Source organism: Platalea leucorodia (assembly GCF_965183815.1).
Source record: "Platalea leucorodia genome assembly, chromosome: 5".
NCBI classification, from domain to species: domain Eukaryota; kingdom Metazoa; phylum Chordata; class Aves; order Pelecaniformes; family Threskiornithidae; genus Platalea; species Platalea leucorodia.
In genome coordinates, this window is record NC_138827.1 from 89,363,314 (window position 1) to 89,434,972 (window position 71,659).

At 45.3% G+C, this 71,659-nt stretch overlaps 1 protein-coding gene across 1 annotated transcript; it reads left to right on the forward strand.

Moving 5' to 3' along the window:
- Window positions 1-17,106: 17,106 nt before the first annotated feature.
- On the forward strand, window positions 17,107-55,386 carry SLC15A2 (solute carrier family 15 member 2; the record flags this gene model as incomplete). Its single annotated transcript, XM_082311770.1, has 22 exons — window positions 17,107-17,238; window positions 20,592-20,679; window positions 21,302-21,443; window positions 23,301-23,393; window positions 24,462-24,561; window positions 29,592-29,682; window positions 31,846-31,923; window positions 34,575-34,657; window positions 35,906-35,992; window positions 36,325-36,414; window positions 36,767-36,811; window positions 39,023-39,055; window positions 40,132-40,220; window positions 42,228-42,309; window positions 44,286-44,411; window positions 45,201-45,365; window positions 48,038-48,084; window positions 48,995-49,105; window positions 50,509-50,605; window positions 53,035-53,181; window positions 54,223-54,327; window positions 55,199-55,386. 22 exons carry the CDS (start codon window positions 17,107-17,109, stop codon window positions 55,373-55,375), a joined length of 2,208 nt encoding a protein of 735 aa, XP_082167896.1. The 3' UTR covers window positions 55,376-55,386.
- Window positions 55,387-71,659: the final 16,273 nt, after the last annotated feature.

Sequence of the window (71,659 nt, forward strand, 5' to 3'; positions counted from 1 at the left end):
ATTAAAGAACCCAGGTTATTTTGTCTTAGAAATATGGCTCTACCTGCCTGGCTTGCTCCTACTTTACTGCAAGCTGCACTTGAATGGCAAAGTGATTCTTGCATGTGTAGAAAGTGGGGGTGCCTGAGAAGTGTGTGGCACTCATAGGAGGACTGGCTTTTTGGAGAAGCTGAGTAGTCAGTACAGTGAGTTTCCCTCCTGCTTGCCGTTCACCAAAGCCTAAATCTAATTTAGGCATTAAGCTGAATATGAACTCTTGAAAACATATGGCATCAATTCTGATTGCTGATCACTTTTGGTAAGTTGGCTTGATACAGCCAAATCCTTTGAGTTACTTCCCATTCCCCAACAGGGAATGTGAAAAAAGGAGGAAGCTGTAGGGCTGAGAGAGACCAGGTCTGGCCAAGCCAGCGCCAACACAATCCTGTTTTAGCTCTCTATCCTCCCTGTAGGACCAGCTGTTTCTATAGGAGCCCTGCTGTGGAGCACGTGCAAGTCAGAAAGAGACCCCACTAATAACTCTACACTTACTTACAAAGGCACCAAGTGGTACAGAAAATACAAAAGACTCCCCTGAAGTACATAAATGATGAATTAAAGAGTTAATGAATCCTCAAGAAGCTTTAAGTTTGCATACAGAAATCAGAGAGGGGGAGGTTCACCAGTACATTTCTCTGGCCAAACCCACAGACGAAGATTAACTGGAATCCTTCAGGGACAACAAGCAGAACAATGTTACTGTGAGGCCAAGAGCTTGTTTTGCCATTTGTTCACTGTACGTCAGCACGGTATACAAGTGCTGCTGTGGGTACAGTAAGAAATAACCTTATATTCATTCCCTACATTCATCTCAGTCACATCCTGAAGTTTAAACAGTTCATAGCGCTCTTTTTTTGTCTTGGACCACTTCACTGCTTTCTCCATGGAAATCCCTCTGCCTGGGGACACCCCACCAACACGTTTCGTTGAGACTTGCTGCAGATATTTCCGTAAGTAACGTGCTTTGGTTGTGTTCCTGTTCTTTTCGCATTCCCTGGCTGGGAGTGCTCGAGCGGAGAGATGTCGCGTGAGGAATGTTTGTGGGAGTGGGCTGTTTTGAGGCAATCATCCAAAATATCCATGAAAGAGCTTCAGAATGAGAGTTGTGCAAATCTGCGCTGTGAACCTGTTTATAAGATGTATGCGCATCCAGGTGAAAATCTGTGACGTGTACAATGTAACCTATGTGTGCCGTTGTGCCTGCTTGTATTGCAGATGACTAATGCTGTCAAAGTACCTGAAATTGTTTGCAGAAACTACTTGACAAATAGTTCTGAAAAACAAATAAACCTAAGAAAAAAACCCTCTGTTCATAAGGGGGGAAAAGCAAAAGGCAGAAAATGAGCAAATTACTATTATTTTTTGTGAATTAATCACCCATCTCCAGATCTGACAAAATAACTCAGAGGAGGCTGGAGTTTCTTTTTGCTCTATTTTCAGCCAGTGCTGGAAGCAAAAGTGCCAGAAATCTCTCTGCAAAGCCTGTTCTGATGAGATTTCCAGCCAGTTTCATGAATCAAGTTGGCTTGGATTAACTGTGAATAAGCCCTTGGGCAGAACTAGCAAATCATGGGTTCATTGATCACAGACGCTTCTGTGCACGGGGTCTGACCCAACACTCAATAAAGGCAATGAGAAACCTACTGGGGCAGCTTATCTGATAGCTGTGGAGCCTCTTTGCAGCTCTCTCCAAGGCAGCTGGAGTCAGCTATTCCCAGACACTGGGATGGGGGTGAATTTTTCTTATTGTCCATTCACCCAATTTATGGGGGCTTGCATCAGGCTCAGGGACAAGTTCTCTCCACTGTACACGACTCCTTTAAAAAACTGGTGTAGCAGATGAGACCTAGTAAGAATCAAGCTCGTCTTTTTCTCCTTCTGCTCCGATGCCTTGTTTCCTAGCAGGAATTAACAGGGATGGATGCTGACTTCTTCTGGGATTGTTTAACTGTGGGGACAGTTTCAGGGCTGTCCCTGGAGGCTGTCTCCACAAGTAACATGTTTCTTAAGTTATGCCCTTCTACTGATTCCCTGTCTGAACAATTTCCAGTGGTGCTTGCTCTGAGCCCAAAGGTGTCTGCAATCAACCCTGTAACGATATTCAAGGAGAGCACTATTTTAAAAGGCTGCCTCTCCTGAAGCGTGCTGTGTGTTTTAAATGTGACAGGCTACACAAGAGGACCCGAAACAGAGACGTTTGAGAAAGCTTGGGAACTTTTAATCCTTGAGCCTTTCTGACTGTGGTATGGGAGCCTCTGATTCAAACACACCTTTTCACCTGGCAAGCAAGCCTGGAGCGGACCATGTCCGCCCTCCAATCCAGAGGACAGAAGTCTTAAAAAAATCAAATTCTATCAGAAGCTTTTGCCTCAAAATGAGTTCTCCAACATGGTAAGAATGACTGATCCTGTGAGATTTCGTAATGGTGGAAATCTTGTGAGACTGACCCCTACCTTGCTTTAAAATGCCCTCCACTGTGCCTGGGTGCCTCCTGTGCATCCAAATCCCAGCCTCAGTCTAAACTAAGCAGAAAGATGCAGCTGCTACTTCAAGACATGGATAAAACTTTTCATACCCTTCTGTATCTTAAGGACATTTCAAAAACAGAAGGTAAAATATCTACAGAATCAAGCATGGGAAGAACTCAATTTGAGATGTGGAAGAGTGTAAGTTAATGAGGTTTGAGTCTTCACCAAGTAATTATGGGATAATTAATGAGATACATCTGTGGACCCAGCTGAGCTGTACTTGGGTGGTGATGGTGAGTTTAAAAGGCAGTTTAATGTCCCAGTAGTCTATTTGGGCGGTGTTACTGTGGGGGTTGGATTTGTTGAATGCCCCTCAGGGGTGAAGTGTCAGCCATAGGGGTTAGTAGTTGTTTCTCAGGTTTGTGTGTAGCGCAACAATGCTGTTGTAGTATGATTGCAACATGTATAAGAGCTGCTTGCTCTCTAGCTGTCTCTTATCATCCTGCTGCCCTCCTGGCTGTATTTGCTACACTGCCCTTGAATGCAAATACTGTGAGTTCTCAGTAGACAGGGAATCCTGAGGTCTATGCTGGGGTTTTTTGGCTTATGAGCACAACTGGAGCATGTTTGAAGGACTCGTTTGAATCATAAAGAGGGAGAGAATACAGGTTTCTAGGTTCCCCTTGTATCACAGCTTGATAACTTTTCCTTGCCTTGTAGTGCTTCTGAGGAATGAAAGAGTTAATGTATTCTCTAGGATCTTTATCGTTCCTGCAGAATGCTCACTGTTTTAAAGATGCCTGCCTTGATATTACAATGTAATACTCTGCCTGACTACACCCTGAAAATCTCGTGTCTGGTAGATAAAAATCATTGAGAATGATCATTTCATTTGAAGCATCAATAACTTCAGCAGAGCTGTTAGGACAACAGCTCAGCTGCTCAGAAAATGGCAAAGAAAAATTTTTTGTGTCAAGTATCTCACTTTGCTTGCTCTACAAACTCCAGCTGAGGCTCCTGGGGGTCAGATTTTCTGGAAGTGGAAATCCAGTATTGAATCTCTGATGGGGTATCAAGGCTACCAATCCTGCTTGTGAGGCTATGTGAAAAGGTAATATGTGTGCTGAGAAGTAAAAGCACTGACTGAATGATCATTCAGGAGTTGTGTTCTTTTTTCTGTGGCTGGTTTTCTGCACAACCTTGGGATGGTTGCTTTTTCTCCTTGTCCTTACATCGGCTCAATTGCTAGTCCAGTCTTGCAGAAGATGGGAGAGAGTAGGAGATGTCAAACCTTGTATCTGCTTCTTCAAGCAGTCTGGACAGCCCCACAGCTAGCAGGGTTTCTGCCTGGAGTGACTTGAGTCAACCAAGAGCCAAGGCGGCACGGTGCTGTGATCCTTGTCTCCATGTGGGCTGTCGCTGCGCTCATGAGCAGCTGTAGTGCCAAACTGTGCTTGTGGAGCCAGATGCCGTGCTGGAGATGGGACTTGCAAGGAGCATCCTCGAGGCTCCTTCAGAGCTTTTTTTCTTTTTTAGAAGCTGGATAGTCCTCTGTAACTTCTTCCCAGCCTGGTGGCAAAGTTACTTGGGCTGACAGCCCTCAATTTGGAGGCTGATGCAGGAAGACAGGTTGGAGTGAGGCTGTGTTTGAAGGGGTCTGTGCTGATTAGGGTCAGATGCTATTACCACAGGGGCAGTTAATTGAGGGGGTATCAATAGACAGCAGGCCACCTCTCTCTAATTTTCCTTTCCAGCCTGTTATTAAATAAAACTACTGAGAGGAAGGCTGCCTTAACTTTACTTTTATCTTTAATTCTGTGACTGTAGTAAAAGCCAGTGTTTGAGAAGTCACTGAATACAGGATAGAATTGGTTCTGTAATAATAATAATAACTTGTTTTCCCTCTTTGAAAATAAATATGGTCCTTAGTAGAAAGATTTACCCGTTGCTGGCAGTCAATCAGCCAGGACAATTTGGGCTCTGAGTACTTGATTAGAATAACTTTAAGGAAAATTGCCTTCCTGAATCAAGTAAGGATCCATTAACCTGATGAAACAGGGTTTGCTTATCTGAGAGGTTAAGACTCAAAACACAGCCTGGGCTGCATTAGATGAGGCCTCTTTTAGAATGGCATAAAGATGGAAAGTAATAAAAACACCATCTGTCATGTCTAGTCAATCAGATCTAGTATAAGAGAGGAATTATTCCTCTGACTTTACTGTTATAAGATTGTCTCTTTGTTAACAATGGGAAGTGTCAGGAATGCTGAAAACTGGTTTTATTCCCTCAAATTATTTCTAGCTGTCTTTATCTCGGAGAGAATGAATATTAATCTGAGTTTATACAGCAAAGAAATATTTCTAGATGAGTACAATGCTAAGGCATTCCATGTTGAGTCTCTTTAGTGATTTATTGTTAGAGGTAAAACTGAATGAGAGATGGAGAAAAAGTGTCATGTACGCTTTGCTTCTGAGAGTGATTATTTCTATAAGCAAATCTCTTGCAAGTTCCTGAGCACTCAAAGGTTCTTTGAAGTCAGTTGAATATATACCCCTTGAGTGGCCCTCTGCATCTTAAAGGACTGGCATGGCTAGATCTTCTCATGTAGCCTAGGCATAGCTGGAGGTCATGGAAAAGGTGATTGCTTTTTTTTGGCATGGGTTTATTAAAGCTAATAAATGTTGGCACTAATGGATTTCTCTGTCACCAAGTACCAGTGTGCCCTTCTCTGTTTACTAAGGGCTACGCAGGAGCACTTGGAGACATCTAAAGGCTGAATGCCAAACATCAAAGACATGCCAGCTGTGGGCACAGGAGATGGAAGGGGTGGTGGAAAGCCGATGGGGTGGAAATGCCATCTGCCTTTGTCAGGCACCACAGATGATACTGCAGTGGATATATTAGCTGACCTGAATGGGCACATCTTCATCATCTAGCAACTCTTGCTGTAGCTGGTACATGCCTATGCTACCTCACAACCCATGTGTACAATTCCCATCTTGCTATTGCAGCTGATGAGCTTTTCCCCGTTTGCCAGGCAGATGTCCTCTCCAGAGAAATAGGTTTAAGAGAGCAAGTTCTGGGACTAGTGAAACCTTTGCTAGGTCTGAGCATTTTGCTTTGCTCAGATACAGATGGGACTGGCTGCTGGTGAGTAATAAATGTAAAGAAGTACTAGATCAATAGCTGATAGCTCACCACATGAAGATACTGGAAATCTGCGGAGGGTTTGTATCCTTAGAGTGTACAAGGAACTGCTTAGAAATAGATTAGGAAAGCAGAAGGGCCTGGAGGTGAATGCAGTAGCCTGAAGAGTGAACGTGGCTTAATTTGACTTTATTAAATCTGCTGTTGTGTAGGACTCATGCTCTGAGCCTGTTTCTATAAGCACTCAAAACACGTGGTGCTGGCTCTGCTCCTGGTGAAGCCAGCAAGGCTCTGGTGGCCTGCAGGTGCAGTAAGAGCAATGTACACCATTGCCTGCTGCTTGGGCATGTGCCATGCTGCTGCCCTGCATGTTCAGCACTGCTCTATAGCTCCTGGGTGGCCACAAGCTGGAAAACACCAGGGGTGGCTTTTGTGTGCCCATGGGAAAAACATTTCTGTGTTCAGGGTTGCTGTTTGCAGAAGTGAAGCATGCAGAGTGTTTGCAGGTATGTGATGTAGGACTTGGCTGTTGTGTGATGGGCACAACCCCATGCAAGATCCCAGGAGGAAGGAGACAGGCTGGGGACAGAAGAGGAGGGTTAGGGCAAGTGCCTGATTCAGTATTCAGTCATAGCCAGAAAATGTAGTCCAGTTAACCTCTCCTGTCTCAGCAGCTTATTTCTTGGAGAAAGGCATGCTGAGCAGAGGGAAGTTAACACGTGCTGTGGGGCTGGCATCTGGGAAGGGCTGAGCACCCCTGGTCCCACTAATGTCAGGTGGATCAGAGGCTACTCAGCTCCTAGGAAAAGTGGACCTTTTTGGGGAAGTTAGCATAAGGAGGAAGAAGCACAGATAAACTCTTCTTCCTACGCAAGAATAATCTTTCTCCCCGCCAAACTCAGAGAGGATTTGCCACGAGTGCCAGTGGAGAGCAGACCGCCGTGGGCACAGGATGGTCAGGACAAAATTAGTTGTGCTACAAAGTGTCATATCCCAAAGACTGTATGTTTAGAGCAACCTTTAAAAAAAAACCAAAAAAGGTCTCTAATTTTGTGCCTGTCCCTCTGGGACCTGATGCAGGGAAAACGCAGATGACTGCGCTTCTCGCTGGAGCTGGTGAGAGCTGCTCACGCTCACCACGTTAGCAGATTGACCCCCACGGCGCTGGGGGGGGAGGCTGAAAAGAACGGATGGCACTGCAAGCTCGTTATGAAAATAGAGGGAACCAGAGTTAATGAGTCTTGGATGATCCCCTGAGCTGCCTGGCCCTTGGTGTGGCAATGGAGGGAGCTGGCTGGGGAGGATCGGATTAACATCTTGGTGGAAATGACAGTCCCTAGAATGCAGAAGGTCGTATCATATCTGTCTGTGCTTGCATCTGGGAAAGGTCACTGCCGGAGAGCTGAGATTTCTCTGGATTAGATCTGCAGGGTTTTTTATCAGAACAGAGGTATTTGGGGGATTTACATGTTCTCTGTCCCTGGCAGCTTGCCCTGGTGAAACACTGATTACACAATTGCAATCTAATGTAAGCTGTAGTAAAAAAAATCAGCTGTGTGCTAGGATATGGTGAGAATACCCTCTCTGTGATGGCAAAGATTTGAAATTCTGCAGTGCATTATATCTCCTGACATAGAGAAGCTTGCAAAGAATAAAACAGGCTGTTTACTGTGGGTGCATGGGAAAAACTGGAAAAGCTGTAATTAATGCCTTCCCTGAGATTCTCCTAGTCCTGTAGCTGGATTAATGAATGGAACCATTTGCCCCAGATGTACAGGAGATTAATGCTGCTTGACTCTTGTTTTATGACCGGTAGAGTTAAGGCTAGGATACTTGAAATATGTGCTCAAGGTGCCTGACAAGTAGTGTAGTCAGAACTGAACCTTGGGGTCCTGCTGCCACGATTGGCAGTGGAGCACTCCAGCACGGTGCACAGCGGGGTTTCCCGAACCTGGGGAGCCTCATGGGGAGCCGAGAGAGCTGCTGGGACCCCGCAGCTCGCACCACAGCAGCTGACGGGACCTGGCCGGGGCCAGGAGCAATGGTGGCCAAGCCTCGCCCTGTATAAAAGAAGCGCTTGGGGAGCACTAGCGACAGAAGTGCCGCCAACAGGGTGGGCAAGCAGGGCATGGCGCAGCTGCAAGGGTGTGTGTTTATGAAAGGCAGGTCCTGCTTGACTAACCTCATCTCCTATGACAAGGCGACCTGCTTAGCGGATGAGGGAAAGGCTGTGGATGTCATCTACCATCTCCCTGGGCTTCAGTAAAGCCTTTGACATGGCTTCCCACAGCATTCTGCCGGAGAAGCTGGCTGCTCATGGCTTGGACCGGTGTATGCTTCATTGGGTAAAAAACTGGCTGGATGGCCAGGCCCAAAGGGTTGCGGCGAATGGAGTTAAATCCAGTTGGCAGCTGGTCAAGTGGTGTTCCCCAGGGCTCAGTGTTGGGGCCAGTTCTGTTTAATAACTTTATCAATGATCTGGATGAAGGGATTGAGTGCACCCTCAGTAAGTTTGCAGATGACACCAAGTTGGGCGGGAGCGTTGACCTTCTGGAGGGCAGGAAGGCTCTACAGAGGGACCTGGACAGGCTGGATCAACGGGCCGAGGCCAATTGTATGAGGTTCAACAAGGCTCAGTGCCGGGTCCTGCACTTGGGTCACAACAACCCCGTGCAATGTTACAGGCTTAGGGAGGAGTGGCTGGAGAGTTGCCTGGCGGAAAAGGACCTGGGGGTGTTGGTCAACAGCCCTCTGAGTATGAGCCAGCCATGTGCCCAGGTGGCCAAGGCCAACAGCACCCTGGCTTGTATTGGGAATAGTGTGGCCAGCAGGACCAGGGAGGTGATAGTGCCCCTGGACTCAGCACTGGTGAGGCCGCACCTCGAGTCCTGTGTTCAGTTTTGGGCCCCTCACTCCAAGAAGGACATGGAGGTACTAGAGCGTGTCCAGCTGGTGAAGGGTCTGGAGCACAAGTCTTATGAGGAGTGGCTGAGGGAGCTGGGGTTGTTTAGTCTGGAGAAGAGGAGGCTGAGGGGAGACCTTATCGCTCTCTACAACTACCTGAAAGGAGGCTGTAGCGAGGTGGGAGTCGGTCTCTTCTGCCAAGTAACAAGCCATAGGACAAGAGGAAATGGCCTCAAGTTGCGCCAGGGGAGGTTTAGGTTAGACATTAGGAAAAACTTCTTCACCGAAAGGGTGGTCAAGCATTGGAACAGGCTGCCCAGGGAAGTGGTTGAGTCCCCATGCCTGGAGGTATTTAAAAGACAGGTAGATGTGGTGCTTAGGGACGTGGTTTAGTGGTGGTCTTAGCAGTGATAGGTTAACGGTTGGACTCGATGATCTTAAGGGTCTTTTCCAACCTAAATGATTCTATGATTCTATGATCCTGTAGCCGTGCTGCCTCCTTCACTACCGGGTAGACTGCCTCCCCCTCCCCCTCGGTGCCGGGCATCCCTGTGAGCTGGTTGCGAGGATTACAGGATTCCTGCTTTCTCATTACCAGCTGCGTGTTGCTGAAGGAGAGGCTAGCAGTGAGTAAAAGCAGCTTTTTACCCTGGAGCTGGGTGCGGGACTCACCACTAGGAAGGAGCTACTGGCCAGCTGAGGGGTCAGTGCAAAAAGGGAAATTCCCAAGGCAGTATCTGTCCCAGCGGCTGGAAGTGAGCACGGAGAGAAGGGCAATGCACCCAAGGGATGACTGAGACACTGGATGAGACTGTCTTTCAGCGTTCCTCCAGACCCAAGGCTGCTGCAAGCTGCGATGTCTTCAGTAGCTGAGCTATCCCTCAGAGCCTGTGGCAGAATAAATCAGTAGCTGGTTTTTCTTTGCTGTGATAATACTACAGGCAGGGCAGCTTAATGGATAGACCGCTGGGCTGGCATGCAAGAAGTTTCAGCAGAGTCCGCCTTCATCAGGATGGTTTTTCCCTCTTTTGCTCATCTCTGAAATGGAGATATCTGATATCTGCTCAGTGAAATGCCCCGAAACCTGCTGCTGAAAGGCACTATGTAAGATCCTGCTTCTGATACCGCCAGGGAAAAAATGTTCTTGGGACACCAAATGGTCCTCAAGTGCTTTTCCAAAGTCCTGCCACACCACATCCATCTTTCTTCCAGCTGTAGGGACCTTTCACCTTCTCACTCCATGAAGGGGATGACCCAGCCTCAGCCCCAGGCAAGCGGACCGGGTAAACCTTCAGATTTTTCTGTTTCCAGGCTCTCTGTTATTCAGAGGTTTTGAATAGAGAGCCTGAGTTATGCCTGAGCCAGACAACTGTGGTGTTGGGTGTCTGAGGGACTAGCACACCTTGTTTGTTAGGGGCATAAAGAAGACATTCAGAATTGATCACTTTTAGACCCTCGTGAGTCAAACAGCACTGACTAGTGTGTTAGAAACTGAGCTCATGTTCCCTTGTACACCTGTCTTGTCTCTCCTTTTCTTGATTTGTTTTTTCAGAGCACTCTCTCTGTTGATGACTTTACATACCTATGTGAACAGTAAAACTAGCTATTGTTTTAACTAGGGGCTGTCTCTAAGAAGCGGGCAGCATTCCTAAAATGCTTTAAATCACTGTAAGGGGGAAACAAAGGCCAAGCAGGAAGGGCAGAACACAGAAACATCCCAGGGACTGGACATGTTCCCATGGGTCCAGGTTGCCTGGGGCACCTGGCTGTCCATTTGTCTATGTCTTGAACATACTGAAACCAGTCAGCTCTGAGTCAGGGCACAGTACCTTATCCCACAGCATCAAGTACAACTTAGAACTGGAGGGGAAAATAGCTGGAAAGGAATTCAAAAGGTCACTTAGCCTGTCTCCTTACGGACAGCCTGAATAGTTAAACTATTCCTGATTTTCTATGCAATATATAGCTTTCTTGGTATTCACTTACGGTTAATCAGTGGTCTGTTACGAAAGACCACAAGGCTTATTCCGGAGCTGACTTCCAGCTTTTTGCAGTGGTTTTGTGATACTCCCATCTTCAGAGCCTAGAAGGCAATTTAAGTTTGTGGTTGTATTTTGTTTGTGTTGGGTTTTCTTAATTTCCTGCCTCAGCTGATCAGCTCTATCTTTCCCTGTGTTTTGCTTGGACGTTCCCTCCAATGAAGAGAAAAATCCTAATTTTTCCATGGTATGACAGTCTCTTAAAAAGTTGTTCAGAAAGAAAAGCTGTGAAGAAAAGCTTTCCTGCTGTGTTCTTTTTCCCCCTAATCTTCTAACAGAAGTCACAAGCATTACCAAGTAAAGCTTTTTATTCTTCCCAACAACTATTCTCCCTCCAGCTTTTCTTCTCTATTGCATTGTCTGGCCTGTAGTGCTCATACTTCTTTTCTGCTTGTTTTTCACAGTGCTTGCCCAGAGTCTCGTACTGCTAGCTTTGCCATGCTGTGCTTTGTACTTATCTATGGTACATCTTCTTATAATATGACTAACGCTCCCTGGATCCTGGCCATACATCCTACATTCTGGATTTAAATCCTTCTTACCATCTATCTTTACTTTAATATATCTTGTATGAATAGCCTGCTCTTTTGTAGCCATAATTAAAGTTTTGCTTCAGTCCTCCTTTCACAAGCCACTTACAATTTACCATCATCTTTTTATGAATTGTTTGTGATGTTCTTCTTCCTTTCACTTCATCCTGTGTATCCCTTGTTGCTCTGTCAAATGACTCAACACCTGTAGGAATTTATTCCTCATTTCATTTTGGAATTTGATCTGTGATCGGCTTAGGCTGCTTGCTATTACACATAGAAGTAGCTACTGCTGCATGTTTCTCTTCACTGTAAAGTTTGGATGTCTCTTAGTGTTGCCCTAGTGCATCTTTCTAGTCCTGCCCAGTTCCCCTGGGTCAACCTTTGTTCACCTAATAGCAGAGTTCATTAAGAACTATGTATCTGCTTGTAGCCTTGACTGTATTTTGTGTATTGAGGAAATAATGAGACTCATCTGGAACTGGGATTTCAGTGCAGTGAAGAGGGGAAGGATGCAGGTGGCTTCAGGGCCATGACATGTGGTGATGGAAACCCCATTTCGCTCTACTGCTGAACATACAGAATTTCACTGTGAGCCATTTCTGTATCTGCAGAAAATATCTGGGGCTTTCATCTGCAGAGGAGATGCCTTAGAGCCTCTCTGAAAGGAAGCCACAGCAGTTTGGAGGAGGTTATGGGGGGAAAGCAGAAAGAAATAAACAGCAGAAGCGCGATAGCAAAAATGTTGATCCTCCTTTAGGCAGCTAATGGCTTTAAAGTGAAAAAGGGTCTGGGAGGACAGCATGTCAGTGCTATGTCTGCATTTCTGTGTGACACGTGAAGAACCAGGAACTGAAGCCAGTCTGTCAAAAGGTGATGAAACCCTGTGTCCTCACAACCTTAACTACTAAAAGATGTGTATCTTTTAAGTGTAGGCCAGCTCTGTAGCTGGTGTACAGCATCAAAAGTTTGGATCTATGGCCAGCTGTAGATCCTGTCTAGTCACAGGTCCAACCCTGTTCTCATCCAGAAGTAGTAATTTTATTGAAAGATAGTGTAGCTGCAGCACAAAGTGATTGATCGTGAACATCCATGAAAGATGCCATGCAGCCTTAGAGGTTGTATTCAAGGAGAAAGGCAGATTCCCTATGACATTTGGGAGCTGAGAAGAGGTTAATTCAGTTTGACTTCAAGATCAAAAATAAATGAAAGTTTAACTATTTTATCGGTGACCAAAGGACTGCTGTTGTGAAGTGAAACATTAACAACAGGGTGAGAGTGAGCCAGGATTGCTCAACGAGGTTCATCTTCAGGCGCAACAGAGCTGGGGTCGTCCAATGCGAGGAAGCAGCAGGCATGGCAGAGGGGGACGGCATGCTGCAGGCCGCAAAGGAAGCCCACGCTGGTGAGAGAATTTTTTCAAGGTTTCTTCTTGCTAATCATAGAAGAAACTGAGGGCAAAAAGGCACCAGGAGGGATGAGAAGTTTCTCTGATTGTTACAGGTTGACTAGTGACCAGGTGACAGGCTCTTAAATACAGATTAGGTACTTGATACTGTTAGTGGTATTAATCTAAATACCTTTACAATTTTGAGTCTATAAGGGCAGAGATGCAGGTCTGAAGGCTTCTGGCATATTTTCCTGGTTGTTCAAGTGATTTGATACATCATTTTCTTAAATTACTTTGAAGTTTGAGAGAAGTCTGCAGGCAATGGAAACCAGTCTTGATCTGTCTAAATGAGTTAAGCCATGCTCTTTCCTGTAATCAAAGAACTGGAGAAAATAAGCCAGAAGAGACCTGGAGGGGTTATCGTGTCCATCCAGGGCCAGGTCATGAAGCCCAAAGTGTTGCTGGCACACATTCATCTAGCTTCTTACAACCTTATCTTGGAAAGGGAGAAAGAGGAGAGAAACACAGATATGGTAAAAGGGCTATAAAAGCATGGCCAGTGTATATGAATTCAAAATAAGACTCATTATTAAGAGACCAGTGTGGCTGAGCTGAAAATCAAGAAGGGATTGTACCACAAGATGAATGCAGATAAAAATGAAGAGATCAGTTGAGTATAAACCGATTAATGTGCACAGTACTGCAGCAGGAAGCAGTGAGAATCTGAGGACTGTAAATGCAAAGGGAAAATGGAGATTGTCTTCCTGTGGATTTGGAAATCAGAAAAAATTAAATGATGAACTGAAAGTCATACAAAAATGTATGCATGGGAACTTCTGGCTATGCAAGGCATCTGGTAGCTGAATATTACATTTAAGCATGAATCATCCTGCAGATTCTCCACTTGCATAAAGGATAACTCAGAAAAGAGGAAATTTTACAGAAAGCAGTCCTTGCTTTTGTGCTTACCAGTTGAAGTTGTTTGACACGTGATTTTCATAGAAATTCAGGAGGGCACCTCATCCATCTGCCTGCTCTGGGACAAGACCCGATAATTAGCCAGTCCCTAATACATTCTTATATAACAGACATTAGGGATTGCCCAAACCCTGCAGCCCCAGCCACGCTACCTCTGTTCCAGTGCTCACCTGTCGATGAAAAAAGGGAATTTGGCCAAAAGCAGCCCCAGATATTCTTTGCTGAAAATAAAGTCAGTTATTTTTCTCATCTTATCCTCAATAAAAATGGAGAATAGATGGTCTCTGTGGCTGCTTTTCCTGTCAATGGGTAGTCATCTTCCCTGAATTTCATCTTTTTAATTCCAGAGCCTCAAAGTGTTTTCTCCCATTGAGCAACATCATTTTGAGTTCATACCCTGTTCTCCCCCAGTCTTGCTCCATCCTGGTTTCGGACACAAACATGAGCAGCACGCTGGCTGTGCTGATGTTCTCTTTGCTCACAGAAAAGCTGAGGACCTGCATGTTTCATGCCCTCCTAATCTGATGGAAAATCATTGATAGCTACTCTGAGAGGGATTTCCCAGTTGCCCACTATATGGGTATTTCATCTGGACCCTCTTTTCCTTGTGAGACATTAGAGACACTAGAGTTAGGATATATCACATCCACAGCTGCTCTAGCTGTTACGCTACTTGCCCTCTTGCCAAAGAATAAAACAGTCTGGTTTGAGAGCATTTTTTTCAATCCAAAATGGCTGTTTTGTAATCCTTATTCTCCTTTTGGTGCTTAGAAGGGATTATCCAATCAAGCATCTCTCTGGCTATGGAGGAACATGCCTGGGTTGTCCTAACCTGCCTTTTTAAAAGGAGTGATGATGCTTGTCCTGCTTCTGTCCTTCACAAGGGAAGTGGTTCAAAAACCACATTCAGCACTTGAAGGTGAACTTCATCAGGCTCTAATGATTTGAGGACACACGAGGTATCCAAATATTCTTTAAGCATTTTTTGTCTCATTTCACCCATATTCCTACAGGTTCATTTTAGTGGTGTTACGTGTCTTGTTGCAACTTAGTTTTTTTTAGTGAAGACAAACAAAAAGGACACAACTTTCTGGCTTCTCTGGATGAGCTTTTGTTTGCTCGTTTTCTAGTTTAAATAACAGACTTTCATTTTTCTTCCACTTTCTCCAATATTGACAGCATTTCTAACACCTTTTCTTATTGCCTTTTGTGTCCCCCTGCTAGCTATAATTCATTTTGTGCCTTAGCTTTGCAGCCTCTATCACTCTGTGCTTGAACTGTTTGTTTATACTTGTCTTCAGAAATGCCACCTTATTTCCATTTGTGGTACAATTCCTTCCTGATTTTCAGCCCAGCTGCAGAGGTCTCCTTCTATCGAGTCTTATTCTGAATTCATTTGTATCTGAGGTGCTTGCAGATTTATTCTCTTTAACTTGTTCTTGCTGTTTGCCATGAGTTACCATTTATTACCAGACATTTGAATTCCTTTTTTCCCTTTCTGTCTCAGAAAACCTTCTGGCAGCTAATGGCATAAACATTTCTGCAGTGTATTTGACAAGTAATATGTTAATCCCACCAACTGATATGTTTTTTCATGCTAGTATTAAAAAAAAACCCCAAACATTTAGCTTATGTGACGCACGGGGCTGTGTACATGCTCAGGAAATATAGCTGCAGGATGCTGAAAATATTAAGGCATCACATTGCAGCAACGTGGGAGCCCTGCACAAGGGACAGTGAAACCTTTTCTGTCTTTCTTTTGTATTACTCCTTTAATAACTTTGCTGCTGTGTTTGCTCTGCTCACCTGTGCAAGGCAGAATACAGCAGGCTTCTACTGGGAGTTGTCTAGAGATACTTAGAGCAGTAAGAGATACCACCAGAGGGCTTAAAAATATTCCTGCTGCCTTGAACATAGGGTGAAACTTGCAGGACTCTAGTGCGTGCTAACCTGGTGCGCAGGAGACAGGACCAACGTGCACAAGTCTGTGCTTTGCACTGCCCCCAAAGTTGGGTATGCTTTTGAGTCACTCTTGCCCATGAAATGGGCTTAACAAATCTGAGCTCCCTGGAGGCTCTTCGTGGCACCCGAGAAGTGTGACCCAGGTGAAAAGCAAGGTTGCACAGGTGTGCAGATCACTGGGAGGGCTGAAGATGAGAAGCTGGTCTGTGGCAGTACAGAGGAGGTACCAAACTGTTGCTTTGCTGCTGCTGTAGAAGAAAAAGGGAATAAGAAAAGGGTAGACCTTCCTGGCCTCATCTGAAATTTGGGCTGTTGGCCCCATGTTTAGCTGCTCAGTTAGCAGGAGTGAAATGGGATCCCTGGGGGTCTTCAGCAGAAGCAAAGCCAGTGCACATGGGGGAATATGGGGAGTGATGCTTCCTCTGTGCACTCTGTCTCATGAGAGTCCCTTATCTAAGTGTTCTCCATGTCTTGTGAGCGATAACTGAAGCCAAATTAAGGATCTGTGGTGTAAGCAAAGGTCTCTTTCCTGGTTTGTCAACTGCAAACTTGGTTCCCTGGGTACCCAAGCACTTGCACCAACTCGGTACTGGAGCTAGGGATGAGTTCATGGAGCCTCCTTGTACCAATTGCAGAGTCTGGGTGTGGTCTGTACTTTTGCTGGTAAGAGAAGGGAGAACTGTTTTTTTTTGAACACTTGCTTTTTAAAGAAGCCAAATGTAAGGGGAAGGAAAAAAATGCCTGCACTGCACTGAGAATACTGCAGAGCCGCAGCCACTGAGGATGGTTTATGGGAAGGTTGAGAATTTTGCTCTGTAATTGAAACTGGCCCTGGAAGAATAGTGATGAAGAGCTCCTCTGTTCCTGTGGGAAGGGCTTGGAAGGAGGGACAACAGGATACCTGCAGGGACCTGAGTCCGCGTGGCTGCAGGGGGAATCCAGGAGCTCCCAGCACACCATGGGATGCGTTTGCCACATAGGGAGCCCCGAGGTGGATAATAGGAAGTAGAGACGGGGTTTGGGGCTGCTCCTGGGTGCTGGCTGTGCCTTCCAGATTAAACTGTCCCATAGGAAAAGGCAAAGTCATTCCAGGAAATTGGTGCGGGAATGAACCCTGGGTCACTTCACTCCTGGGATAGCAAAGAAATGATTTAACACAGTGCAGGTGTCCGTGACATCCCGTGTCCGAGGGTTTGGCGTGATGAGCGTTTTAGTAGTTATGGCTCGGGATGGATGTTTGGCTTTTCAGTGGAATGAGATCCCTGCAGAATAAAGCTGTGATTACCGCATCGGGAGGGAGATGCACACTCTGCTCCTAAATCCACAGGCTGTAGGGGTATCTGGGACCTGGGATTTTTATTCAGCTCACATCTGTTCAGCATACAGTGCTGTGCTGGGCTGGTGCATGTGCGATAGCTGGGGGCATGCCAAACAGCATGCCACGGCGAGCTGACAGCCCCAACCTGTGAATGATTTAGGCTGCGTTCCCTGACTCTTCTTGAACTCTAGAGTTGTCTTTCCTGGTAGCTTTTCCCTCCCCTTTCTGCCCTGGCTGCACCAATGTGCTCAATTAGGGTTAACTCAAACTGAATCAAACTTCATGCCTGAGGTTGGAAATCTTCCCAGTCAACTCACCACAGCCACATAGCATGGTGGGAGACAAGGCGAGAGGGGAGATGAACGCTTTTCAGAGAAACGGATCCAAGGAAACTTTGTTCGCTTTTATTTCTGCAGGAGATGATCCCCCCAAAGGAGATTTCCCTGTTCAGAAAAAATCCCCGGTGAGTGTTACAGCTGGTTTCCTTTTCTTTGCTTTCTGCTCAGCTTGCTCTAAACATTGCAAGATCTCTCTGTTCTTTCCTCTGTTGTGCTCTGGCTAGAGACAAACACCCTTTCTTGCAGAGGGTTGAAATAAGCATTAACAACTCAAGGCAAAAATCCCTCCACTAACCTGATTAAGTTAAGAAAAGGCAGCTTAAAGGGAAAAAATGAACTGTCTGAATGCTTGGGAAAAAGGGTAAGTGTTTTGATTGCTGCCTTTTTCCTGAACATTACTTTCCTTGTGGGAAAGGACTTACTTCTCTGAAGTGGAGGGGGGTGTCATGCATGGGAGGGAGGGAGCTGACCTGTGCATTTGCTTCATTTGATGAAACCCACCAGGGAAGGGTCCCCAGATGCTGCAAAGCAGAAGGAAGGACAGGGATTGAGCACAGGCCGCTGATGTGTGTTACGGTAAAGCCTCAGGTTTACATCTTTGGCTCTGGTTTAAAGCCAAATTCAGGTGAATATTTTGTTGCCTTGCAGCTTTGCTGTTTGTGCAGGTTTTTAGGGTAATTCTGGTTGAGTGCTTGACCCCTAAAAACTGTACACTGTACCCACTTCAGGGAGAACAGGGCTTGTATTGCACCTGCTTTGGCTTGCAGGACAGTATGGTAAGACTTGCTCTTAAAGCTCACAGTCATGTCATTAGCAAGCCAACTATTTAACTCACAATTTTAAGTACTGTGCAGACATTAACTATTGGATATCCAGAGCTCCTGTGAAATATTAATCTTAGTCCCATTTTGCAGCTAGTCAGCAAGAAGGAGAGGTGAAAACAAATGTCTCCTGTAGCTGGCATTTTAAATGACCTTTCTTTTTTCCAAAGACACAGACTATCAGCTTCCACAGCATCTTTAAGAGCTCCATAATCCTGCAGATCCCAGGCTTACAGTGGTAGCTAAGCGCAGCGGACTATCTGTGCACTCATGAATCCAGGCTTAGCCTCTTTGCTTTTGCTGGGGCTCTCTGCTGAGCAAGGTCCTCCTTCGCGAAAGCAAGCAAACGGCATCTGGCTCTCCGCATGGATGAAAGCTGCCCACTTTTGGATGTCCAGGCAGGCCACAGGCAGGTCAGTGATACAGCGGAGAGAATACATGAGGGTTTCTGCGTGTGCCAATGCCATCTCATGACATACAAGCCAGATGGAAGTACGTCTGCTTGTAAGTTGTTGCTCCATGTTTATAAGCACTTACTCAGGGTCCTGGCTCAGGTGCTTGGGGAGGTTTAGCTGGGAAGTCAGCGCCTCCTGCTCTCCTTTCCCTGCTTGCTCCTGCTTATCTGTAGGAGGTGCCAATCCCAGAGCAGGAGTGCCTGAAATGAGTCACTGCCAGGTTTTCTGTCACTGCAGGTGGCAGTGTGGCTTGTGATACCTTAAACCACTGCAGCTACATCCAGCAGGGCTTGTGCATGGAGTGTGGAGGGGTGAGTTCAGGCAGCAGGGTTCTCGACAGCTGGCCATCTGGATTTGAACAGTCACGCTCTGCATCTCCATCAAATGTTATTAAATCTCATGAGTACTGAGAGCAAAGTCTGTGAAAGAGAGGAAGAAAAATATCCCTGTTATACAATTTTACTTCCAAGTTCAGAAAATGCCTCCAAGCACACACAGGAAACATAATTTGCCTCTTACGGCTTTTCTTCTTTATTATGAAAAACTTGTTGGAGAAAGGTATTTTGTGTGTGCATATGTCTGTGTGTTTGTGCATTCACAGCTTATATATGCCACCATTTTTAGGCTAGTCTAAAAGCAGGAGGCCCCAGTGCGGTTTCCAAAGGAGCCCACTCTGTCTTACAAGCTATATGCTGAGCATGAAGGTTTCAGAGTAAATAATAAATGAAATGGATAATTACATATTTAATCTAGTAAAGCAAAGAGGCCAAGGGTTTTTTAATAAAAAGGCAGCCCATAAGCTGCGAGAGAAAAATATATACAAAAAAGGACAAAAATATTTGTCTTTAGAGATGCTGGGTTAAATCATAGAAAGCATTTTTTTGTTGTTGTTTTTGTTTGTTTGTTTGTTTTCAGACAGCCAGTCTCCTCTTTTGTTGCTTTTGTGTAATGTTAAGCAAGACAGCATCATTAAGCTAGACTCTTCTAAACTTGATGCCATTGCTTTGGGAATCCAAATAAACTCAGGTCTCTTGGTGGTGAAATAAACCTGAATAAACACATCTATTTTAGTATCTGTATTTGCATTTGGGACTCTGGGAAGAAACACAGGAATTCATTATTTCCGACACGAGGCACAGAAATGCATGTGAAGAGTTCATCTCACTTCACTGGCCCGTACCATGGCTGTTTAGAACCATAAATATAAATGCAGCTGTTAATATCACGCTATCCCCCTTTGCTCACCAAGTGCATGGCCAGCCCCTTTCTCCCACTAATTGGCAGAAACTGGGCAGTGCTGTGAAAACCTGCTTTCCCTGTTGCGAGGCAGCAGAGCTAAGCAGCTGGAAGCTGCTGGAAGCTGCTTAGCTCCGACCGCAGTGGGGTAGCAAGAGGGATGGAGGCCCATACAAGGTCGTGCCAATACTCATCTGTTTAAATGCCTTGTATTTCACTTGGAAACTGCTGATTTTAGCTGGAGTAAAGTCAGATTCAGTGAAAGAGTGGCCACGCTCAGATGGGTTTGACAGTCCAACCACTGTTTTGTTTAGTTTTGATTAATAAATTGAATTATCTATAGCTATGCCAGCGTTCTTGGAATACGAAATGGATGCCATGCCTGAGGGAGTGCTGGACACGGGGCTGATGCTCTGCTTCAGTGAACACAGTGGCACAGTTCGGTGCAAGAGAGGTGCAGAGATTGAGGGCAGTTGTCGCCTGGGAGGGAGCAGCTTCACACAGCAGCAGACAGCAGCTCCCTGGGGTCTATCAACTGCTGAGGCAAGGTCTGGTACTAGGAGAGGGAGCAGTTTTGGGGTAGGGTAGTAGCTTTATGTGAAATGTAGGAGAAAAAGCATCCGAAGGTGTTTTTTGCATCTCAGTGGGTTTTTGCATTGCAGCGGAGAGGCGGTAGGACCCTTCCACTGGAGCTATGAGCATGGTGGGCTGCTGACAGCTCACGAATCCCCATGGCAGTCTTTACTGGGCCTGTGCCAGCCAGGCTGATTCACTGGCGAGCCTTCACCAAAGCAAGATACGTGTGGGGTCCACTCCCTCCTTTGAGTCCAACCCACAGGCCAGTCAAGCAGCAGCGGCCACCTGGTTTTTGGACTGGACCCCTCTCCACTGCCCAGGCACTGTGGGGATACGTTGCTGGGGTGAAGGCTTTCACAGAGCTGATATGTTCTCATTTGTCTCCTGCAGAAACTCTGTGGCTCCAACTACCCCCTCAGCATTGCCTTCATCGTGGTGAACGAGTTCTGCGAACGCTTCTCCTACTATGGCATGAAAGGTATGTGGCCTGTCTGGGAAGCGACTTTCCCATTCTTGGGTTTCAATACACACTGGTCTGGTGTTCCAGGGCTGTGCTGTATGTGGTTTCAGCTGTCTTTCAAAGTAAATTAGTATTTTGGGATGCAGGTATAAGCAGTGTACTCTAACTTTGATGCTACACCTGCTCTGAGCAGAAGTTGGGACTAGAGAGATCCAAATGTACCTTCCAGTCTAAATTTTTATACGATTCTCTGTCTCAAACCTGGCTTCTCAGTGTGTGATGTCTTTCATAGTTGTGTGCAATCAACGTATTTGGGAATTGAATCATACAGGCACCTAATTTGCAAATAGAAAATGTGCATAAACAGAACTACAGGTTACGGTAAGATAAGCTAGAAAATATATTTTCCAGCTAAACATAAATGTTTATGAGCAAAGAACGCCTGATACTCATATATCTCATTTTAGCTTTTCCTGTGTCAGGGATTATGAGGAACAGGTCTGAAAGCACAGATCTTTCCACAACAGTGCTCATAGCTGCTAGACAAATCAGTGGTTTTCTTGCTACCGTGATGTAGTTTCCTTCTTACCTGCAGAGATACACATTAATTATCTGATGTGATTTTCTTGTTTCGTTATAGCTGTCCTGACACTATATTTCTTAAGCTTCTTCCACTGGGATGAGAATCTCTCTACTGCTGTGTATCATGCCTTTTCTGCGCTCTGTTATTTCACACCTGTCATTGGAGCCATCATGGCAGACTCATGGCTGGGGAAATACAAGTAAGTGAAGACATCTCTCTAAGACAGCACACATCTACACCATGCAGCCTGTGTAAGGGCAGTGCTGTGTGTGCTCCCAGTTTGGAGCTAGCTCAGTGCAGCAAAGACACACTTGCGAAGGTCAGCTCCCCTCTGTTAACAGATGAAGAGCTGATCTGTTTGCTCATGCTGTTCTGTGCTCCTCTTTCACCCAAGGGCCAATAGGCAACAAAGTTGGAACAAATTAAATGTTACGAGAACACTTTCCTCCACTGTCCTTCCCCACCCACCTTGAGGAAGCTGAGGTGTAGGGTGATTAACCTTCAGCTTTCCAAGATCTGCTTCTGAGAAGGAATCAAAGATGGTGAGGAAGCAGTGTCACCCTCTAGATCTCTCAGTTTCAGATGGAATGTCACCAACTATACTATACTTATGCTTTCGCAGTGTAGGGAATGTGTGAGCACACCCATTTTTATGCCAGAGAAACCTGGGTTCACTCAAATCATCTCCCTCAGCACATAACCAGATAAACACTCCCTCAGTAAGTCAGGCAATCTTCCCTTACACTGATAAGTTGTGGGGCCATCATCTGCCCCAGAGTGGTGGTGAGCAGCTGGATATAGGACTTTCTTTGCTTCACACTGTTTGTTCATTGTCTGAGGAGTCATTGCTGTCAGAGTGATGAAGTGCAGCCAAACCCTTCTCTCTAGGACTAAGCACATCTGGCAGAAGAATCTTAACAGGAAAAGAACAGCTGCCATATGCCTTTCCAGCAGAAAGTTCTTAAGGAAATATCAATTTTTTTTTTTCTTTGTGCTCGATTTTAGTCATTCTCTTGCTCCTTTGAATGAAAAAAATAACAGTGGGGGTTTATTAACTTCATTATTTAAGGTCACCTAGCAATGTTCATTGGTATTTGAGGATATCTATCTTGCAGCATGATGTTGTGAGAAGGTAAATCCTTATGCAGACTTCTGTACATTGGGCAGGAGACTTTCTCGGGAGTAATCCCTATGACTTAAGGGGAGGTGGCTTTTGCTGTAGTAGCTGGACCTTGGCCAATACCGAGGACAGAATAACAGATTAGAAGGGCTTTTAGGAATGATTTAATGTGGCTCTAAATTCACTGTTGCAACCAGGGTTTGGATGCGTTGAGGACCGCTCCTGTGCTTAAAGCTCATAGGGCTTCTTCTAGTGCCTCTGTCCTAACAAGACCTTCCATTCCCTCTGTGTGTGTCATCTGCATATAAATACATAGACATTTCTTAATCCTGAAGGTGATGAAGGAATAGAATACACTCAAGAGCCTGATCCTCCTAGTCAGATATCTTCTTCTCCCTCACCAAGACACGGGAGGCAGATAGACAAGCTCAGTCTGTCAGAGGTACGTGGGATCTAAAACAGACTTGTAATGGGGAAACCACACTCCTGATTTGGATGTCTTGGGTGGGTTGAATGTGGGCAACAGTCCCTATAGGTGCCTTCCAGTCAAGGGATTCACCTAGGTGCATAATACAAAATGCCAGTTATTAGTAATCTGGAAACTGCGTTGGATCTGAACAGTAGTACTCTTCTCTTTGCAGCCTTCCATGCATGACAAGACTGGAACATTTTTAGTTTGTTCTGCTCAGCAACCTCTGCAAAGCAAGCAGGGGCTCTTTCTCCTTAATCTGAAGCCATTTGCCTATCTCTTTCTTCCAGTGCCCTCAGTGTTGACACAAAAGAGTTGTAGCTGTCTGCTGCACCAGTGGTATGAACAAACCAGTTCCTTTTGCATCTGACAAGTAGACTTGCCATATCAGGAAGCACAGGCACACTCTGTTTTCGGATCATACATCACCCAGCACCTTCAGTCACTGCAGTTTTCTTTCCTCACAGGACGATCATCTACCTCTCCATTGTGTATGTGGTTGGCCATCTGGTAAAGTCAGTCGGTGCAATTCCATCCCTAGGCAACCAAGCAGTTCATGTGTAAGTAGCTGTTGAAGCCGCAGTGCTGTAGTAGGTTGCGATGGTAGTTGGTTTACCCAGGACTGTCATTTATTTCACCTCCTTCAGGCCAGCAGTTTGGGGGCTGTGCATGGGTTGGTTTTATCAGGGAAGTGTTTGGGATATCTGAGTAGGAACAGAAGGTCGGATCTAAAGTGTGAATGCACCAGAAGGAGCTGGAAACCACCACAGATACTCTAAGCCCTTTGAGATAGGGACCTCTGATCACCTCTCTCTGCTATACCATGCTACTGGAGTTTGGTCTCCTCCCCCATTTCCTCATCAGCCTAGCTGCCCAGCTCAGCAGGGTTCCCCTGTGTGCATGGGAACACAAAACCAAAGATATATTTTCTGATGTGACAGAGGAAGGGTCTGTGTCTTCCATAGGGTACAATCCTTCTTGCCCTCTAGATTCTGAACTGATAGGTTTGTCAGAGTAGTTCCCCAGCTGGCGTCCCTGAAACCACCAAGCTGTTTTTGCCTAGGTGGTCACAGCTCTAAAAACATACACGTGCAGGCAGGAGCACATCTCATTTACAGAACACTTTCCTTTTGTCCCAGACCTGGCCAGTCCTGACACTCCTGTTCTCTACAAATGTAATCTGTTGGGCCTGCAATGGTATTTTGAGGAGGGTAGAAAGCACCCAAGAATGAGCCTAATCCAAACAGTTTGTCTGCGCTTACCCAGGCTGGAAGGCTACAGGAAAAGGCTTTCCCCCCCCCCTTTTTTTCCTGCCCCCCTCCCCGAGTTGGTCTCTGCAATCTTTTGTTCTCATATGAGTGAAAAATAATCCCACGGATCTTTGATCTCTAGTATGTCCATTGGGCCTCAGAACAGCAAGAAACTGACAAAACCAGTTCGGTTAATTGACTGGTACTGAATGTAGAAATGAGGATAATTAATTTGTTTTTCGCACTTAGCTGGCTCATCATCACTACCCATGTGCAAAAGACAATGATACCAGAGGAATCATGGTTGGGTGACACTAAAATGCTCTCATAAGCACTGGAAAGGTTCTGCAATGGTCATATTTTTGTTCTTGCATGAAGGATCCTGTCTATGGTTGGTCTGTTTTTGATCGCCCTTGGAACAGGAGGTATCAAGCCCTGTGTCTCTGCATTTGGTGGGGACCAGTTTGAAGAGGAACATGTAAGATTTCTTTTCTTTCCTAAAATCTGCAGTGTCTGCTTACTTTTTGAGCATGTTTATGTGATTAAATCCTGTTGTACTAGAATAAGGGCCAGTTTGCTAGGAAAAGATGTAGTAAGATGTGAGGTAGGGTGGTTTGCATAAGACTTGAAAGAATCTGGATGCTTCAGGAAAGGAAAATGACAACAGAACAGGACTGATATTAGGTCGTAATTGCATCAAATCATCTAAATGTTAATTGGACGTCAGCATAGTTGGAAAATCCTGTATCATGTATCATGGAACTGTAGCCATTTCTGAACCAGCTTAACAGGGGTGATTATAATGCACTGCAATGGAATACAGCAAATGAAAGAGAAAATTGTATCACCAGCCTATGCTTCCTTGGGAATTTTCCCTCAAATCAGTCATAGTCTGTGTCTTAGATGTTGTTCAGAAAGAACTGTAGGAAATTCCAGTCTTTTGAAAGTAGTGATGGTACCAAATCTATCCAGAATGTTTTCTAGATATTCCAGAATGGAAAGATCTGAAGAGTTGGGAAAGTGTTTCTTTTTAGCTCTGTTTGTGCTCTGCATCCTGTGAAATGTAGTCCAGTTGCTTCGTGTCCTCATTCTCTATCATGAGTGCTTAGCCCCTCACCTGCGCTGATCTCAAACTTCCATTGTGCAGCACAGTGGCTCAACCAGGGATAAGGTAGTGCTTAAAGAAGCAAAGCAGGTCAGGAAGTACTAACCCTTAGGCAAAATGCTAAATTTTCAAACTGACCTGAAATTAAACACTTAGATTTATGTTGACTTAACACACAAATAAAAATTTCAGTTTTCTCAATGACAGTATTCAAATCAGCAACTTTTGTGCACAGCATAAATCCTCAAATATGTAGAAGGCCGCTGCTACAAGAAAGGAAATAAGTGTTGGGGTCTGTGATGAGTAGGCTTAAATTCAAGGAGGATTATTTAGGACTTGCAGTAGGAAAAAATTTCGAGGAATAGATACAGAGAAGTACTGGAAAAGATTTGGCCCTTTGGGAGATGGAAATTCCCATCAATGGAGGCATTGAAGGACATCAGACTAATGGCCTGTCAGGAAAGGCACTGGTAGAGCTGGACAAGGGATGGCCCCTTGGCCTTGGACAAGGGATGGGAGCCCCGTAGGGTAGTTTGTTGTTTGTCTTTTGCAATGCCCCAGCACGCAGCATTAAATGAATAAATAATATAGACCAGAATGTATATGGGAAGACTTGTGCTTTCTGCACATGAAATGTGTGATGCTGAAGTGATGAAGCTTATGGTTACTAAGGAATAACACAACACATGTTGTTTCATGGTCACTTGTTCAAAGCAGATCCTTCTGCAGGCACGTGCATCCTGGGCTGTCGGTTGGACCTGGTGCTTTAGAGAATGCTGCAGAAGAGGGAGCAGCAATCACCTGGTGGTCACCAGCCTCCCCAGCTGGCACAACTCTGACCAAAAGCAGGCTGGCAGTACAGCGCACGCGCTCTGGGAATATGCTGTGTGCATGCTAGTGTGTGGGCATCCCAGCTTGCAGCGCCAATATTTGTCCCAAAAGGATTCTAACAGGTGTTACAGCAGTGTTTTCAGAAGTGCTACTTCTATGAATATTAATGATTAATAATGTTTATCCAGCATCTTTCAATTACTACCTAATTACAGTATGATAATATGTACCACTTATCTTCAGAGTGTTCTATAGACTTCAGCTAATGAATCTCAGCACTCCAGTCAGGCACATACATATTATGATCCCAAACTTACAAGCACAACTGGGTTACAGAGAAAAACCTGAATTGCCTGTGGTTGTGTGGGCCTGTAGCCATTCTCCAGCATTCAGACTACACCTCTCCAACAAATTTATCAAATAGTAAAGCTCAAACATTCACCTGTGTGTTGCCTTCAAGAAAAACTAATTTAGAGAAAGAAAACTGTAAAAAGCCTTCTGATAAGGACAATGCGTTCTGCTCTATTCATTCTTTTCAGAATAGAAAGTTTTGTATTTTACCATTTTGAAATGACTTGGCCTTTCAGAAGAAAAAAAAAAAAAAACATTTTATGCTATGTGGTAGGAAATTTAAGTCTTCAAAATTGGAATGAAAAGTTTTGATTTTGTAAGGAATGAAAGGTTTGGGGCCAACCAGAATATTTCTACCCTCTGGAGTGGTGTTTGAGAGGACTTACATTTTTCGTCTTCTGCTCCAGGTCGAATGAAATAAGTTTTGAAAATTCCTAATGAAGTGAAGCATTTGATTCTCCCTTAGTTTTCAGGACACCAATAAACTTCAGCTGAGCCCTTAAATGCACAATCGTAGTTGTTCCATCTGGAAACTAGGGATGTGGTAGTTCTGTATATAAAATGAATAAATAAATTGCCATTGCTATTCCCACATAGAGACAAATTTACATAGAGGTAAAGGCACACCATTGGTCTGATTTTCTTTTAAGAACTTTGAGTGTAATGGTCTCGGATCTATCACTTTGAGAACAGTACTGCTACAGACAAACAGACTGATTCATCAGGAGGTCAGATAGGGAAAGCAGACTTGCCTGCAGGAGATTTCCAGGTATCTTTGTCTATGGGATTAGGAGTCCAAGCTAAAAATGCCTGAACAAAATAATATTTATGATATGTTATATGAATGCAAAGGCTGCTGTGCATATTAATTAAGGACCAAAGCTGCTTTCAAACAGTGTGATATGGTCTTTAAGGTACTAAATAGCTTTCTCTTTGTTTCTTTATTTTCTGGTTGCCAAGGAGATCAGAATTATTGTGTATGGTACCTTTTCTCAAATTAGCTAATCCAAATCATGTTGTTAATGTACGTCTGCTCCAAAGATTAAGAAAATAGGGAGTAAATTCTTTTTTCCAATCAGTGTAATTTGCAAGCTGCTGGGTCATTATTTTTGTACTCACTTCTGCTTTTGTCTGACCATTTCTTTTCCATGACTGAAATCTGAAAATGTGTGAAATAAGACGCCCCAAATTCTGTACGCATTGGCATGAGATATGGCATTAGATGAGGGCAGGACTGTGAGGACTCTACTGCACCATCCATGCCAAGCCACGGCAGGGCTGCTCTGGGAGCGGGAGAGATCACTGAGGCCGCTCATGTCTCTAGATATCCTTATGATGACAAATAACTAGTCACAAAGGTAGAATGAAGAAGAAAATATACTTTTACTAGCTTAGCAGTAGGAAGTTCCTGGTAATCAAAAACACTGGTAAGGACAGAAATGGAGTTTAAGAGATGGTAAGACCCAGTGCTGTTTGCTATGGGAACATGCCATAGAGATGATTATTATAAGGCTTATGAATCCTTTAATCCAGGATAAATAATTTACAATTAATGTATGGGTTAGATTGCCTGGGACACGCTAGGAAATAAAGTTGTGGAAGAGCCAAAAGTTCAAGTTGATAGGGTCTTCATAACTGTGCTGGGGCAAGGCAAAAAGCCCTTAATCCAAGGGAAGGGACCCCCAGACTCCTTGGTGGGTGGCAGTGGGAGGCGATGGGGCTCTCGCCCTCACCTTCCCAGTACCCACTTCACAAGGGGACATAAAGAAAAGCCCTCCCATGCCCTCCCGCCTGCTCACCTTCCCTGCAGTAATCCCCTGTGATAAGAGGCTTCTTGCCATATGAAGTAGCCATATTTCGTGTTGGCTGCACCATCAGTTACAGGAAGTTTTGTTACATTTTTGGATCCCAGGCTTCATTCCTTAGGAGTTGTCCTCTTTTAGCTGCCTGCAATTCTTCACATTTTCTCCTGTTTTCTAGCCTTGTGAATATTGCTGTCTCAGGGAGCAGAAGGAAGTAGGACATATTAGAAGGAGAAGGGGCAGAACCAGGCCCCTGAGGAGCTTCCTCACACTCAGCTAAGTTAAAGCTTCGCATTCAAATGATGCTCAGGTCATAGAGATGTGGCTCAAGGTGCCCTAAGGAGCTCTCTGCCAGGCACCAAGCCATGTCCCAAGCAATTTGCCCACTACCTTTACAGGACATGGTGACAGCTGGGAGCAGAGCCTAAATACATAGGGAGTATATTGGCTGCCTAGGCTTGGGCTGTCCTTAAGTGCTGGTTTCACCAACTCAAGTGTCCCATAGCTGGTGATACAGGTAAGCATGGGGTAGGTCAGGCAGCCTGCTCTTCTTTCTCCACTCTGCTGGCCCACCCGGGCACATGGAGGAGGTTTAGCACTGTGTATGGGCGTGTGACTGTGCATGTGTATCTCCCCTACAAGCAAGGACAGACTGCTCTCGGTTGAATGCCTTCACACGTTACTCCCGCAAAAAGGACCAAACTGTGCATCAAGTTCTTGATTCCTTCCAAATTATGAATTATGCAGGAAGAACAACAACAGGAATCCTTTGACTGTATGAACTATAATATGTTACAACATCAGTTAAATTCTGAACTCTTTCTCTTAGAGTTCTTCCCTCCATCAGGCTCTTGAATTTGCTCCCGTAGATTTAATTTACCCTATTAGTTTGAGGTTGACTGGCCTCAGCTTGGTAATCTCCTGTCTGATGGATACCTCTCATTTGCTGGCGCTCTCTCATCTCTGCTGACGTTACCAGCTCCTCAAAATACACAGGTTTCTTTTTCTATTTCTACACAGGAGAGGAGTGAAAAAATAAAAAAAGAGCTCAGACATGGGAAGAAATTATGAGATTGTCAAACCGTGCCAAATTGGATTGAATTAGGTGACAGAGGATCTGAATCATGCTACTTGTTCTGAATAAGTAAATGCTCTCCCCTCCTTCCAATCTCACAACACTCTTGAAGCAGTGGCTTTTCCTCTGAAATGCCAAAAAGCCCCAAAGCGCTTCTCAAGTAAAGTGAGCTGATTTGTGTGAGCATTTACCATAACCTGAACGCAAGCTTGTTTGCTTAACATTTTATGCACTGCGTGTCAATATTTACCCAGCCTTCCTAACAAGAGAATTGATAGTGTTCAATTTGCAAGCCCAATGCTCTGCGTTAGCTGTGACATTGATATTGTCTTCTCTTGTTTTAGACTGCGGAGAGAAGCAAGTTTTTTTCCATCTTCTATTTATCCATTAATGCTGGAAGTTTGATCTCCACGTTTGTAACTCCTATATTAAGAGGTCAGTGTTGATTTAGAATAAGATAATAAATTAGCTGCCCCCTGAATACTCAGCTGTGCATAGTTAGGCTCTTATGACAACTGAATGGCAGAAATTATATTATCTGTGGAGTGGCCAGTGTATTGCATTTATGCCTTGTTAATGCTGCCGTAGCAGCATAACAGATTTATAGTATAGCAGATAAGTCACAGAAACTGTATTCCTGGTTGTATTTCAAAGCCAGCCTGAACTGTAGAATTAAAATATGAAAGGTGGAAGGGCCTATATGGTCATCTAATCCTCCTCATTGCCAGTGAAGGATTATTCCCTCATCTTGCCTGCAGGTAACCTGTGGATGGGAACTGATCTCTGCTGTTCTGTGCAGGTGTCAGGGCTGAAAAACTTAGCAGGGCTGCTTTTGAAGTCCTACCTTCTCCCTTCCACAGGGAGCTGCTGACTTCTGGAAGGCTCTGTCCTGGCACCCAGGCATATCTGTGTGGGTCTGCTTGCAAGATTGCAGCCCTGAGCAACTAGCCTTGAAGACAAAGCACAGGCCTGTGCCCCATTTAAGACCTACTTTATATTCTAGCCAGCTTGCACAACCCCTTTTAGTCCCAGAGTCTTGCTGCACTTACTTCATTGTATTGCAGCGCCTAGAAGCCAAGGGGATTGGCACACTCTAAATACAGACACAGAGGCAGAGCAGCAGGCCATAGGCGATGGCGATAGGGACAAGGACAAGGTAGCCTTCACGTTAAGTAGCAATTTTTTTTCATTCCATCCTGTGGCCTCCAGGAAGCTTTCTTTGTTCAGAGTGGTTATTTTAACAGGTCGTTCATTTCACAAGGCTGTGGGCAATTGTGCTTGTCTCATATTTACAGCATGCATACAGGCAAAGACAAAGGCTGTATCTTGTGCTCTTTCTCTCACTGGTGTCCCCAGGACAGCATTATGCTGGGAAGGGGCTTTTGCTCAATATAGTCAGTGGGCAGATAAAAATCCAGTCCCCTTCGAACATCAAAAGCTGTGCCAATATAGCCTAGCAATAAACTAGTAACATGGAAATGAGGTGGAGAGGATGGGGACAGAGTAAAATTTTCACTAAGTGTGAAAGATTTTCTTGGAAGAGCAAGAAATGTAGTTCATAGGCATTTGGCAGAAATGTGGAATATATACTTTTAGGTGGAGAAGTCCAATTCATTTTGCATGTCAAAAGTTCAGTGTGCCCACAAGGTCTCGCTGCCAGCTTTGTTGGATTTCAGCTAATTTGCTGAAAATAAGTAGATAAATGCTATGCATGCACACAGCTATGCAGCTGACCATGACTGCCCAGGGACAACAAACAGGAACAACTGAAGGCTTCATGGGTTGGTTTCCTGTTAACTGTGTTGGCTTATTTTAGCCATTTTGTTATTGCTCCATGTAAGAATGCAGTAATTTGTGGCCACTGGCATACAAACACAGACCCCACTGCTGGCTTGCTGTTTGCAGCTGGGTTTCTAAATTCACACGGTATGAGCGTGACCTGGTCCAAGAGGTGCAGGGTTTCAGTGAACCATAGCTCAGATTGATCAAAGCCATGGTGTTACAAACCTGGCTTCCTGATGGGTTACTGCAAGACCTGACATTTGGAGCAGGCTGCCTCTAGTGAGATTGGGAAGGTAGCAAGAAAGGGAACTGGAGTTTTAAGACTAATCCTGTGCTCCCACTTATATATCAGGGGTATTGGCTTCCGCTTTGTCCACTGTAGGTTGCTATTAAATCAGATTCAGGTTTTTAGCTCAATAACTCATGCAGCTGGCACAAATAATGTGGAAACACAGTACTGGTTATTTAGATTTAGGCAAATACAGAATGGCTTCAGGTTATTTTAAGTGTTGCAGGTTTTTTCCCATTCACAGTTCCTACTACTTCTTTCTACCTATTTGTCTGCCTCCTCCCTTCTACCATTCTCATCAATATCCCATTATCAGCTGCTTTTGCTGGCAGACACTAACCCTGCTTCCAAATTGTCTTCATCAAGGGAGGACAACTGTTTCAAGGAGATTCAATTCACAGTGTCAAGCATGAGCAAAGAAGATTTAAAGGCAGGGGAAGTGACTGATTTAGGGGAAGCAAATCAAAGGCCCCGGTAACATAAGTCTGAATGTAATGAGGTGCTTTTATTTCTGACTTCTTTTTCAGGGGATGTGAAATGTTTTGGAGAGGATTGTTATGCACTGGCTTTTGGTGTCCCAGCAGCACTGATGGTGTTGGCACTTGGTGAGTGGAAACAATAATGCTTGTAATAGCAGCTACCATTTTTGAGTCCATGGACAGATGAGAAAATGCACAAATTCACTAGCTCTGGATGGATGCTGCGATGGGGCAGTCAAGGGTTCAGGGTCATCCAACAATTCTACAGTTCAGAACAGCAAGAAAAATCACTTGTTCACTTAGTGGTGGGCAGACCATGGTTTTACTGCAATCCTTTATTATGATACTGATGAGAGGGTGGTCTGGTAGATGTTTCACAACACAATTGCCTTGCTCTATAAAGCAAAGAGAGGCACCAGAATTATTCTCCTGATGGCTTGTGGCTTTGCCTATGAGCAGGCTTGGCCTTTGAACTGCAATCTGAGCAGTCCTCAGAGTTCCACAGCTTATAGAAGAGAAGCTTAGCACGCCACTTCTAACCTTTCCACAAGCTCTTTGCCATCTTTAATGGCTCAGACTTTTGCTTCAGAATCTGCGCGCCACAGAAATTACAGAAGGAGCTGAATGAGATGTTACTTTTTTCTGAGCTGTCTCACTTTGCTTGGCTGAAGTAATTCCCACAATTACAGTGACAACTTATTATTATGTTGCAATAAAAAGTCCTTATTGTCCAAGTGTCAGGAGGCAGCCGCAATCACCCTGCTTCTTAAATCTTGCATCTTAGCCCCATTAATGTACCCGTCAAGATTTCTTCTTCAGCCCTTATAAAATACTTAGTAATTTCCACATTCTTACTGTTACTCCTTGGTAGCCAATACAGAGGACACTCCGTTAGCTTTAGTTTCACAGTTGCAAGCTGCTGAGGGGAGCAGTCCCCTTATTACGCTGCATTTGAGAGGTTTTGACACAGCATGGGGTGACTTCTCATTCAGCTTGTTAGCTTAATTGAGAGACCAAGCAATTGCGTGATTTCACACAGCATCTGTGATTTGAAAAGTTTGTCCCCCAGAGAATGTGAATGTTGCTCTCTCCCCTCAAACTTCCATCAGACAGAAGAATTAGGACACTGGAGAAATGTCATCAGTCCACAGCTAACGTTACAGCAATTATTTTCAAAATAGTGCATGGTCACGGGCCTGAGAAGCTTCTCTTTTCCCCTGTGGCCTGTTCCTATCAGTTTAAGGCAGCACAGGCTCCTCTGTGCACCACTGTGTGATGAATGTTTCTAGCAGAGTAGTATTGCCCAGGGGAAAATGGACGTGCAAATATTGCAGTTTTGGTGAGGGCATCAGTCAAAATGTGTTTCTAGCTAGTGTCCTGCTGCCAGATTCCACAGCCTGCCCGGCAAAGCAGCTCTGCGTTCTTTTGTAACATGCTAAAATGCTCTTGGAAGTGATATATTTGACTATGTGAGCAGCATGCAGAACTGGAGAAAATACCCTCTCAGCCCTGACTGGCCCCTCTCCCTGTGATGATGGAAAGCAAGGATAGATTTAGAGCCAGAATGGAAATCTTATAGACCAAGATTTTCTGGACTGCTTCAGTTTCTGAAAGATGGGGAAGATTGATACTATTTAATTCCAAATGCCAAACCTAATGCAGGAACCTCAGTTCCCAAAGGAGTCAATGGCATTGCCGGAAGATATTTCAGCAAACCTAATGAATCACCTTTTAGAGGCACCAACAGGTCCACATGGAGATGCTAAAAATTAGGTAGTGCAGCTACCCACTCTGGGTGACTTTGGACAACTGTCTTTCAGTGTGACTCACCTAGACTGACTTCAGAGGTCTCTCTGACAGTTCTGCAAGTCAAAACTGGGTGCGAAGGGTCTTCATAGTCAGAAAAGAGAAATGGTGAGTTCCCTGCAGTGTCCCAGGCCTCCTGTGCTAGGACAGAGGTGCCTGCTTTTCTTCACTGGCTGTGGACTGACCCAGACAATTGGGTTAGTTTAAAAAGTTGAGGTTCGTTTGTTATATGGATTTCACACTCAGCTTTTATTGTGCTTCTTCCTGCTAACGTCTTTGGAATTGCAATGTGCTCAGAGGCTCTCAAAGAGCAGGACAAATGATATCTAATCAGATAGCCCCATCTCTGACAGGATTTTGAAGCCTTGGTCCAATATTCTTTGTGCTTTGAGGGAGAAAACCAAGAGAAAACAATATCTTAAATTGTATATCCCTTTGTGGAAGCCATAAATGGAGGTAATTTCTGTTAACACCAGTGTGTGATGCAGTGACCTTCATGGCAGTTTCCACTGAAATGTGTGTGACATGCAAGTACACAGAGCCCATGTTGGATCTAGATTAATTCTCACACGGCTGCAATGAGTCAGGGCTGATTTCCAACATCAGGTGAAGCAATTCAATGTGGATTGTATTTTAAGTTTAGCCTACAAAAATCATAGATGGAGGGAATTTTCAAAGCTGTGATTCCCGGAATGAATCAGATGTGGAGGTGCCTGTTGTGCCAGAGCAGATCACAAGAAGATGACGGTGACTTCCTAGGGATCACACTGCCTCTTGTAGGATGTTGCATTTTCTTCCATCTGAAGGCATTAAAGGAGTCCTGTATGTTTATTTTGTTAAAAGTGCAATCCTGTAAGCCCCAAGGACAGAGGATTTCTGTTGAATACAGGGGTGGGGGATCCTTCCCAGAAGCCAGTGCAGGATGGAGCCTCAGTCATGTGAATTCCCATTTGGACTATAATATTTTTCAGTTGTGTTCATTGCTGGAAGTGGACTGTACAGAAAAACGCCACCACAAGGGAATGTCTTACTGGAAGTGTGCAAATGCATCGGCGTAAGTGTGTGCTGTTCTCTCTTTTTCATGCATGACTGAGGTTGCAGGTCAGAAAAGTGCAAAGGGAAAGGGGAGGTGACATTTGGCATTCTTCTGTATGCTGCTCCTGGATATCTTGCTGATGAGCTGTAAGGAATAAGAAACATATTTAGGTCCTCGTTTATTCTTTCAACATTTCAATTGTTTTTCCTTAGCTCCATGAACTGTTCAGTTGATGTCAGTAGAACCACTAGTGGCAGATGCTGGTGGGGACTGAACTGAAAGGAAAATTCAGAAACTCACAGAGTATCAGATATATGGCTCATTTTTTTTAAGCTGAATAATTTTACTGAAGTTTATCAGTTCAGCAGACAGTAATAGTACACATTTATATTATGCATATTCAGCATGTTCATGTAAATGCAAGCGACACCTGCTGAAGTTGCATTATAGCCTTATCAATTATTTTTCATAATGTGTGAGCTGAATATAGTATGTGAAAAAAATACTCTTTTATTATTAGACAGATAATGATGTTTCTTTTTCAGAGAGCTGTTGCTAACAGCAGATGTTTTCTTTTTACCTAGGTCAATCCTAGTGACAGATTTACCTTGGGGAAACAGGCCAGATCTTAAAGATAGGATTTCTAAGTGAGGCCTGCCACTCTTTTTGCCAGCATGGCTGTGTTCAGTGACTGGAGCACACAACATAAACAAACAAGTTACAAATTCACTGTCACTGAGTTTTCCTCCAGTGAGAAACCAACTTGAAAGCTGGTCTAGGAGCAAATGAGGCATGGGCTGCACCAGGAATATGCAAAGAAAGGTCTACAGAACAAGAAGGGAGTGCGAGTTCTGGTTTTGACATTGCTTTGGATAATGAGCCATTTCCTCCCCAGCACAGTGGTCAATCCGAGAGGTGCTTTTTGGAAGAGAACTGAAGAAATTATGTTTAAAGCTTTATCATGTAGCAGGTTTTAAATCACGCTTGAAACAGTCTTTGGGGGCTAGTGTCAGATTTGTCTCTGAAAGACAAGTCCATGAGGTAGTTCATTCCCACATCATGCCTTTAATCAACCAATGTCATGGAAACTTCCCTGCAGAGAATTGGTCATAAAGCATCTAATCCGAGATTTTGGAAGCGTCCAGCAAAACCCCCACAATTTTCTGGCACTGCTTACATTTGGGGATGGGGAGGGCAGCCTTGAGTTGGGAATGTGACAAGAGCAGGTATGCCAAGAGGGAGTTACTCACCTGTTTTTCTCCCTAGTTTGCTATTAAAAACCGGCTGAAAAACCGTTCCCATCAGATTCCAAAGAGAGATCACTGGCTGGACTGGGCATCCGAAAAATACTCGGTAAGCGATGCTCTACCTAGCAGGTTTGGAGGGGCGAGGGGGGAGACGGACAGACAGACAGGGGAGACAGTAAGACTGGCCTGGCCACAGGACTCCTCACATGCACCAGGCTCTCATTTGTCCTGTCGCTTCCCACATCTGTACTCTCCTGACCCTTAATGGACAGTTTAGGTGCTGCACTGAAAGGCGGCAATGCAAATATGTCCAACATCATGAATAAGTGCAATGAATAACTGCCATGCAGAAAGAAATAGGAGCTCTCACGCTTTGTGGCTTGAATCACGTGTTGGCTTTTCACTCCCATTTTACCTTTTTGCCTGTTCCCTTTATAGAAACAGCTGATTGGGGAGATTAAAATGGTGACACGTGTCCTCTTCCTCTTCATACCGCTGCCAATGTTCTGGGCCCTGTTTGATCAGCAGGTACAGTACATTGCGTTGCAGGTCTGCCTGCTGGCCTGGGTTTGCATCCTTGTCCTTTCAGGGTAACACCAAAGCATCCTGGGGACACAGAGTGCCACGCTCCTACCAGGTGTCCAGGGGCATGCTAAGGCAGTTCCCACCATCACTGCTGGCCATCCCTTTGCATTCCTGCTGGGTGTCTGGCACAGGAGAGTGAGAAGGAAGAATGTGCCTTGCCTACTGGCAGGGGTTACAGGGAAGCGAAGGAACAGATGGGAAATAAGACCTCCAGCACTGTCATCTTCTCTGTCCCCATGTTTTCTAGTCCCATAGGACATCTTGAAGGCTTCACAGCTGTCTGTTTTCTCCTTAGGGATCCAGGTGGACTTTGCAAGCCACAAAAATGAATGCTGATTTTGTAAGTACTTAATGTCACCAGGGCTGGTAAGACTAGTAGTAACATCACTGCTCTTGCTTTTTAACTGGAGTCTCACAGTACTAAGAGCTTCTGCTTGATGAGTCTGCGTGAGTTGCACTTTTGATGATTAGAAGCGAGAGGCTCTGCGCAGCCATATTCAATTCATCACAGCACATCTTGGCAAGGAGCAAGGGCTGGGGAGCCATTAGCAGCCTGCAAGGTCAGGAGTGCTGACCTACTGGCAACGAGTCGCTCTGTGACCTTGAGCAGGTAGGGTTTCCAGCCTGCTGCCCCCACTGAAGGCAGAAGTCAGGGAAAGTTCACACAGCCCTTGTAAGGTGTAACTAGAGCTATTGTAGTTGTATATTTCTGCTCTGGCTTACTTGGTCATACATTAATGAAGCTTCTCAAAACCAGCAGGAATCTTGTGTATAGGGGAGAGATGTGATGAGGATTAATTAGTTAGTAGCCATAAAGTTCTTCAAAGATGTGAATGGCAAATGGTGCAGGGTGCAGTGGCAGATAAATGTGGATCAGCTATCTGCCTAAAGATGCCACCATACGGAGCTGGTTTTTGGACATATATGTTTTAACAGGCCATCTAGATCTTAACTGTGGATGCTCACATCAGAATTTAGGATTGCAAATGCCCATTTTCCAGTTTAAAATTTACTTAAAGCCCAAAATTTGAGCCCTTCTATGTCACTCCTGTTAAAAACTGGGCTCTCAGCATGTGATACTCATTAGGCTTAATTAATTCAAATGAGGCATGAAGAAGACTACACCTTGGGTAATATTTATCCACCTCAGAAAGACAAAACAATGAAAGTTCATGCAGTCTTTGTGATGTGTGTCTAAAAACTTTGTGTTCTGCTGTTATGCTCACATGCACTTAGTGATCCATTAGCAGAAGATCTAAGAATCACCAGGTGTCACTTATTAAGCTCTCCCTGGTGGAGAAGGACATATTCAGGGCTTTTTTGTCACACGAACTTGGATAGATTTTTGGCTTGTGTTTTCAGTCTCATCTGCTCTCCACTGGTGAGTTGTCCCAAATCATGAAGGTGAGAATTAACTGCAACATTGGGGTGATCCCACCATTAGGCCTGTTGGAGTTCATGTTTGTCATAATCCATGCTTTTCCCTTCTGCAGGCAAAGGGATCAGCTAGGAAGTCTGAAGTTAAACAGGGAATGATTTAATGTGGGATTAAATATTTGCAGGCTTGTTTCCTAATGGCACACTTGTATAGTGTGCACAAAGTAGCAGGAGGGGATATGTGTCTGATATTTTTAATTGTGAGACTCCTTTGCTGTGGCCAGTGGTTTCCACTCTCTCAGGAGACAGCTGCCGGCAGAGACAGGCAGTGATTCAGCTCAGGACAAGCCTGGCAGACAGGAGACAAACCCCCACAGTGCTTTCTTGGAAAGATATTATTTCTTTCCTAATTTTCCCCCCTCTTCTCTTTATCTTAATTTCAAATGAAAAGCATTGCGTGGAGTTCAGACAAACACCAGCCCCTCCCTGGAGACAGCTCATCAGTCTCTTCTGGGGACTGGGATCCCTCCATCCATCCCTGTTGGCCTTGCCTGATTGTGGGGGCTGGGTACCGTAATGCAAGGGTGAGGCACCTCTTATAGCCTTGAGGACTCTTGGCTCAAACCAAGAAGTCACAGTTCACCAAAGCCCATTAGGTGCCCTCAGCAGATGGAGGGAGGAAAGAGGTGTTTGTGCAGCCCACTGGCTCAGGGATGGTCTTTTGCTATCTTTTTGGGGTGCTTGGCAGAAATACCAACAGAGCTCAGAGGGTCCTGAAGCCTGAGAGCACTCATTTGTAGGATTTGTGCTTTTCCCATTACAGAAGCAGGGAGGGAAGAAGCTCTAAGCCCAAATCCCAACTTGGGCACTAACATGCCTGTTCCTCCCCACTCACGTAGTCTGAAAGATGGGCCTCAGTACCTGTCATAGGCTGTATTCCAGCTGCCATATATCACAGACTGAGGGTAGCTTCCTTCTGCAAAACGATTCTCATCAAACACTGTGTCCTTAGATGAGAACTGTCAAGAGCACAATATCAGCTACTAAAGCCAACATAAAGCATTTGAGGAAACCACCTTTGCTGCTAAGGCCTCTACTGGACAGGTTGCTTATTTGCCCTATGCACTGTTATATTATGTGCTTATGAATCACTTGGAATATCTTTTTGTTTCAGGGAATATATGTCCTTGAGCCTGACCAAATGCAGGTAAAAGATACTATAGGGTAGGAAATAACACTTTGAAATGTGTTTTCTTTTTCTCTCTCATTTTTGTTTCTCTCATGGGACCTGTGGCCTTTCTCTGCTCCTTTTGAAGGTAATGGCAGTGCTCCTGCTGACTGCTGTGGTGTGGGCTCTGCCTTATTGCTCACTACCTGTTTTGCAAGCTTAGTCTTGGGGTTCAGAAGACCCCAAAGACATCCTAATGCGGAGGCTGAATCCTGCAGCATGGTGCAGATGTGTGGGGAGACATGCCACCATAATAGTTCTTGAACTAGTGCTGGCATGTGGACGATATAAGCCGTGTTTCCTTTTAACATGCCCCTGCGCTGGGATGAGCATTGTACCTGAAATATGTTTCCTTTCTCCCTTTCTACAGGGGAGATGAAAATGCGAAGGCTCCAAGACGGTGCCATGTTGTCACAGTTGATTACAATTCTTATGCTGAACAGCTCTGGAGAAATTCAAAGCTGTTCTGTTCCCTGAAATCTTCCTTCGAAACTGAAACAGTATTTCTCTCTGCTTGTTCTCCGTCACCCTCTATTTTCTTGCTCTGCCACTGTTGGCTGGCAGACAAGCTCTGCCCCTCCCAGGAGAAATTTAGTTCCTGGGGGATTACCAAGCTGTGTGGAAGTGTGAGAAATTGCAGATCTCACAGAATAGTGCCTGTTCCTCTGGGATTTTGCTGAAGTCCCAAGATGTTTCCATTATTGCTGATTTGTTGTAAGGTCCCACTGCAGCCTGAAGGTCACCCGCCTCTATTGTCAGTGGGTTTTGTACTCTTTAAAAACATAATGCTTCAGTTCTCTCTTCAGGGAAACTGGGCCAGTGATGCTTGCTTACCTCTTGGAGGGGAGGATATGAACAAAATGCATTCGTGTCTGTGAAAACTAAATAGCAGAAGTTGTTGAAGTGCAAACTATGATTATATTTTAGAAGGAGTTTTTTAAGTGTTTGTTCATGTCCTTTCTGTAATGGAATTATTTCTGGAGGACAGTGCTTTATGAGTTTAATTACTGAAAGTTGCTTTCTAGTCACTAAACTCCCATTCTTTTGTATTGCAGTTCTTAAATCCACTTCTTATTCTTGTCTTCATCCCAGTTTTTGACCTTGGGCTCTACCCCCTGATAAACATGTGCAAATTTAATTTCACGTGAGTACTTGGGGACAATGCAGATGCTTCAGTGCTTTTTCTTTTGCAGCAAGTTTACAGAATAGCTTTTAGGTAGGAGAAACACAAATTTCCCTTCACCCTTCCCAGTACTTGCCTCTACCTCAACCCCAAGAAGCACCATCACCCTCTTCCATAGGCCCTGGAAATTCCAGAGGGGAAAATTCAGTGATGTTGGATTCTGCTCTGTAGAGATTTTCCCTGAAAGCAGATATGAACAGTCCCTCTTTGAATTTGATCAACATGTTCTTCACCGTATCTCCTATATCACCCCTAAATAATTCCCTCCCTGAAAGGTCCCTGTGGGGCCAAATTTACTGTTCCATGTGGGCTGTATGTGGTGTTGTGAAAGCAGATTTCACACTAGGATCTGAACCAGTGAGTACATAAGGGAATTTCCATATGGCCCAAGCATTTTACCCCTAGTCTATGTCAGCCAGAAGTGCAGTGTACTAGGAGTAGACCTCCAGGTTGGTTCTGAGACCCACTTTATGCATTTTGGGGGATTTTACTTCAGAGTATCTGTAGTCTGCCTCTGTGGACTGATGCCCTTTAGCAGTGAAAGTATGTTATGTGTACTCATGGAGCGCCTCTGCCAGTGCAGTTTCAGCTGAAAGGAACCAAGTTTCCATGCTCCAGCACCACTTCTCAATGTGGAAGGGGCGATGAGTGGGAGATTAGCTTAAAAAGCATGTTCCTAATCCAAACTAAAATGCTGGCCAGACAAAACCACATAAAATGGGGATGGAAGGAGCATCAGAAGCCTACCCCTTCATCCTGCTGATCCTTTCTCATCATGCTGAATTACCTGCACCTAAAGATATATCAAAGACATTGTCCGGCCCTGCGATGGTGCCCTTTGGAGGATGCGCATCAGAAGCTGTGCTTCTCCATGCTGCCTCGGTGTGAGCCTGTGCCCTGGACTGAGTCCTGACTCAACAGAAAGCTTCTTGCCTGATGACCAGTTCACAGACTAGTTCACCCAGCAGTGCAAAATCATACACCGATCACGACTGAATGCCATGCTGTTTCTGTCTCCTGGATGTAGGATCCTAACAGGCTCCTATCCAGTTTAGCTGTAGACGTGGCTGTGGAAACACTGTAGCCTGCAGGGCGTTAGCCTATGTGGCTGCAAGTTTGTGCTACAAAATCCCAATGCAGCACTGAAGATCAAAATCTTTTTTTTTTTATTACAAAATGCAAGCAGTAAATATTCACTTATCCCAGGGCATGTAACTGAGAGACAGCATTTGGGTTCCTAATCTGGATTTCCCACAGCCCAGTCAATCTGGAATGTGAATCCAGACCATTACAAAGAGTGGAGATCACTGAATCTACAACCAGATTTGTTTCAAATCTCAACAACTCAATACTCACTTTGGACCTGCCATTCTGGAACTGTTTTATTCTGCTTTATATCAGATTGTCTCATGTAACTCTGGTAGAGTTGCACTAGTTTTGCTCTGAGTTCAGAAGCAAGCTCTTTATTCTCTAGAAATGTAAATGTATTGGCATGAGAAATAACCCAGAATGATGCCACAGATGGTCAGAAACATTGATGACACAAGCTACGCATTTTTCTGCTCCTCATTCCTGCTGCTAAATAGCATGCTACTTTTCTTTTGCCTTTCCCAAAAGGGACTTGAAGATATATCATTTCTAGTGCTCCTTCCAACATCACAGGTTAACATAATGCCATGAGCTATTCCCACTAGAAGAGCTAGGAACAAGATAATATGAAACTTGTGAGCAAAGAGCTTTTTTTCATGGTATATCAGTTTTAATTGGCCTCAGTGCTGGCCTCATACAGAATAATAGAATAGTTTTAAGTTAAATGATTGGCAATTTAAACAGCATGTCATCCCCAGTGCCACCTGTTGGACAGTTTATTACACGGTTTTGGCATATCTTTGGCTCTGAGGAATGGTATTCTATATTTTAATTTTTTTTTTTTTTTTCTTAATGGCACCTCTTTTATTTGCTCCATAGACCTATTAGGAAAATGGCAACAGGTATGATCCTTGCAGGGCTGGCGTTCGGACTTGCAGCTGTTATAGAAGTCAAAATAAATGTAAGTGTAGCACAAGGGATTCCTCAGAAATACTTTCTTTCCATGGGGTGTTTTTATTGATGCCTGTTAGATAATCCTTTTAACCCTTGTGTTCCTTAATCATAATTTTTAATGTGTTCTTTACAATTAAGCATACTGATCCAGTTGCTAATGATAATTCTTACTTTGTCTACTTTTCCCTCTCTTTCTCTCTGTGTCTGTCTCTTTCTCTCTTTCTAGTCTTTGCAGTTTTGCTGTGCTGGTCATCTGTATTGGTCTATATTCTAGATTTCCATCGTCAAAGTGCTTGACAGACATCTAGTTAATGCTAGTGATTAATTCCCAAAAGGTAGTCTGTTCTCTCTCCTATTTCTTTCTGTAGCTTGCCTATATTTTACTGTTTGGGCTTTTTTTTGTGTGTGTGTGTGTGTGTATGTGTGGTGGGTTTGGTTTTTTAATTTAATTACTTTCTTACTTTAGGGTGGGGATGTGTTTTTTTACAAGCCAAATTGTTTCTCCAGCGAGGCAGGTGAATGCAGTCACTTCCGTAGTCACAGGCGTCAGGGACTGCCAGGCATCCCCAGGCAGGATGGCAGCAAATCTCTTGTAAATTCAATGTTAGCCCCTGCAGATTTGTACCATTTGTTTCTGGCCTGTGACCAGCCTTGTGCAGACTTTGGCTGACCTTTGCCTCAGGAAAGTTCCTATAGGATTAATTTTTAAAGCTCCCATGTATACCTGAAATGGTCTGTTAGAGTGGCTGGCGCACAGCCCTGGATTAACATCTGCTGGTTCCTCAGGTGAATCCACTGACAAGTCTCCCACTGAAATGAGACTTTGTGGGTTCAGGTCTTCTTTCCGATCTCTTTACATGAGCAAAGAAATGCTCTCATTGCCACCACCAGCAGCTCTGGCCGAGCACTGAAATTCTGCCCTGGCTACGGGTGACTCCTCCGGGCAGAGGCAAGGTGAGTTAGAGGTTTGCCCCTGCCTGCGCATGGAAATTTTACCCTGAAGGCCACTAAAAGTTCTAGCAAAGAGGGGGATAGGATGGCCCACCTTGGCTTGGCTATGGGTAGTGCAGGTGAAAAGCCATGGTAATGGAATTTGCTGGATAACGTAACAGGCCTGTTGGTCCAGAGCAGCATATGGGTACAGGGAAATCAGCGTTGCCCTATCTTCTCTGACAGTGTGTCCCCTCAGCGAGTTATGTTCAAACTGCCTGGCCTGCAATACCCAAATTATAGGATGAGATAGAAAAAAGTTAATAGCTCTGAAGTATTGCTGGTAGCTACTTGAAATTAGAGTGAGAAAAAAATTGAAGTTTAAGAAAAAAAAAAAAAAGGATCATTTTAGATCTGCAGGTAGTACAAGGCTGACACTGATTGATGTACTCTTTCTAGGAAATGATTCCTGACAGAAGGAGATACCTCTGTGCTGGGGGCATTGTCTTCCCTTTCTCAGACAACAGGGAATAAGATCTATACAGTTGGCTGTTAGATAGCATTGTGTCAAGTGATGCAAGAGCACCAATTACAGACATGGAGTTGGACTGGGATTTTCAGAACTGCTTAGCTTCTGGCCTAATTCTTTTCCCAGTCAGTGGCTGCAGTGGAAAATAATTATTCTGGTCACTCCTTTTGAAAGCTAAGTACAATTTTTTCCATTCTGATATGGTGGTTGGTTAAATCCAGGCACTAGGGAGCTGTATAATGAAAGCAGTGACATTGTTCTACCTACCCAGCACTTGTGTAGCCTGTATGCTTAGCGGTGTGAAGAACAGTTTTGGGGAGGAATGATAGGTTGGCTATTGAGCTACTATGAGCAAACCTCCCTAAATAAGATTTATGTTCAGTTTTCTCTCAGTGCGACTTCTGATGAGGAAGGGATGGAAAAGTGTCATTACAGAGAGGAAGACTATTATAGCTAAAACTGAAGAGATATTAAAGTGCTAATAAAGCATACAGATGGCACTTAAAGCCTTTTACTTTAATTAGGAAACCGATATGCCTCAACTTGTCCCAGAAGAAAGTTTAATTCGGGTCCTGAATTTGGCAAAGAACCCTGTTCAAGTGACAATCCAAGACCGGGACCTATTTCAGCAGCCCGTGGAGGCTTTTCAGGTAAGCATATATGTGGCACTGGGAGGCCTGACTTGCATCCCATTGAAGAAAGCATGGGCTTTTTTTCAGGCATTTTCTAATAAAGCCCACAGATGCTAGAGTTTGTTCTCCTCCACCTCCTTAAAGTGCATGGGAATAGCTTTAAAAATGGAACATATTATCTCTGTTGATAAGAGAGAAATGGAAAGTTTGGAGACGTGTTTCCATGGCAAAGGAGGAAATGGCTAACTACATTCACCTGTAATTAGGAATAAAGGATAATTGTCCTGGAACGAGCATGTTGAGATATTCAACTCATGTCTCAGTGCTCAGACCAGGCATTGCTGCTGGGATCTGGATGGCATCTGAGAAGTATTTACCTGCAAAGGAGAAAGAAATGGGAAGGCAGTTTTCTGGGCATGGACACTGGGTTGTTTCCTATTTCAGCTTCCAGATTACTTCCAGATTAGTTTGGGACTCAGCCCAGCAGCCCACTGGCCACCAGCAGTCTGCCACGTTTTAGATGTGGTCCCATCAGGGCAGAGCAGGGCCAGGGGAAAGCGTAGCTATGTGGGTAGAAGGTGTTCCCTGGCCTTTGGGTTGCATCCAGCAAGGGAAGGTACTCCAAGCTCTGGCTTGACCAGCCCAAAGCTTGTAGGTCAACATAGGTCCTTTGCTGTAGAAGACAGCTCTGGCTGTTAACCTCTCTTTACAGGCTCCCTTGAAGGAGAGGATAGGGTTGCACTTGGTGGGAAGAGTCAGATCCTTTCTCATGTGAAGAAAGTGTAACCAAGTTTGTTTTTTCCACAGAACCCAGCTGAGTACTCAAAATTAATACTGAATGGAGAGCAACAGAGCCTTTGCTTCACCCTGCAACATCAAGGATTGTCTCTTGCTTTTAACTACACCGTGAAGGAAAAATCAGTATACAGCTTAATTGTTTTTGAGGCAGAAGAAAGCCTATCAAGCCACTTAGTGAGTGTGGGAGTGAAGTGTAAATACAGTATTAATTCAATGGCTGTGATGATACAATGGGGTAATAGGCTCATTAATTCACTTGCTCAGTTGCAATGTCTGTCTGATTGCTCTCAGATGCTCTAAACCTGACTTCTTAGCTAGCAGCACTGGATCTGTATGCATTTCTGCTGGTTGATTAATAGAGGCGTTATGGCATCTGAGAGTTTCTGGGCACACTTTAATCCAGTGAATGCTGCAGTGGGAGAGCAGAGTCATGCCTGCTAGGCAGCAGAGCTTGAGAAAGCTGAGGAAACAGAGAGCCAGAGATTTTCCCCCAAAGATGGTTCTATAAAGCAAAGATGTTAAAGAGGCTCTAGGGCTGGGCATGGAATAAAAGCATCGGAGGAATGATTCCGAGTTTAGTTATTGCAAGTGTTTAGTGAAAATGCACAGAAGGGCTATTTGTTTTGCTGAACAGAATAAATGATTAAGCTCATTTCAGGCTCTGCAGCAGAGCCGGCTGCGTTTGGACTTTTGAGTATTGCCGCAACAATCAGAGAGCAGTATATGGGATGTACAGGGCCGGATTCCGATACCTTTTATGGGTAGCTGTATCCTAAGAAGCTATCTTGAAATGAATGGTATTATTGCACATTGTGGCAGGTGTGTAAATGCCATCAGAATCTGTCCTCATGCTAAAATATCAATTCTCTTTGCAGTTCCTGAGCCTCCTACCTTGCGGGTTTGTCACACCAAGCATTCAGTATTGTATAGTAGAAATCGCATAACTGTTTTTAAAAATTAGGAGTTTCAAGAATTTATTTTTTCCTAACGTTGGCGTTTTTTGGTGCTTTATGGTTTAGAGCCTGGGGCTCATTATCACACAATGTCGTTAAGTTTCCCTGTGACCCTGATGACTGTGTGCTGTTACCTTAAGGAATGCATACTCATACAGTGATTTTCATACAGTCCTTGAGAAGTGAAAGCCTGCAACAGGCTAGAGCAAAGCAATCTCTGAGCTTCAGTACATCTCTGTGCTGCCCTAGCTATCTAGCCTGTGCTTAAATTAATGCCCACCCTGGCACGGGCAGGCTCCCATGTGCTGGGGAACAGCTGTGCTGTTGAGTGATGCTGTTGACCTGTCATTCTTAGCTGTAGATAAGGGAGGTGTGGAAGACTGTGGTAAATGATACTGACTTTTCCGGCGTTGCAACACAAGGAAGGCAATGCCAGCATCATTGCTGTGTTGCAGGGCTTACCCTGGAGTAGCCATGGCCCACGCCAGCCTCCCTCACTGCTGGGTTTGGCCCCCTCACTCAGGTGGGGGTGCTTTCTTGGCAGGATCCAATCTGAAATTGGTTTCTTTTCCTTTGTGGGCTGTTGAGTAGGCAGGAAATGAATTTGAGAGCTCTGGGGATCATCAATGAAAGTGAGTAATAATTTGGCTGGCCTGTCTGCCACGAACTAGAGTGTTAATCCCCATGTGTCTCCCATGGAAAAAAATGATGTTGTTGTTTATTATTTATTGCTCTGACATTTATTATTCACTGTGAGTATTTATTATTTAGGGCATACGTTATTTGTAGGTCAGCATATCACACTGAAGTACAATAGCCATTTTATAGGTATTCTGAAATTCTGGATCCTTGGTCTCAGAAGCTCAGGGTTTAACATCAGGAAGAAAGTATGGAGAAGGGGCTAGAAAATGTTAAGAGAAAGCCGGTTTCTGAAAGTAGATTCAGTCCTTTTTGGCTTGCCTGGATTCTGTCCGTGGGCAGCGCAAATTGAAATTGCCCTGCCAGCTTAAGTGGATGTGGCACAACTGTGGATTTCTACCAGCCAAGAACCTTGCTCTGTATTCTTTTTGTGTGACATACAGTCTTCAGAGCAGGGCTGTGTCTTTGCTGTCTTTTTTCAGCATCGTACACCACATAGGCTCTCGTCAAATGAATGTAGACCATGTTAACTATTGAGCTGATGCTCTAGCTGTGATCTCCTGGAGGGGCACTCTCGCTCCCCAGCGTGCCCAACCAGGTGGCCATTTCAGGGATGTGTCTGCAGAGACTGTGAGCGCAAACAAGCTCAGTGCATCTTGGTCTCTCCTGCTCACTGCTTGCACCATACAACAGTTTGACCTCTTGAGTATTGAGGGTCAGGGAAAATACAAGTGATACATGATGATCAGAATAGTAACCTAGAGGTTCCTCTTGGCTTTAGGCTTCTGTGAAGTCTATGAGTATGCTAAGAATCAAGGTCTGAAAGTTAGGCCGTTGCAAGTTTTGTAGGAGTAAGGCACTCATGTTTAATTGTAACTCATAATTGAAAGAGGCTAATGTGGATAATGGTCTCTTGCTATCTTCAGATCAAGACAAATACTTTTTTGGAGGGTGTTACATGCCTCAGTAGAAGGGTGACTGGCTGAAACTCTGTAACCTTTTTTACACAGGAGATGAGGAAAAAAAGGTATGATCTCATCTTAAGCCCTTGGTGGAGCTGAAATTTTGCCACTGACTTCATTGTACCAGGACTTCACTTCTGTGGCCTGATGTAAAGCTTATGTGAGAGTCCAGTTGATTGCCATGGGCTTTGCAACACATATGTAACTCCACAAACACTAGTATTTTCTGCTCCACATTGTTATAAGACAGCATTAATAAATATGATTTTTTTTTTTTTCTTCCCGCCTCTAGATTACAGACTTGGAAGCAAAGCCAGAAAATGGTTTGGCAGCTGTTAGGTAGGAATGGCTTTTTTTGAGGATTTGGAGGTGGTGGGGTGAGGGAAAATGCTTTTGTCTAATGCAAACTGTATGTAACATAACCCAGATGTTCTCAGGTTGGAATCCAGTCCGCACTTCTCATGCAAGACTCAGGTGTCAGCTGCGGAGGCTTGACAGCATGTCACCTCCCACACTTGCCATGCAGAGCTGAGCATTATTGCTGCTTACTGCCTAGGATAGTCTGGGCTGAGATGGCAACATAAAAGATCTCCTCCCTTGGAAGAGTGGTGAATTCATCTCACTGTGTCCCACCTCTTTGGGAAAGAAAGGGAAGAAGCAATCTGGAAAGGAGCCATTGCCATTTGTCCTCTGTGAACTGGCCAACCCATGATGTTCATTTATCTCACCCAAACTCATGCACAAATGCCTACTAAATTGGATACAGCAACAATTTTACATCCTCGTAAACAATTCAGCTGGGCATTGGGCTCTGCTTAAGCAGCTAGTCTACTTTCCTAATTTGAGCTAGTCCATGAGCAGTCCTGTGCCGGTCTGTGCCAAGATGCCATCTCACTGAGGTCACGGTTACCTCCAGCACCCCATCACCAGACCTATGCGAGGCTGCTGAGATGCAGTCTTTGAAGGTCTCTGAGAAGAGATTGCCTGGAAGTCCTAACCCACAAAAAGTGAGGGTCACTTTTCACAGGAGAGAGAGTAAGAGGGTAAAATTACACAGCAGGGAAAACTAATCTTATATTGAAAAACTGGGCAACAAATCAGGTGATTATTTTGGTAGCTTGCAGGAGAGGCTGTCATAACCTTATGGAGTTACAGAATGCTTTGGGAGAGAAAGCGCACTTCTAAAGTGTCTGATATTATGCTTCCCCTGCCCTGTCTGACAACCCAATGAAGTATGCCTTCTTTGCAGATTCATTAATGGTTTGAGCCAAGATGTCAACCTCACCATTGACAGTGAACAGTTCATTGCTATTCAGAAAAACTACAGCGCTTCTGAGTACTCACTGCTAAAAAGGGACAAGTAAGTTTCCCTTGCTATGCTGAAGGTCCTTGCTGAGGCCTTTCCTTGGATACAATGGGGCTTTTCTTGGGCAAATAGCAAAACCTTCATTGCTATTGCCTTGGCATTTGGTTGCGAGGGCAGATGTTTGTAAAAAAGCAGAATTATCAGCTCTGCGCAGAGCAGGTGCTCTGGGCCACTCGTGTGTGTGCAGAAGCACCACACATATAGTCTTCAAAGTGTCCAAGCCAAAGGACAGCAAATCAGTATCTCTGTGTGTAATATGCGGTTGAATAGATTCAGCCTCCAAACAGTGTCTGGGGATAGCTCCCTTCCTGTGGCTGTTATTGCTTTGGTAAGATAAAATCACTAGGGACAAAGCTTGGAAAATTTATTCCCATGACATGAGTATAATGACATCCTAATTTAGGCCATAATCTGAGTTTTCTCAGAGTCAGGTCAGAGCAATTTTGGCAACCCAAAAAGCCTTTTGAAGAAGTCCAGATACAGCACTTAACTTTCTCTGAGCTTTTATTCACATTATGTGGGGGCCTGGAGGGAAGAGACTGGCCATTGCTGTGCATCTGTCAGCAGAGTAAGGTGGGACATGGTGAAATCCCCTCTGCCGTTTGATGCCTGCTCTATTTTGTTATTCTCTCAGGCCCAAGCTCTTAGTGTTAGGGTGCTCTGAGGGAAAGGCCAATTCATATTCCATGCTACAAAGCATTGGTATGTGGGCTGGTAACATCAAGTAACATTCCATGGCTTTGCAGGCTGGGCTTGTTAGACAGGGGCTCCATATGGCCTTGGTTTGGCAGCATTGGAGTTGGCTCTTGTAGGGTATTTCTGGCATTTGCAGTGTTTCAAAACAAGCTTCATGGCTTTTCTCTGCATCAGCTCCATCCAAAATATTTATTGCTGCAATTTAGTAGGATGCAGCAGCCATTGTGGCAATGCTGCTGAGCCTCTGTGCCGTCTTACACGTCCAAAATCAGAAAAACAAATATGAACGCTAACTTGCTCTACTGAAAGGAAACAAAGCGGCTTGTGAGTGCATATCTCTGTGTTCCTGAGGGCTGCTTGAGCCTGGCTAACTTATCTGGCCTACAGTTCCTGAAGGAATGGTGAAAAGTTTGGAAGGAAAGTAAACCTGGGGCGGGGAGAATCAGTGCTAGGAAGAAGCAGAAACCATTTAAAAATGTTAGCAATAGCCCAGGTCATTAGGTGAACTCCAGTCAGTGCCTAAGTGTTTCTGGAAGGAAAAGATGGCAACAACACTAGTGATCGTCTGACATAAACATTACTGCAGCTTTACATCATACATCTTCCCTACTCCCATTGTAGGGGCATGTTTGATAGCTCCGCTCTGTGCTCTTTGTCTGTGGGACTAACTGGGAAATATTGTACTTTGTCATTGTATCTAGATATAATAATGGAAAATGTATAACTGAAATGGGAGAATTCACCCTGGAGCTAGGGCTGCTCGACTTCGGCGCATCATACACCATTGTGATAACTAACGTAAGTGTCCCTGTGACAATAACAAGTGCTTTCTGTTCTAGTCTCTGGCAGTGCTTCTGTTCTTATTTTTGTGACTCTCACTTGCTTTGTCCACCCTGCAAGACCTGGGCAGTAGCCACCTGAAGGCAGTCCGTTATACAAGGGCTAGTAAAAGGTTTTGGCACCTACCTACGCAAAATGGGTGGGTACTCATTCCACCTTACTCCGTGATCTTGTCAGATCACATGGCTTTAAGAAGTAAGATCTTTTTCCTTGATGGAAATCCTCCATGGAAAATCATGTGATCCGTGGTTTGTGCTGGTCTCATGCCATCCTTTTTTAGTTAACATTGACCCAGCACACTGCAAAGAGCTATTACAGTCTGCCGAGAGCTGACTTTGCTTGTGGTCTTTAAAATATTGTACCTGGTGGTACCTCACACCTCAAAAACTCTGCAGAAACAGTCTGCTGTATCCTCACACTTAACTTGCTGATCTAAAGGCTGATCTTCCAAGACCTTTGGATGATGCATGGAGGAAAGAGGGACAAAGTGTAGAGGGAGGAGGTTGGTGAGATTGTACGTCTGTTTTTCCTCCTCTCACTGTCTGTACGGCTCATTTGGAGCCTAGTGTAAAGTCAAGACATGGTTTTCCGAACAACCTAGCCCTGATGGGATGTGAGCACTGCTGAGAGGGTGGGTTCCTTTCCCTGCCTGCCAGCCTCTTACGCTGCTCCAACCCTGGTCCAGCTAGCAGGAGCCACGGAGATGAACGTGATCAGGTTAGTTCCCATTTTAACCTTTCCACTGCACAGGCACACAGACAAACCAGGTCTGACAGGACACACTGCTAAGCTGCCCTCTGAGACTTTGACTACTGTGTTGTGATGAGCAGAGCAAAGTGCTGTCAGCTGCTCCCTGGCAGTAACATCTCCCTGTTGGGCAATTAATGTGAGCTGTTCATGTCTGCAGAGTCCAAATATGTAGGGGGGAAAAATAGAGCTGCAAAGCACCTGGCATTTTTTTTTTTTTGACTCCAGTAGCTGGAGTGGGATGCACAGTCCTGGAGGGAAGAGGCAGATGCTGCCATCTGTGAGTGCAGAGATTTATGTACATAAAGCGCATACAAACTTGAAGTGATGTTGGCCAGACCCTTCTTCCATGGCTGCAAGCCTTTTTCACCAGATGAGAAACCAAGCAGAGAATTTGCATGAAGAATATTACATTAAGAATATTGCCCCAGAGCCTCTGGTAACGCAACTGAGTCAGGGTCAGTTGAGGTATATGTGTCCTATCTCACTGTGGGCAAGGATTCCAGTTTGTGGTCCCATCTACAAAAGTTCCTGTTGTAGCTATGGCTGCTCGGCAGGGGCTTTGTGCCTCAGCCCCTCAGCCCTTCTGGACCCTGTGCTAGTCCTTTAATCTTTTTGACCCTCTGTTTTTCCATCTCAGTCCCTGTGGTTTCCTCCTCCTGTAGAGAGTTTGCTCCAGGCCAAGATGATTTTTGATTATTACAGTGATTTGTACTGAGCCCTGCTCCTCTGCCAGGAGTGCTATATAGAAGAACGAAGAATGCAATATATTAGTCTGCTAATGTGGCTGAACTGTGATACTTAAATCATTGGGATGCTGCCTTCTACCCAGCCTTCCTCAGTGTGCAGTTATAGTATGGTGGTTGTGACATTTCTTTATGGGCTAAAGAGCAATGCACAGCTCTCCTCTCACCCCTTTTAGCCTGCTAAAATACAGTCTCTTGATTTGCCTCCCTGCATGGTGATTAAGTACATCTCATACAAGTACTCTTCTTAAACACGGGGTTTTCTGCCTGAAGTCATTTCAGCCTGATGTTTTCCTGGCTAAATCTCTCTCTGTCTCTGTGCATCAGAGTCAGTATTAATTACACCTGGGAAAGCAAACAAAAAGAATGAGGAATACACCTACCATAACTATCTGAATACATCTGATACGGGGCAGTCTCTGTTACTCTTGGTGTTCCTGAACTGGATTTGTTTGGGTGTTACCGTTATGAGTTGTACGGTGCTGATGAAACGGGAGCAGTGGCCACATGGCTGCAATGAGCATTTATCTTCTCATCCTCTTCTGGCCCTTGGGACAGCAGCAGGTCACAGGCTCTGCACAATACCACACAGGCTTTTCCCAACCCCACTACGGAAGGCAACTTGTTGGTTTGCAATAACTCATGCAACTCTTGCAGCACATGCATGAGCTGGGATGCTTCCCTCCTGCCATCTCTGCCCTGTGCAGTAGGAGTCAGCCTGTTCCCAACAGGCTTGGAAATGGCAAGGGTCAGACGCAGAGTTTTGCTTCCAGGGCAGAACTTTACTTCCAGCTTCACTTAAAACTTCATTTTGGTAAAGTTGCTTTTGGAGTCCAGGTTAAGAAGGATCTGATCTTTGAGCAGCTAATCAACATGCCTTTATTTTCCTGCTAGGTTTCTGGAGGTGCTGTTAAGACATGGAAGTCAGAAGACATCAAAGCCAACAATGTCCATATGGCTTGGCAGTTACCACAATACATCTTAATATCTGCTGGGGAGGTGATGTTCTCCATTACAGGTCTGGCCTTCTCCTATTCTCAGGTACTCCACTTAAAGATTAGACCTCAGGCTTACAATTAGACTTCAGGATTTATTCCTGCATCTGCCGTTGACTTGTAATACATCCTTTGGCATGACGCTTACTGACAATGTTATCTGTGGTTCAGCTAAACGTGGGATTATAACACAGCTTTCTGAGTGCCCTCAAGCTAAATTAATTCATACACTGAAGATACCTGTTCTCAATTATACTCAGGAAACTCCTTTTCTGGTAAAGCTAAGAACAGAACAGGACTGCATAGAAGTTTATTTTAATGTGAAAGCTCTGAATACTGTAATATCAGTTTTTTCTCCCAGTGAAATATTTTGTGGTATGTATTTTCCAGTGATAAAAAGGCAAAGGTATCTCAAGGACTACACAGTGGCAATGGCCTTGGAACCTGCTTTAAGCTGAGAGACTGAAGGGATCTAAGCCTACACGAGTCTGTAACAGGGGAACAAAGGAGTAACGAGTGTGCAAGGGATGATTTGATTGTTGTCTGGGGAGAAGGTTTATGAGAAGACAGGACTGAGACATTATAAGATCAAAAAGCTGAAGGTTCTCAAATTTATCCTTGGAGTAAAGTGCAGATGTTTATTAGTGAGGGCAATTAATACAGTGGGATGATCTGTCAGGGGATGTGGAAAATGTCATCAGCAGGAAGTTTAACATCAAGATCCAGTCTCTTTTCCAAAGGTGTACAGCCACATGGCACCAGACTCCAGGCTGCAGGGCTTGTGTGGCTCCCTGAACTTCCCGATCGTATAATTTCAGATGATGCAGGTTTGGGACGATCAGGATCCAACTCTGCAAAACCAGCATCTCCTCTTTCTTCATGTATCCTCCTGGAGGACAAGTTTTGAAAGCTCCTTGTATGCAGCTGTTGAAATTAACCATAGAGGAGACTGTGCACAGAGGAAATTCTGCCATCTTCTCCTAGGCTGAGCTCAGTGACACCTACGCTAGGCAGGACATCACAGGGTGAACCAGGGCAGAAGGGCACAGTGTGATACCCACTGACCAGGCCCTTCTCCTCTTTTCAGTCTCCAGCCAGCATGAAGTCGGTGCTGCAGGCAGGCTGGCTGCTCACGGTGGCTGTTGGGAATACCCTTGTGCTCGTTGTTGCACAGGCTGCGCCAATGGCACAGGTATGATTCAGCTCTTAAAATGGAGGTAATGCTTTAAAACAGGCCTGGATGGTGCTTCTGGGTGTCTGTGTCCTGGAGGCACAGCTTCTCTGCACAGCCACAGGCTCTTGCAATGGAGTGATAGCAGCCTGCACTGAGCTGCTTCCCACCCAGGGCTCTGCGTTGCCCTCAGCAGCGTTGCCCTCTGGAGCAATGGCTCTCCCTAAGCCTCCCAGTGGCAGTAAATAATAGTGATCTGCACTGCGATAAGATTGCTGGAGCTCAGCTCTATGCAAGCAGGCCATATTTGGGCCTGGAGCCTAGACACGATGCCAGCCACGTGTTGCAGTTTCTTCCCGAAAGCAGCTTGCCTGCATCCAACTAGCCCAGTGGGCAGGCAACCTCCTCAAGTGTCTAGTTTGGGAATCCTTCAGGGCCAGCTGCCTGTGGCACCCCTGAGATGTCGGGCTTGCATGGGGAGGTGGTGGTGCAGAGCTTGTTTAATTCAGGCTATCAGACTTCTGGGATGATGGCATGAAGGTGTGAAGAGAGGCTCATTTCTGGCTAACATGAAACTGCCTCTCCCAAAGGCATCTTGTGGGCAAAAAGCCCAGGCAGATTGTTCCAGTCAGGACAGATTTGTAAGAAAAGATTTAATGAAACGAGCCCAATCTAACTGGTTTGTTTCAAGGTACATCACATATTCATAATTACATTATGTGTACATGAGTTTACCAGAAAACAGGATGAGAAACTTTCTATCTTGTGAGCAATCTTGGAAGCTAAAAAGTAATTTTCACCTAGCTCTTTAAAAAGTGCTTGGACGTGCAGAGAAATTCTCTGGACTGAGAGTCTGGGGTCCCCTGACCTGCTGTTCTTTTTTCTTTCCTAGTGGGCTGAATTTGTCTTGTTCACTGTTCTCCTCTTTGCTGTGTGCATTATTTTCTCCATCATGGGATATTTCTATGTCAGTGTGGATCCAGAGGACCTAGAAGAAAAGGAAGAGAAGAGAGAGACCTCAAGCAGAGGAAACATGATTAGTCTCGTTACTCAGAAAACAAAGCTCTAACACATGGGTTGGGATTTTTTTGGTTTTTTTCTAACTCCGTAGATGGGAGGGTAAAAGAAGGGTGGGGACAATTTTATTTTATAGCACTGCAGTCTTTATTACTCAAAATGTAGCCACCTTCGAAATGGGACCAAATAGCCCTCTATAAAAACAATGGGGGTCCTGAAATCAGAGCAAAACTCCCTGGGAAAGCTCCTCTGGTATTAAAAGCCCTTATAAGTAAATACAGTGTAATTTAAAACCTGCCCATCTTTTTAAGCATGGAATGCTTTCCTGTGATTTTGTTTTAAACGTATATTTAGGGCAGCAGGGAGGAAGGGGGGAAGGAATGCCATATGACAGCAAAATTTGGAGATGTTGGGAGCAAAGAATGAAAACCCAGTATAGGAATTAGGGAAGAATAGATTTTACCGACAGAAGAATTTTTAATGCTGTTATCAAGGACTGGAAGTGTTATACACAATCCCAAAGGATTTCATCATGTAACTCTCCTTATGAGTATTTCACCCCATTATTACATATTATGAATGGTCCTGATTTATGACTTTCACCTCCAGGCTCAGAAGTAATAACAGGGAATTAAATTCTGCAGGCTAAAATATTCCCAAAACACTACTGAAAACGATATGCGTGCTACCATCTCTCTGACACCCATTTTTTCCTAGAAGTTTTTAGCAACTGATGGTGTTCTTTGATTAGATGTGATTAGAGAATTGGTTTATGCTTTCTTATTTCAGAAATCTAGGCAGTTATTTGCCATCTTCCTATATATTAAGCCTTTATTGGGCATTTCCTTTTACAGCACCTGCCACCGCAAGTTAGGATATGGCTGATTGCTTATCTCATGCTTCAGTTATTCCCCACTGGGAGACGCGTTGCAGCAGTTTCTATAACATTCCAAGCATTCTGCAGTGAGTTAAACAAGGATGCACTTTATCATTTTTTCAGTCCACAAGAGGAGACCATGGCATGGGAGATTTTTCTTTTTCCTCTCTTTTTTTCTGCGTCTCTGCCAAACTTTGGATATAGCTATTTTATCAGAATTGTGATATAGTTGTCTGATTTTCCTCGCTTGCGTGAAGCTGTGATTTCATGTTCTGCATAGAAGTAATTCGACCATTGCTGATGTAGTAAAACTCCTCAGAGTCCCTGCCTTCCTCTGTCGCTCCAAGGCCACAGTTGTAACAGGTATGGCCTAATTTACAACAAGGTTGTCAATAGGATCTTCAGGTTCACAGAGAACAGATTTTAAATGACGCTTTCCTCTTCCATCTTGGCATTCGCCATAAGTGGTTGCTGATGCTTTGATTCAGGAGATCATGAAATACATGTCATAAGACTGAGAAAACCCCACTTTTTGGTTTATAACTGGAAGACTCGCAGCCTCAGATTGTTTCCTTTGCTTCCTGTCCTAAATGGTCATGAACTTCCACCACTAGTTCTGCATAAGCTCCTGCCTGCTGTGAAATAGCATCTGGGTCTTGTGCCAGAGGAGGACCATGGTCTCAGATAAATGACAACAGGCTGCGGGTGTGCGCACAGAAACACTTGATGTGGTTCAGTCGGTGCAGAGCCATTTATTAAGCTGTGGTGGCTGGATCCAGGCGGCTGAACCCTGTGACGCAGCGGGGAATGAAAGGCATTGAAAGCCATCTATTAGGTCATCCGACCTGCTCCTCAGAAGCCAAGTGAGGATTATTCCCTCTGCTCCTTTCTGGTATTGTTCTCCTGCCGTGATTCTTTGTGTGGGTTCTTTCTCCTCCAGGCTTTGTTGTTTTCCTAATCCTGTTTTATGATACACTGCAAATCAGCTCAGAGCCTGCTGAATCACTCTGCTGTGATGCTGTTTGACCAGCTTCCAATTTGAAGCACTAATAGAAAGCATTTCTTCCTCCCCCCCGCAAACAAAACAAAAATCCCTGAACTGAAGGAATGGACAGGCTCCAGTAACACTGAACAGACACAATTTAGAATTATTGGAGCATTTAATTTTTTATAAGCCTTGAATTTGGAAGTATGTTGGGGTTTGAGGGCATATGTGGTGAAGAGACAATTGAAAATTATTGGAGCAGTTTCCTTCGGAAGCACTTGGTACATCGCAGCTCAGAGTGGCATGAGGGAAAGCAAAGTGTCCAGAGGACGCGATCTTTTAGACTATATATGCTCAAGAACCTCTTGATTTTTACGTTTTATTTCCTTACTGGCGGCACTACCAGAAGCTGTCACACACTCTGAGCTTAATTTAAAGGAATCATTCCAAACTCATAAAAGATACATTTAGGATGTCATCTGTATCTGCTTTTTAGACTTCTCATGCCAAATTGCCCCTTTCCAAACATCTCCGTGTTCCAAACCATCACCATAATGCTGGGGGGAGAAAAATTGCAGTTCACAGTTGGGAAGGTTATGAACAGGAAGGCAATGCTAATAAAGTGCTAACATGAGGCTGGGGGCTGCTCCTGCAGCCCCTCCAGGGAATTGCTTGCCCGAGGGGGTGTAAGGCTCTGTTTACATTTCTCTTCCAGCTTGACACAGTTACTTCTTCCCACTGGCTCATCATCACCGATGGGAAGCTTTGTCCCCCTCTGATCTGCCTGCTTGGTTGCTGGTATGATCCTTCCCCACCGTTTCAGCTGCAGTCATAAAGCTTTGCTAATTGGACCCATTTATTTATTTGAAATGCACCAGCAGTTTGGAGGGATTTCCACTGGCCACGCTGACAACCAGCCAGGAGCAGGCTGGGGGCTGTAATGAAGAGCTGCCCCTGCTGTAGCTGGAGAAGGTGGCAAAATAGCACGTTCAGCATAGGACTTCTCAATTTTAGAGCCACAGCTCCATCCTTGGAGCCCTTTCATCACTTTCAAATGGACTCAAGACTGGATCAAAGATAGAGGACCTGATTCTGTGGAGTATTGAGGTCTCTGGGTTTTTCTTCCATATGATTAGCTCAGAGATGGGGCCATGCACAGCTCTTAACACCCAATTTTAGAACAATATTCCTTATTCCTCCTGATTCTTTGATTTAGGATCAGAGAGAGAAGCCCAAATAGTGATAGTATGTGTAAAGCTATGTGAACCTCTGTAGAGAAATAGCAGCCTGCTGCCTGTCCAGCTTTGCCTTTACCTGAAAGGAGTCTCAGCTGTTGGTGGAGTTTGCCCTGGAGCAGATTAGGGAAAGCTCGCAGCAGCTGTTTTGGAGGGTGACCTACAGAAATGATCATCTCCAGCTAAGGGACAGTAATGAGCCGGTGGGGATCTGTAGGTATGTTGCTGCACAAGCCTTCATGGAGATTGCAGGGGTTTGGCTGCACTGTGGAAGTGTGTGCATTTATCCATTTTTCTGAGGGATGCTTTCTGATCAAGTTTTTTTGTGCAGCAAATTTCCCTTCAGTTGCATGGCTGTTATTCAACACATTTTTCCTCTTATCAGGTTGTAAGTGTGGCCAGTGTTATTTCCAGCTTTGCATGAGATAAGCATAAAAATGAGATTTCAAACTCAGCAAAACAACTTCTTGGCTGTGGGTTCCTTAAATTTACCTCTTCTTTCTGAGGCAGTCAAATGCCTTTAGGTAGCAAACTGCTCTGGGCAGCTCAAGGGGCTTGCATCTCTCTTTTCTTCCCTCTCCCTTTCCCCACAGCCCCACAATTCCAGAAGATGAGCCCTGGGAGGGCTGCATGGGACAGGCTCAGATGCGGCTGGTGTGTGCTGTCAGCACTGGCTGGGAGGCAGGAGCCTGGTCAGGCACACGAGCCGGTTCCTCTCCGGAGACCCAAATGGGGCTGGGCATGGAAGCCTGGGGCAGGGCTTGCCCTGGTGGAAGACGTGGTTTTCCTGAGCAGTGACCTGGATGTGAGTTTTATTGTGAAAGAGAAATGTGAGTGAGTGAAAGGAAAAGTTTTCGCTGGCCTTGGCTTTGGCCTGAGGTGCTGTGCGAGGAGGCTGGAGGCTGACGGGCAGGGAGGAAAGAGCGAGCTATTTGGTCAAGGTCTTCCCAACTCCTCAATGAACAGCTGAAATTCCTCACATCAAATGAACTGGAGAGAAAGTGAGATGGGAGCAGCGGAAAGCTTGAATGATTAAATAGTGGATGAGTTCAGACCTTTCAGAAAAGCGCTCTCCTAACTGGTGGTGAAGGGCCATCGGGGCAGTTAGTCACCTATGGCTTGAGAACTGGTTCGTCGTTCCAGAGTATTACAAAAACCAGCATACAGACCTGTGTCAGTGGGTCTGCAGTGAGTGGAGGAGGCGGCTGTGCTCCTGGCGATGCCACCACCATCCATGGCAGCCACCACCTTGGCTTCCCCTTGGGACAGAAGAAACAGTTGAAGGTGTACTACAGACGGGAGTAGCACAGTTAGGGATGGTTAATGGGCAGTTTTAGCCAGGGTCACATACAGAGGAATAATCTCCTCTTCTCTCTGTGTTGAATTTCTTTGCCTAGCTACAGGAAACTTTCTAGCACCAGCAGCTTAAACCTGCTCCAAGTTCAGCTCCATGGCAAATACCACTGAATTTTCCATGGTACCAGACTCTGCATTTCATTAGCACTACATTTGTTATCGTGATATAATTTTAAAACAGCATTTAAGAGATGTTTCTGGTCCCAGATGTTCACAGATGTGGCCAGGGTTTTGCATGTTGATAGCTGGATTTACCCTAGTCTTTCATGTTAATGTGTGATAAACCTGTCATGTACAAGTGGATGTTGCATGGGGCCTTTGGATTTCCCCAGCAATTTAGAAAAAAAAGCAAAATCCCCAGTGAAGCTGGCTAAGCATGAACTGTGACATTGCTTCCTTGTCAGAGCTGCCCAAGTGCTTTGTAAAGTAGGGACCCTCATTCATCTCTTGCAAAGTGCTTCCTAGAAAGACAGAAATGGGGGACACTATTAAATATTTTGCCTTTGCTTATGCCACATTACAGAAATTGCATAAAGGAAAATAATTTCTTTGCTTAAAAACCCTCCTTCCTCACCATCTCAGGTGGTCAACAAGGAACAAAAGTTATGTCTGAGCGAGCTTTGGATCAAAGAGCTGCTGCATCTTCCCAAGGTCTTTCATGCTGTGTTTTACCAGCAGATCAACATTAACCTGCCTCTAGTATCTGTAGATCAGAAGATTGCCAGGGTGCAGAGCAGCCACACTGCAGGCTCCTGCTGTCAGCTGATCAACTCTGAACTCTTCATTTTTAAGGAATAGTTTTAGCAGTTATCCTGCAGGGCTCCGCCAGAGTTGGTCTAAATTTAGGCCAAAACTAAGGACCTGAGAGACTTGTAATCAACAAGATAAATAGCAAAACTCTCAAAAAACTGCTAAAACACTGGTCTAGCGCTTAATTAAAATGTTAGTATGCTTACAGAAAGTAAAAATTAAAAATGTAAACCAGAATGTAGCAATTCAGTCTGAGCAATGAAGAGCTGCAGTTGGAATCCAGCAGCGTGGCAACTGGCAGCCAAGCTGAAGACACAAAAATCAAGCAAATATAACTTTTTAGATTATTTTTTGCCATTGCATATGTTGTTCAGTCTGCTTGGCCTGTCCTGTTCAATCTACCCATGTGTGTAAGGAAAAGAAGCTGAACTGGCTTGCAGAAGACATATACCCTTCCCAAGCTGCAGCTTGCTTTTCCTCTTGTTGCAGACTCTCGAGTTAGCTCCAAATGACTCCCTTCGCTAGCAGCCAGCCCCCTCAGTCCCACATGCTGATCTTCACTCCCCAGAAGTCACTCAGACTTCTCCCTGATAACTTTGGCAGCCCTCAGCTCCTTGCTCATTCCTCCTCTCTTGCAGCCTCCCTGCTGCCAGCAGCAGCGTCCCTTCTTGGGGGTTGTCCTGGGTAATGCTGCCCACTTTCCTGCAGCTTCTCACCCACAGGACTACTGTGTCTGGGCAAAAACCATGCAGAGCCAAATAGCTGGGTGGTAACAGGGCATCTGCCCTGGCTTGCTTTGGCTCTGGCTTCTTGTCACAGCCTCGTATGGCCTGATGCATCTTCTGTAGACAAATCAGTTCAGAAGCACTGGGGCAATCCAGCACCTCCGTGTGTCCCTCCGATCTATCCTGTGCCCAGTTAGCTGCTTGCAGTCAGCCCTTGTGCTGTGCCATGTCAAGCTGCAAGGACTTCTGGACCGAGATACTACTGTTACCAGCCATGGGGGGTCCGTTTGTGCTGCTTGTGGCCCCAGCCTGCTTTAGTTGGCCTTTGTTTATATGTTATTTATGGTCAGGCTGCTCCTTCCAGCCTCCCACTTGTACTGGAGGCTCTGGAGCCCTCCCCGGCCAGTCAGTTTGTGAGTCTTTCTCTTGTAGAGAAGTAGGAGAAAGCCACTCAGGTTGTGTGCATCACAGCACTAGTGTGTGGTCAGTGGGCTGCATCTGCAACCACAGATCTCCCATCAGTGTGGATGCGGCAGCCGGTGAAATGAGGCCGGCTCCTCTGCCAGTAGTGTCGGTGGGGCTGGCTCTGTGGCCTTCCTAGGCTTGACCGGGATGTTTTAAAAGCCGGTGTCACCTGTGTCATTACTGTGGTGCTGCCAGGCTTCAGCTTCTGAATCTGCTGGGCGAGGAGCAGCAGGCTGTGTGCCTGGCCAGAGCTGCTCCTCCCGACGCAGGGACCTGTGCCGGTGCTGCTTGCCCGTGGCAGGGCACTTTCCGCTCCTTCTTCATCCACTTGCCCAGCCCCGGTGCCCAGCTCTCGGGCAACTGGCATCTCGCAGACCTCGCTGTGTTATGTGCCCACCCACAAGGGAAGTTTCTTCAAGTAGAAGTGAATTTGGTTGCTTTGATTTCTGACTCTACCCAAATCTGCTTGGAGCTGCTTGGAGCCTTTGTTGGGGCTCTTTCTCTGTTTAACCTGCGCATCAAAACACTCTCCATGTAGGCCTTCATGCTATCCTCACCAAAGACAGGAACCTCTCAAAGGTGCTGTGCCAATATGGATTTTTCCTGTTGGAGTTAGAGGTGAAACAGGCCAGCAAGAATTCAGCAGGCACCAGGAGCTGCTGCCTTTCAGAAAGGCAAACTGCTGTCAATCAATCACGGCGGCTCCCCACATGCGAGGCCATGCAGCCGGGCTCCCGCTGCGCCCTGAGCCCAGCAAGAGGCCAGTGGATGCTCAGACACCTCTCAGGGGGCTGCAGGTCCCAGGTCCCAGGTCCCAGGACTAGCCAGCCCACCTGTGTGCTATTCGTGGCCTGCCAGCACTGCCTTTGCTTCCTGACACTTTATACAGCCCAAAATCTGCAGAGCAAAGAGAGGAAAGTTCCCTCTTTCCACAGAGTGTATTTAACTTGCTTTTTTTCTCCTCCTTTCTCAGTCACAGCCAGTGGCATTAGCTGCCCTGTTATGCCAGGGCTGGCCAAGGGAACTGCGCGGTCCCCCCATCTCGTCGCTGCCTTGGAGCGAGGGGAGGTCAGGGCTCTCCTCGTTCTCCTATGAACACCTCCCTGGAAGCTTTTCTCAAATTCGGGTCCCCCACTCCTCCAAAGAACACATCCCTCATCAGACCAAGGATTTGACGTGTTTTTAACCCGGTGAAGGGCATTTTCTCCTGCCTGACAGTATTGCAGGTGGTTTCTTTTGTTATACAGCTGTACACTGGCTTCAGCCAGTCCCTTTGTGGGGATTAGCCAGCCTGGACAATGTTTGCATTTCACCCTTTGCTGTCTGCTGGCTGTGGCTTCACTTTTGGAGCTAATGTCACTGTTTTTCTTTCTTTTTCTCTGCAAAGGTTGTTCTGAGCACCTGCACTCTCTGTATAAAATAAATAAATGGCCTTGCCTGTTTGCAGGCAGATGGTCCATCCATCTTCTACTGAAACTTTGATAGTGCCATGAAGCTCCCTTTGAGCTAATGGTGCCAGTATAGTCCTTTACATCCCTCCTGGAGGACTTCTTTCACCCTTCTTTGCACCATCCTTTTGTACATGCTGGTTAAAACCAAAGGCTTGTGCTTCGTTTCTCATAGCCCGTAGCACTCCTCAAGCTTCAGGAATGCAGGCTCTGAGTTCCCTCTTCTGTTTGAGCTGAAAACTATTAAAAGCCATGGAATGCTTCAGAACCAGCTGGTTTTGTCTAGTAAAGTTCTTTTTTTGCAGTTTTTTACTGTGTTCATATCCATCACTCATAGCTATGGAGTGAAACACTGCTTCAGTCTTCTGTCAACCCTCACTTTTCCGGAGAAGGCTGGGCTTTTAGCTTTTCCATAAACCCCTTATCTTCAGTGCCTTTAGTCCTAATGCTGTTCATTGTTCAGCATCCCTTGAAGCCAGAGATTTGGGCTCCTTCCTTTGGGTTTTCAGTTCCGTCTGCTCAGCATCTCTTAGCTGGTGTGACTGTATCACACCTCCTGGGGCCCACTGACCTACTGGGCTGAAAAGGAGCAGAGAATTCATTGCAGTGGTTTTAAAAGATGCACCTAGACTGAACCTGCTCAACTCTGAAAGTTTTGAGCCCTTTTTCAGCGTGTTAGAGGAAGAGCAGGCACTTTTCCACGTAAAGATGCGCTCTCATGCCTACTGCATCCTGCTCTGGCTGGGAGGGGACGCTGCCAAGTCAGAGCGGCTCTGCCATCCCCGCCACTTTGTTCCTGCTTTCCTCTGGCTCTGCATTCCCTGGCTTGGATTCATCTGCTCTGGTTCTCTCCGTGGTGGGTCTCTCACAGTAGCGGTATTCACTCCGAGGGAGCCGTTGCCTCCGATGATTTATTTGACCGGTCTCATGATAGTACTTGTGGTGACACCCATCACAGGCTTTATTTTGCCTTTTCAGTCTCCACTGTTGTTCCAGGTTTCCGCTGTGGTTTCTCTTGATTCAGACTGTCAAGCTCTTGCCAATTTTGTCTTCCTTGTCATGGCTTCCCATTATCAATGCTGTGCTTGGAGTCCAAGTGCCCTTCACGCCACAGATCTGCAAGCTAAGTAAACTTAGCAAATCATTAGGGCAGAGTTTGACCGCTCCTGTCTCCATCAAAGACTGGGATTAAATTAGGTCCCTTTGATAAATTGAGCTGATGGGCCAATTTGGATTGCACATGTGGTATTATGAACCTCGTGGGGCTTATGATTAAAAGACATAAGAGAATGCAATTATTTAGAGAGCTACCAGGAGATTGCTGTAAATCACTAGTCACTTCTTTATCAGAACAAAAGAAGACCCCAATTCTGCAGGGTGGCAGGCAGCTCCTGGGAAGTGTCTGTGAGCCTCTAATTGCTGGGGGAGGCGAGAGTCACGTTTGTCTCCTGCAGGTTTTGATGTCACTCTGACCATTTCTGTCCCCAAGGCACTTGCTCCAGGAACGAAACCTTTCACACAAGTGGCTTCTGTCTCTCTTTCTACAGTTGCTTGGGTGTTTTTCTCCCATAAACTACGGTTGTCTTTGCAGCAAGATAGAGCTCAGCTGGGTTTCTTTGCTGGACTCTAATCAAATCCTGACCTGCACAGGGAGCTCAGTGCAATCTAGGCTGACTCCCTGCATCAAATCCTCAAGCCTGGGGCTGGATCCTGACCCAGTAGGAAAAACTCCATTAGCTTAGGCTCTGCATCAAGCCCTGAAGATGAGAAATGTCTGACTGGACACAAATAGAATTTTGCCTGTTTTTTTTCTCTCAGGTTACTGAGTCAGAGCTGGATGGCGTATGTAATTGTAGTAGGGCTATTCTTCTGTCTTTTTTTTTTTTTTTTTAAGGAACATTCATGCTGCATTTTAATTACAACATTTAGAATACATCCAAATAGCTTGAGCTCAAATTGATCTTGTTTTTCAGCCAGGAAGCTTGTTTTTCATCTATTATAATAATAAATGTGCTAGTGATAATAGTTTAGGTGCAATACAGCAAAGCTTTGTGTAATGCATCAGCTCTGGACGGCCAAAATGTTCTTATTATCCATTATTGATATGACAGTTTGCAAATATTTAACAAACAGATTACCAGGTTTTCCTTGTTCCCCTCTTAGTTTGCAATCTCAGTCTTTTTGACAGCTGAATTCAGGATTAATGATGATCTTGTTTAACACGATTGTTTGCTAGCAGGTTTATTCTCTAAACCTACAAATGCAGTAGGAGAACTAGCACTGGCACTTTGAATTAAATCTCATCCTTGAAGCAAATCTTTTAGCTTTATTCCCTCCAATTCTCCTAAATAGAAATTGGATTTGCCTGGTAAAGTGCTTAGACCTCTTATTAATTTCTTAGTTTATGTAGTCATTTTAAATATAGAAGCTTAACATGAAGGGCTGGCAAAAGGAGCTGTTTTTCTCTCCCAACCCTGAGCTTGCTGGGTCTGTTCAGATTGTAAGTGCTTTAAGAGGCAGGTCCTCTCTGAGCACAAGCATAGGAGCAAGGAGACCACCATAAGTCTCCGCAGAAAAGAGAGATCCAGAAGGATGTGCTGGATTTGGTCCTTGGAAAAGCACTGGAGGTGGCACTGGGAAACGTTCAGTCCAGGTCCTGGGACTGGTAAAACACATCCATGCTCTGCAGCAGCTTCCTCTCCACCTGCTCCAGGTCTGAGCACAGGGTGAAGGGTACGGAAAGGGCTGCTGAAGCACCAGCGCCTGCCTGGGAAGGTTGTTTCTGGTGCAGGAGAAGCAAGGAGGGTGCTACACCCCATGGGAAAGCCTGATGCATCCCCCAGGGGAATCAGGGGCATCTTCTGGGGGAAAACACAGCACCAGAAGAGAGACTCAAAGAAAGCACGAAGCACGTGCTGGGCACTGGGCCATTTCTGCCCTGTGGTTTCTGACCATGGGCTTTGCATACACAATACAGGAATTCACTAGCGTGTGAGCCAGGCTTTGGAGATGAGAAGTGAATTTGTTCTCAAGTAAAATCACCTTTTGTTAGCAGAAAATCTGTGAGTTGGGTTCCCCAAGGGAATAGTGTTTGAAAATCACAGATGATTAAAATATAACACATCTGAGATATTTTTTTTGGTTGGCTTTTGTGGAGTTTATTTTGTTTGCTTGTCTTTTGGGTTTGGGAAGCTGGATGCCGCACATAAGTTTCTCCACAACTGACCTGGCCACAGATTTTTTGTTTTAATGCAAGAAAATCTGAGACTCTCCTTAAAAGAGGAGCCCCCAGGAATTTTGACATAGCAAACATCACCCCAGCAAAAATGACTAAAGCTGGCAACTCCGAGTGTAGCGTATCAAATTGGTCTTAAGCAAAAATAAGCCAAATCAAACAAGACTTGATGGAACAGAATAAAAGCAAGCAAGCACCACAGCTTGGCTTGAAATAATGTGTTAATAGATAGTGTTTCTTCATTATTTTTTATTTGATAAGCAGTAAAACCACAGAATCACGCTGCATACAGTTTGTACGTCCCCTCTGCTAATTGCCCATCCCCGTTTGCAGTGCAAGCACTCATTACTCACTTCCCTTGGAACTAGCAGTGGCCAGCATGGAGCAGCACGAGAGGGGCACAGCTGGGTGTTTCAGCATGTCTGCACATGTGTTTTCAATCCTGGAATAATCCCTGTTATATGGACATCTTAGCCTGGTATTTAAGCCTTCATCTCACTTCTTTTTAAGGCTTGCTTAACACTTTTCCAGTTGATTGATGCAGCATCAATCACAGTAATATGCCAGCTATGATGTTCCCATTAATAACTACGGAGGAGCCGGGTGGCTCAGGGCCCTGAGCTGAGCATGGGCATTTTCTCTGAGAAAGCCAGGGGGGATTTGCTGACCACAAAAACTTGCCGATGTGCGGGGCAGCAGCAAGAAACTGCCCATCATTTGGTCCCCAAGCATCTCCCAGTTTGGGAATATGGCTATCTATGTGGTTACATTTGCAGCCCTCTTCTGCTGTTAGGGGTTAAGGCTTTGAGAAAAAAACAGCCTTACATGCAAGTTCGTGAAGTGCAGCTACCAGCTGGACACACCAAGGGTAAACTGGCTCCAATTACCTGCTTTGCTTACACCAACTGCCATGTATTACAAATAAAACCAGCCACAAGGAACCAGACTATTAAGGTGCTTTCTCATAATCATTAATTATGAAGATACCATCACTCATGTTTGTAATCTATGAACTGTCTTGTGATAACTGATTTATTCTTTTTAATTCAATGAATTGTGATGGTGAGGCTGCAAGTGCTGGCAAGCGATTGCCGCAGGGACCCACTCCTGCAGGTCTGAGCTGGTGAAACCCCCTTTTCGTGACACGAAGCCCACACAGTGACCTTGCGGGTAGAGATTTACGTTGCCCTCATCCTCCTGGCCACCGTGCCCAGTCTCTGAGAAAAGCCCAACCCAAACGTGTCCTGCTTAGATGGTTTGGCAGGAGAAGGTCAGGCAAGTATTTGATATCTTGACAGTCAATTTAAGGAGAAGCTTTCAGGCCAAGAGGGTGTCACCCCAAAGACTTTCTTTGGCATGTTGAACACCCCAAAACATAGCTGGGATCCATCAGTCTGGGTACTGATGGCTTCCTCTCCTGCTTTGCCATCTCTAATGTGTTTATTCTCAGAGTGGCAGCGCAGTGAGAGGGGCTCTTATCCCCCTCCCAGGGCAAAGGCAGCAAGTATGGAGCAAACCCCATACTTCTTCAGGCCTCCCCCAATTCATCCTGCTGGCATTTGGCCCTCCTTACACATCTCTGACCTTTCCTGTTGCTGGGAAGGAGAGAAAAATAGATCAGAGGAGGAAAGCCCTCCAAAGTTGCTCATCCCACCAGGGTCACTCGCTGCCCAGGTTGGCCATGGTCTGGAGACTGAGTTACCGATGGGACTTGCTACCAGAGCATCTGGGACAGTCTTGCACAATTTTCTCCCATAACTGCTTTCCGGACAGATGTCTCCCAGCTGGTTGGTCTCCTCAGATGTGCACATGAGTCCATGCATGTGATCGGATCACTGATAGATGCTCCGCAGCCATCTGGATGTAGGGAAGAAATGACAAACCTCCCCCCACCAACCAGACCTTCTATGAGATACTGATGAATGAGATATTTATTGGCTGCTGGGATAATTAAATAGAAGTTGCATCATCTTCTAGCTGACAGGCTCTAATTGCTCCTGAGCAGATTTTGAGAGGACCAGATGAATAGGAAAATAAAAGGAAAGACTGTGGACTGGATCCAAGGATGTATCTGACTGCATCGTGCTTCAGATGAGCTGGAAGTTTGTCCCACCTTTCCCTGGGGAACAGGGACAGGGCAGGGGGCTCCTGTGCTGCGAGAGCACACAGGGAGATGCTGTCAGAAAGCCAAAATTAATGTTGATAATAAAAAGAAGAAAATAATATCCTGGTTTTAGATAAGGATTTCTGAAGTCTTATCTTTGCCCCAGTCTCTAGCTTCGATCTTGAGCAGCCAGTACCCACTGCTCTGTGCTCCTGTTTCCCGTCTGTCACGCAGGACTAACAACGCCTGCTGCCGAGGGCTGAACTATCTCAGATGCCCTTGCACCACACGAATCCCTGAGCCTAGGGCTCTTTTTCCTCCTGTTGCCTTGAAGTCCAAAGACTGCAAAAGGGGTGTCAGGCGCCCAGCAGCCCCCGCAGCCGAGCCCAGCCCTGTGCAGCCCTGCTGAGGGCTTAGGAGAAGGATGCTCCCCTCCAGCAACAAGGATGTTGCGACGCTGAGCCTGGCCCTTTGTGGCGCACGGTCCTTTGAAGACGAGAGGTGCTGCGTGTGTGCAACGCTGTGTGCTGGCTGCCAGCAAGGGCTGCAAAGGCCTCTTGGCCTCTTGCTGCTGTTCCCCCATGCAGGAGCAGGGCTGGGGTCCGATTTGCTTCTCCCTTCTGGGCTCCTGCCTAAACCTCCAAGTGGGAAGTGCGGATGGTTCAACAGGAGAGTCCCTAACAGCAGAAGTTGCTGGGTACCCAAGTTTCGGCTTGGTCCAGGACAGAGCTGGACCTGGTACACAGAAGATCCTGGTATTGAAAAAATTAACTGAAATTAATGGCCAAGCCCTCAGTGACTTCAGTGGTGTCGTGTTTTCCCCAGTGGACTCTGTGCGCTATATCTGGGCACATGCAGCCTAAGAGGCTTGTTCCATGTTTAATTTATGGGGTGATGAATGAGTTCTTAGCATACAATGCATTTAATTCCATTTTGGCCTGATTTATGATGTGATGTGAACCGCATGTGAAGTTTTTAATTCAGTAGGTGGTGACTCTGATTCAGTATATGGAGTGTGACGGAAGAGGTGATAAATTTGATTCCAAAGGTGATGCATCAATTTCAGTGTGACGTGCATCAAATTTATCACATGGCACATCATTGGTTTCAGTGCGTGACACCCCAGTGATGGCAGTGCCAGGCCAGTTAAGCGGGATACGTTCACTGCATTGCCAGTGGTCCCCACGTCCACCACCTCCCCAGAGGAAAATGGCCCTTGCTGTTGGTCTTTTATTCGACCTTGCAGGACTTGAAGAAAAACAGTAAAATCATCAGGTGCTGATCAAAAGATTTGTCTTCAATTTAATACACGCCCCAGGTAAGGGCTTCTGATATTCCACCTAATTTCAGGTCTCAGGAAGACGCTGCTGCTCCTGGGAATCTCAGCACCAACCAGCAAATTGGCCTCATTTTGGGTGCGTTTCATGACTCAATATCTTTGCTTTTAACTCAATGGCTGGCTGATCCACATTGCTGAATAAGGATGTGGAGTTTGAATCCTCTCCAGGAGAGAGAGACTTTAACATTGAGCTCTCTCACATCTGTAACCTTTGAAGGATATTTAAAAAAAAAACCACCCAGAGAAGACACCTCCTCTTCTCCCTCATTCCACACTGGGGATGCTTTTGGGATAAGAATTCCTGGCTGACATAAAGCCACATCTTGATTAGGGGATCCTGATGGCATTCGAGCAGCAGCCATTTGGGGTGATGGGACTTGGTGCACGCTAGCAGGACAGCCCGGGACGTGCTGGGCGCCGAGGGGGCTGCCGGTGCCTGCGGTACCCAACCCCTTCCCCATCCGCATGCCCCATTAACACCAGCGCCGCTGAATCCAGCCTGGCACAGCGGAGCGTGGCGAGTCGCTAACGCAGCCGAGAAAGACGTGAGAGGGCTGATGAAGGGATTCGGTGACAAGCTGAGCGGGAAGTAATTACTTTTCTCCTTCTCTCCACCTCTTACTGCCACAGCCTCTGCAGCGGCGAGGATAAATGCAGTATATTAGCAGCAGTGAGTGGCAGATTCACTGAGCTGCAATTCATAACGCTGTCCTCCCCAAAGCCTCATTGGAGGGCATTATGAAGTTAGCTTTGTAAGAGGGGATAAAATGATGAGAGGGTCACTCTGGAAAAGCATTTGGAAACCCTCAGAAAAGGAGCTATTTTCTTCTCTCCAAGCCAGGTATGTCTCATTGAGCTGACCCCAGCGGACCTCCGAGGGAGAGTTAGCACTCATACACCAGATATTAAATTTAATCCAGTGAGAAGCAGCAGATGTTGATGTTCCAGGCCTGTCTGCCACCACACCTAATGCATAAGGATGACTGAAAAATCTTCCATCAAAATGTTTTGAGTTTTCTTGGAGAAAAAATAAACTTCTACTGGAAAAAAACTCCAAGCCCTCAAGGCAGAAAACTTACAGCTGAGAAAACTTTGTCTTCAGACTGTTGATAAAGGGTTGCTGCTGTCAGAGAGGATAAAGAGGAGGATGTTTTTCATCAGCTATGTTAATCTGATCTATCCCTGCATGCAGGCTTGTGCGGGCAGATAAAATAAAACAGATCCCGATACGCTGGTGAGCCAAACTCTATCGCAGTTTCCAACGAGGGACTCTGAGCTGTCTGGATGGAGAGGCAGGGGAGGGCTTTGCTTATAATATACCCCCTGGTGAAGGGTGTCAAGCACTGGGAAAGGCTCTGGGCTAATCTGCCTCTGATCTGCCTGGAGAGAGCTGTTTGCAGGCTCAGTCTGTGCTCTGGGCTCCCAAAACCACTACAGCAAACAGGTCATGCTGCTCCTGCCGCTCACAGCCCAGCTCCTGCAGGGAGAGGAAGCTTTAACCCCAGTCCTCCACTCTCCAAAAGGGTTAAAATACCACGTAGGCAGGCTTTCAATGGTTTAAAAAGTACAAGGGAGGGGAAATGCTAAGAACCACTCCTTTTCAATAGCAAAAATGCTCATGAATCTGAACTTCTATTTCAGCACCACCTTGCGAACAACTTTGTTCATGCCAGGGTAAGAACCCTTGGGTGTGGGAAGTCGCTGTGCCTGCTCCTCCGTCCCCCAAGCACCCCACCGAGGGGAGGTACGTGCCCCGCTGTGCCCCGGCCAGGGGGACCAGGCAGACTCAGGGATGCTCCCACCACTGCTCCCCACAG